Raw genomic sequence first — 72,089 nt, forward strand, 5'->3', positions numbered from 1 at the left:
TACCCATATTTGGGCACTCAATCGAAAGTGAATTGTTGGGTGACATAAACTTACCTATAGATGAAGTGCTAAAAATGAGGAGACCACGTTTTGCAGAGCACGAGGTGCTTGGTGTGTAATAAGTGCACACATGCTATTGACTTTTTGGCTATCCATAGGTTAGGTGGAGCTCAGGTACACCTCAGGATGGACCCTCACAGGCTGGGTTTAGACCAGGTGGCGACAAAGGAGGCAGACAAATGGACCTCTCTGTCTTGAAGTGCTTATCAAATGGAATGTACCTATGGACATCATCAACCGTTTTAGTCGGTGGGTTAGTCTTGTATCGTTCTAGATTTTTTTCGGCATCGATAGTTTGGTCAATATATGTTTTTTAATTTTCTAGACAAGTGATGTAGTAGAGAAACTTCATTACCGATTTGTCATTGTTGCTTGAGATGGAAGGCTCTATATCTATGTTAACTGTACATACAATTGAATAAACCATGAGAGAACATTAAAGTAATTGTATGACAATATGAAATAAGAAATAAGGTATTGATTTGGACAGGGTTGTAACTTGTGTAGTTGGCTTTCTGAGAGCTAGAAATATAGTCACCAATGTTCCATAGTATTGCTCTACAAATTTCGAGCCCACTTAATATGCAATCTTTTCAAATGGTTATTGGCCATCAACCCTATTGTACACCATACGTATCCTTGAAAATTATTGCAATATGTTATCAGTTGCTCACTTGTCTAGCTCGGTGAGCTCTCGAGTTCAACATTGAACCCTAAGTGAAGCATTCTTATGCAAAAATTAGTTATCCCTTTGGTGTATTTTCTGGGTATTATTTGCACTTCTATATGAGGTAATAGCTCATCTATTGGCTCCTCTCCATAAGATACTTTTTGTGCGATATGCTTTATTAATCCATCAGCAATACTTTTGCTTCCTCTTGGCCTATCTCCTGAGAGATTGGTTGCCTTGGCTATTATGGGATAATACCACTCATATAAATCGAAATATTCCTATGGTAGTATCCCCGCTACATTCGCTCTTCTCATCTCTTTTTCATTGAATAAAATTTTACTTGCTTTTTCCTTCTTCTTTAGAGTGCACTCTTCTTCATCTATTGTTTCTATCACTTTTTAATTAAGTTCTTGGAAGAGTTACAACTTAAAACAATTTTATGGAGAATGTGTATTAAATAGATTGAAGCTTAGGAAAAATACTAAGGCACATTTTCGTGTAATTCTAAAATATTTTCTTTTGTGCTGGCCATGTTCATAAAAAGAAATATGTTTTTTGTACCTGCTCTAAAAAAAAGATATAGTATGAATTAACTGTTAAATTTTTAGAACAAATGAATTTTCAATGTATTTAGAGCCGAGTTTTGAGAATTGTTTCTTAAAATGTATAAGTAGATATCTATATAGTCATAAGATTATAGTATTAACACTAGATGTATTTATTATTATTGGTAAGAGGGGATGTGAGGTACAATCAATCACTGAGGTATGTATATTACCATTTTTTTATTTGTGTGGTGGTGGTATATAAGGCATGGGCATGAAGTCAATTGGTTTTATGTTATGCAAGATACAAAGATTTCATCGACTCGTGACTCGAGAAAGCATGATGTATGTCAATCTTGAAGCAAATTATTTGCATATAATGATCAATGCCTTGCCTTATAGTGTAGCCTTGTGACTTGTGTCCAGTTATGGCATATGCAAGTGTGATAAAAAATGTTGTCTTGTGGTATGATGTTTCATTTAGGACTTTTCATGTCTACTTCGAGCGTTTAAGCACAATAGGCTCACCTGTGGGACGAGATGATGACGTGAATCTTTGTCTCAATATGCATGTTGTTTCATGCCACTCTAGGCTATGATCATTATATCATTGCACGTTCTGCTTGTGTGTGCATAGAATAGTAGTCTTTGTATCGATGAAATTCCATGCGTCCTCATTTGTGATGATCATGCCACCAAGATATGGTTGGATCTATTCTTCTGTTGGTGTTGTAGTGTTGTAGTGTGAATGATGTTAAAGAAGTTGTTAAAATCTGGATCTCTTAAGTGCTAGATTGAGGCCTGCATATAGTGGAATCTAGCCATCCTCTAGAAAGATGAGTTGATGTGACATGTATGCCAATAGTCTTTTGGAGCGACTCTACATTTGCATACTGATGGGAGTTGTTGCATGTCACAAAAAAGAATTACCTTTTTGGAGTGGAATGGATCTATGGTATTTATGTCATCGAAGACCGCACATAACTATCGAACCAACATATTCGTCATTTGGCATGTCATCATAGATATCTTGTCAATGATGATACTATCGACGAGCAACGCAAAGTAGTGATTATCTGTTTGGCAAGGGTACCACAAAACATCTTGTTCTTCTTTGGAAGGGCGAATTAATGATGGACTATTGTTGTAAGGTAGCTCAAGCGTAGTTTTTGGTCTTTGACGATGCTTCCGATCAATATCTCTTTGTAGAATAGTGGTTGGTGCCCCTTTAGCTATCACAAATGCCTAGCGAACTTGGTACATTAGAAGTAGGTACAATTTGTATAGTGTGAATAGCAAGAAGAATGTCGACATCCTCATTTTAAATGTTCATGAAAAAGAGCCAACCATTGTGTCCACTGTTCCCGAATGGGAACAGGCATGGATAAACTGTGCTCTCAATCATCCCCTCGCCTTCTATCATGCCATTTTGTGTCGCAATGACTTTGTATTCCATCAAATTTGCTCACATACGCATCATGATTGTCCCAACCTCTTGTCACTATCCTGGGAAATTGCAACTTATTGGGGACATGGTCAACACGCTCTAATATGACAAATAGTTTCTCTTGTGCACACACTACCCATCACATCAAATGGGGAATCGATATAGTGTTTTTCTATTATTTTTGTGATAACATCTAATAAGACAATGTTGATACCTAGCCTCTCAAGCATTGTCTTATATCGCTTGAAGAGCAGGTTTGAGATAAGGTTCAAAGATAGGATGTCTCTAGTGGTAGACAAGAACCTCGATGTCAATTTTCTTATTGCCAACAATCGCATCACTCTTGTTAGATTTCAAAATAGGTGTGATATACATGCCTTGCAAAGCACTGATGCTGCTAGCTCTCCATCAAATTTCTTGACGTGTACATGTAGTAAGACATTTGAGAAGCAATAAGGAGGGACTAAATTTGATTGTTACAAACTATCAAAGATTACATAAGTTTTTGCTTTTCCCAATACAAAGCTCACATTTTCCACATGATGCACATAATTTTAGCCCTTAATGAGTTGTGAGCAATCATTATTCCAGTCTTTTAGCATTATATCTAGAAAGATCCAGGCTATTGTTGATGGCTCTAACTTGCATTTCTTCTTGTCAAACATCTTGCTTATAGCCAGGCATCGTTTCTCGATAATCCTCTGTGTCCTCACGATACTAAATGTATGTCTAGAGTGCCTATCGCAAGATGTGAGTCTAGTTATTATTTTTTGTGTTTGGAATAAAGCAAGATAAATACATAACAAAACTAAAATAGCACAACTAGTATATGCCTTATGAGAATTGTAAATTGATCAAACATTCAATTGCTTGGAAAAAATGATTTTTAAATATTATTGAAAATCAGAAAAGGAAAGTACCTAGCTATGAACCAAGTAAACAATAGCAAAAATTAGAGCAAAGGAGGCATGTGTTCGCTTCTTGTGAGCACCTCAAGACATGAAAGGAAAATAGTTAGAATATGTAAAATCAAAAGACAGCAAAGAACGAGGCATGAAATTTTCTTAAATGATAATATATAATATAATTAGTATTACCACATATAGTGTGGGCAAGGAGGCGGCATGCTTCTTTTCCCAAAGAGTTATAATCCGAGGGTACGGGCCCTTTCCCATGCATTGAGATTGAGAGCATCGAGAATATTAGTATTCGAGATTGAGTCTCTCAAATAAATAAGAGACTAACATATTACCAAAATGTCAACAATGGTCATATTTGTATTGCAAGTCAAGGATTGAAATTCTTGTACACACTCGTCATGTAGGTTTCTTTCACTTTTGCAAACAAGCAAAAAATCAATTCAAAATAGAAGGGATATTAAAACATATTATCAGTCTAGCTTTTATTAAAACTTTGTATATGAATTACTACATGGATGGTTGTGATCCAAAGTGAATTTTAGGATACATTTATGAAAATATCTTTTATTTAGTTTGTCATTGAGGTACAAGCTAAAATTTCTTGAACTGCTCACAACTCATTAAGAGGCTAAAATTCCTTGCAACTCATTTAGTTTGTCATTGTATATAAAATTAAGTTTGTAATTTTCCTTGATTTAGTTTGTCATTGAGGTACACACATATATATTAATTTTATATACAAGGATAATCAAAATTTTGATGTTAGTCCTAGAATGTTTTGCACACACAGCATTATGTAGGAAAATTGCTTTGCTTCTTTAGGAAACATAATTAAAAAATCTTCTGCTCGAAATCTGTTCTATTTTGTTTATGATTGAGGTATGCACATATATATAATTTTTACATACAAGGAAAATCAAAATTTACTTCTCCATATAATTGCAACACTTCAAGATAGGATGATGGGATCCACTTTGAAATTTTATTGTGGTTTTTTACTTAAGGTTGAAACTTCATCTTCCTTTTCTTTTGTACTTAAAGCTTCTTCTGATTAGTGGACTCTTTGGTACTTGTTGAAGAAGGCTTCTTTTGATTACTAGACCCTTGGGTACTTATTGAATGAAGGAATTGTTATTACGGTAATGAACAAACTTGAACCTTGGAAATGTGTGATTGTGAAGAAGCTTACTCTATCAAGTTAAAAGCCCAGGATCCATTGCATGATATTGAAGAATCTACTAGATTCAGATGAATCACACACCTGAAGCCACGCAAGTCACTGTGTCATTTAATTACCTAAAAGAGAGATGATCCGACACATAATCATAGTATTAGATAATGATAATGCTTACACTAGTTGTGATCCAATGATGAAATAGGGCTCACACTACATAATAGTGAAATTAGCTAATCTAATCTTCATACATCCTTGTGTAACCCTTTGTAAGAATAGAGCAAGCAAGGGGATAGAGACTCATAACAATGTAGAGAATAGGGAAGGCATATGTACGCAACCCTATGCTAATGTATCGAGAATAAACATTGAAACATGAGTCTTCTTCCTTCTTGACGATTTGGACTTTTTCTTGCCCTATGGAAAATTTTAATCAATTTGAGCTTATGTAGATTCATCTAGATGAGTGTCTGTGAAGCTATTCTTGCTGTCTCCTTATTACGCTTTGCTAGTGGATTTCAAAAGCCTTCATTGTCCTCTTTTCATGCTCTCCTTTCTACTGTATGATTGAGAAGAAGGGCTGGCGGATTGTTGCTTTGAAATTTTAGGGGGGAAAGGGTTTGAGCTTTGCTACACCTGGACTCCTTATGCTATCGAACAAAAGGAGGGGACCACTGAATATGCCAAGCTCTATCGTGAACTCGAGGGTGGCGATGCTATCATAAGGCATGTTGTGATGAGGAAGAAAAAGGTGAAAGGCATTGCCATGGACTAGAAGAAAGAGAAGGTTAGAGTGTAAGAAGGGCATCCGGGTGAGAAAGAGAGGAAGAGGATTCCATGAGCATGGTGAGGGATAGAGAAGGCAGCATGAAGCTCATGAAGTTGCCGCCATCTCGCTACATAAAGGCTCCACCGGTATGCTCTATCAAGCTTTTGGAATTGTTGTAACTCTTATTTTTTCTTGTTGGCCCTGCTCAAAACTCTTCTCTTAAGCTGCTCATTGTCAACATTATAGCCCTTTCCCATGGCTTCAATGCCATTTTCTTTGGGTCCTTTGAAGTAACCATCTCCCCATCCTAGCACCTCTTTGCCTTTGATAGTGCAAGAAAGCTACTAGAAAATGGTGTAAGTCCAATTCACTGCAAATCCTTCCACTAGACTCTGTAATCTTTATTGCAAGGACACCTAGATAAGTTTTCTCCCACTAGCTAGTGTTGGACCCTACAAGGTCCAAGAAAGATGCACCATTGCATATGGACCCAACAGCTATTTCATTATAACCACACCTTCACGACCCCTAGAAGAAGCATAGGTTGTGGCACCAAATATGGGGAAAGTAGAGTAGTTTGGAGGAGTTCCAAACCACAAGGTGTAGGGAATTGTATTGACACTTTGAGAATAAACTCGATTCCGAATATAACAAGTTGTTGAAATGTCCTGTTCCCAGAATGTGAGAGGTGGGTTAGCAACCTTGAGCATGCTTTGAGTTGAGTTTAGTAATGTGCAGTTACAGCATTTATTGATTTGATTTTGTTTAGGATGATCAAGGACTGTTAGATGTTGGCTTATCCCTTCATCAATACAATAGGATTTGAACTGTTACAAAATGTTTTCGCTACCATTGTCGAACTAGAGGGCATATATTTTATAGTGTAGTTGATTTCCAACTAAATGGTGATAAGCTCAAAAAGATTTTAGTACTATGTGAAACACTTTCTCATTCAAAAATGATACGATTGTAAATCCAATGTATCATCTATAACGGTAATGAAGTATTTATTATTTGTGAGAGATTTTATTGGTAATTTGCACAAATGAATATGGATTAAAAGTAATGGTCTCGCAGTTTTTGGGGTATGCCTTGGATATTTAGAGCTTGCTAATTTCCAAATATCCCCCACAGATGGATAGGCGACTAGTCAAAGGAAGGTGAAAGTTGAAGGCAAGTCGATTTGGAGATATTAAATGCATTGTGGTATGGTTTAAGTGGCCTACTCTGTAATGTGGGTTGAGTTGTCTTGAAGAGACTTAGCATTTGCCCATTTTGTGGCATAGTTGACAACAACAATGATATACTTGTTGTTGTTGGTTGGGCCAGACACTTGAAGCTAAAAGGCTTCCCATGGCAGGCTCGATTGCAATGGCATGTGGTCATTTGGAAGAAGACATCCAGTCCTTTGACAAATATCACATATTGTGTTAAATTGCTAGGACCTTAAAGGAAGTTGTTCCACCACAATTCGCCTTGGAAGAGTTTGTGTGCAGTCAATGCGACTCCAAAGCGGCCACGTATGATTCCTTTGTATGTCTCGCTAAGCACCACCCATCTTTCATGGGCCAATACCGCAACTAGTTAACACCAATGATGTTGTATTTCCATCCTTTTGAATGACAACTACATTAACACTCTCACACTATTTCCTTGAGGGAAGTTGCTATGGATAGGTATTGAAGCAACTCTTCATACTCCAGTTCCTAGATGTCAACAATTGCAAATAAATTTGTAGCCAAAAGGTCAGTTGAGACTCCTTTGTCATCTTGTGGTGTGGGAATCTAAATAGGAAATCTTTTGCACCCACATGTGACTTTTCAAGCTTGTTGATCATCCAAAATTAAGCTTATGCAATAATAGCATTTGACATGACGCCTCTTCACATGACAGTTTTATTTATTAGATATAACAAAGCTTGATTGTCAACTTAATATACAAAATTTTTTCCCAAAGGATAATGTCAAAAAATTTTAATGTTGTAAACCATCTTGAGGGCCTTACACTCAACGGTGGGGTGATTGCGTTCTAGAGGAGTCATGATTATATTGGCATAATAAATATGGTATTTCACTTGCCCATTAGGTTGTTGAGTGATGATAATCTCAATGGCATACCTGGACACAACATGTAAGATGATATCCCATCTAGGATGTTAGAGAGTTGGTGTTGTGGTTGCTTGATCTTAAGGTCTTTGTAGGCTATATCTTAGGTCTTGGTGGTTTCAACCTCTTGAGTGGACAATGTGGTGGTAAACGCATCTCATTTCCTAGTGCTACCTCCCGTAAGTCAACTCAATGAGGGGTGCAAATTGATTAATGTTTATCCATGTTCCTCAAGACAAAGCATTGGCATGATATATGGTTTCTCAATCCAAAATAGAAAGGAGACTTGAAGATACTCCAAGAAATCTTATACCTAATATTTCCAACCAATTTGTATGAAGGAAGATCGTCTAAACCTTATCAACACACTGAAACAACTAAAGTGGTTATTTAGGGTTATGTGGCAAGATTAAATGCTTTGGTAGGAACCTACTAGTGATCACAATGTAATCATTATCTTCTTCAAAGTTTAAAATGAACAAATTAAAACATTAAGCATGAATTATATTAATTTAAATATTCTATTGCTGCTATAATAATTGCAAATGATATGAGTCATGGTTGACTGGAAACAATGATGATGACACAAACTCAAATCACAACAATGATAAGGGTTCCATCACCACTCTCAACTTCCCAAGGATTTAAAAAAGTGAATATTGTGGATAGCTTGAAAAGTAAATTCCTATTGATGAGTTCATTGATAGCCTCATGATGAGTTGGAACACAAGTCAATGGACAACAACTTCTCCAGCAACCTGGATGATTCTGGTGTGGTGCCCAATGTGCAGAAGTTGGAAACATATAGGCATCGAATGCTCATATATTAGACCAAAGCCTAGAATGCAAAAGCATTGTTGGATATGTGTCAAATGTGGAAATCATGACACCATGCCCTATAGGTCAAAATTGGATATGGAAATCATGGCACCATGCCCTATATGTTATGGGGTGGGAATTGATTTATGCAAATATGATATTATGGGATTATAGAATAGGGACATTGAGTCATATAAAGAAGTGGGACTCATGTCATGTGTGCTTAATAACATAAGAGATAGCATATGTCAGGCATGTGGAAGGTGCATGAAGGAGTGTGGGTGCAAGAGTGTGGAGAACTATGGAAAAGTGTGGACTTCAATGGAATTGGTGGTTTTCACCATGTGAGAAGTAGGAATCCATGTAGGCTGTACTTAAAATTAACTCTTGTCCTTTGCATATTCAAAGATGGCATCGGATATGTTAAAAGTGACACATGGTAAAAGTTGCCACATGGATGGTGACATATGGGATTATGTGATACAAAAGAACCTACATATGGCAAATGCAGATGGATGAAGGAGGGTGATAAAAGAATTAATAAGAAGATCCCTCCTCGTCCTTCTTCAGCAAGACTACACCATTCAAATGATATTGTAGCTCTTATCCCCCAAGCCTCTCCTATGATCATTGTCTCTTCTATGTACATGCTTTCTCAATAAGCCTTTTTCTCTCTCTAGTTAGCTCTTCTTCTATCAATATCCCTGGAGTACACTCTCTCTTAATCATATGAAACATCTTCTCTCTCAGGTAATTCTATAATATTTAAATGTTTTTTAGTAGAGTTTCATCTCTCATAGAATATATTTCTTGTCACGTCACCTCTCTTGAGTTTTCATATCATGCTCCCTCTCCTTTGCTCCATCTTGAGAGCTAAAATGTGATCTTCATTTGGACACCCAATGCATCTACATGACCTTGATAAATTTTTGAAGGCTTATGCCTCCCTTGGATGAAATTTATAAGCTTTAGTTCATTGGGAAAGATAGAGTCTTTAGGAATCATTCTTCCCACGTAAATTTCGAGAAAGTAGAAGGAAATTCCATGATGGTTTGATTATGTAAACATTGCTCTGTTCTTCATTGGCCGTAATCAAAGATTGTGTGAAATCATTGCCTCCTTAAATCCATTTATTTGCGCATTTTGGATTAGAATGTTACTTGGGATGTGAGCATTTTCATTCTCATGGTGGCAAGAACAAATATAAAATGGTGCTACCATTTTTGCATAAATATAGAAACATTTACTTCTTGTAATGAATGGTTGTGCATAAGGGTAGGATGCTAGTGTGCATATGTGCAAGGTGGCTTTATGACATCTTTGCCTCACCATCAAGTGGAGATAGTATTGTGCCCATGCCATGAAGGTGATTTGGGAATGCTTTGCGGTTGAAAATAGTTGAAGGACAATTGGGGTTGGGAGTTCAAGAGTATCTGTGACGGTTGAAAAGAATTGAAGGAGAATTGGGGTTGGGAGTTCAAGAGTATCTGTGAACTACAAGCATGATGAAGATTCTGTGTTCCATAATCTATTTGTTCAAGGATGCTAACTATTAAGGATGTCAGTGGAAGGGGAGCAACAAGGAGGGAGACATGGTTGCATGCAAAGGTCACACTAGGGAATAGAGCAATGGAGCACGGTGATGGGTGGGAAGGGGTGATTAAGTTATACAAGTGGAGGAACATTGGGAGCGGAGATTAGGGGTAGAACAACAACCTTGAGGAGGATGGTTTAGCTACAATGGAGCAGCAGAGTGATGGTGGAGAAGCAACCCCAAGAGGATGGTTGATCCATAATAGTAGGGAAGGACACAAGCAAAGGGTAGGAGAATGGTTGATCCTCGAATAGAGGGTTGGGGAGAGTCATCCCCAATGGTTATGCTCCTATAAAAATTAATGAGAGGGATATAAAATGGCAAGAGGAGAAGGGTAATCCAAGAAGGTGTGCATATGATGAGTATTGATGGGGGGTTGTGCAAGCAATTCATGGAAAAAGGATAAGTGCAAAGGCAGTGAATTGAGGGAGGAGTTCGGTAGCCAAGAAGAAGTGGTGGAAAGGAGGTGGGGTGATAAGGTGGCAATATCCAAGAAAAGGGAGGAAATAGGGAGAGAGAGAGAGAGAGAGAGAGAGAGAGAGAGAGAGAAGAGAGAGAGAGAGAGAGAGAGAGAGAGAGAGAGAGAGAGAGAGAGAGAGAGAGAGAGAGAGAGAGAGAGAGAGAGAGATATGTATTAACGCTTTTAGGGCCTTTCAGGCCTATGACACAAGGTACAATTAAAAAAGTAACTCACACAAGCCAACATGGACTAGGGCAAAGGGCTCGCTAGGGACCTTGCTTGAGTGCTATATTAAAGAAACTAAAAATCCAAAAACTAGTACTCAAAACACAAAAAACTCAGAAATCCTGAGATGACAAGAGACATGATTGAGTTCATCTATGATCCTAGTGCCATGGTAGGATGCAAAGAGATCGCATATCCCTCTCCATCCAATTGTCCCTTGTGGTGGAGAGAGAGAGAGAGAGAGAGAGAGAGAGGGGGGGGGGGGGGGGGGGGAGGGGAAGGGCTAAGGTTAAGCAAGACAAACCCATCTATGAGGGTCCTAATGCCCTCTCAAACAATAAAACAACGTAATAGAACAAATCAAAACACTAGGTGGGAAGCAAACTGCACATTTATAAAAAGACACAAGGAAGCAAATCCAATTAAAGAATAAACGAGGAAGCGAATCCAATTAAAGAATATACGAAATTGCCAAGAACATCGCCTTTTAAACCTTATTAAAATCAAAGCAATGTTTAAGGGATTTCACAAGGAATTTTTTCCTTGAAACAATAAATTTTGCATGTAGGTTTTGTAGATAAGCTATGAACAAAAATGTATAAGAGTCGAGTAAGTATTTACAGAATTGGTCATGGTATTGGAGAATTTATCAAGGCTTTTAGAAGTCAATATAGCTAGTAGGTGAATAGCAAGGGATCCAATCAAGGCTCCAATCAAATTGCGAAGTAAGTCGTGTCAATCCAATCATAATTATTAACCAATAACTGAGCACAAATGGATTCGTTGGTTGATGGATTTCTATCCAAGTCATCTCAATACAAGTACCAATTGATAATTCTAATTCTTGATGTTGCCACTTACAAGACAAAAACTAATTCAAAAGCCTAAGGTTGTGGATAGAGCAAAAGAAATTGGCTGATCTAGATTAACTATGCCTAAGGAAGCACTAGGGCATGTTTGAATTCTTTTACTACCTAACTAAAAAAACAAAAAACTTCGTTGACTTGAGTCAATATTTAACTTAAACAAAGTAAACTATGTATACGAACATTTTTAGTTGTCAAAGGTATAGGAAAAAAATATTAAATAAGCAAGATGAAGCAAATTTTTATTATGAAAGAAGAAAATGATACACCAAGGTCAATGAACAAGTTTGTGAGAACCTTGTTTGCAAAAATAGCGAAGGTAAGATAATAACTTAGTCAAAAAATAATGCAAAACTACCAAATGAATGGATCCACCAAGAGTAGCAAAGACATAAAGAAGATTACAAAAAATAGATGTACTAATAGGCCTCCCGAATGAGTTTTATTGATTAATTAATAGAAGTTAGTGGTTAATAGGCTAAGCTTAGTGGCTTAATTAGAAGCCACTAGAAGTCCACACGATGGTGGACACGTGGCCATGCAATGTTCCCCCCACCCGGGATAGTGGATTAAATGGAGGTCTCATGATTAACTAGATTGCTTGGCCAGCTGGGCTCTTGATGAATACTTCTCTCTTTTGCTATCTTGTTGAGGTTCACATGAGTCACGTTGTCAGAAATGATGCAGAAGATTGATGTTCAATTGCATGCAACCTTTTCTAGAGATTTCGTTATCATCCAGTGCTGCTTGCACTTGATGTTGTTCATGTCGACAGTAAAACGTAGTTTTTCTTTTTTTCGGAGGAAGACTAATTCCTATTCTTTGCACTGTAAGCAAATCTATTATCATTCCACTTCGAGCGAACGACGGGGAGATGTATTTCAGAAATGTATAAATAATAAATCAAAACCAAATTGAGACAGAAGCATGCAACTGTGACAGGAATAATCCAAACCCAAAGCTGCATTGCATGTACGACAAAAGTTCCAGCACCATTTGCAACTTCATTGGATCCCTTTTTTCGAACGCACAAATGTTTATTTTTTGGGTCAAATTATGTTCCTACGCTTTAGGAAATAGTACTTCCGCGCTCTAGCCGGATGGCCCTCGAGCGTGTTGTAACCTAATGGACCTACTGTGTTGTGGCTCCTTATGTAGTACTGCTCTAAAGTTCGTGCTTTGTCTACAGTGTCTGTTGTTTCCAAAACTTTGATTTCAAAATTTTCTTTGAAGGGCTTGTAACGCTGCAAGTCCTCTTTCATTTTTGCCGGTGGTTTTTTATTGTGCTGTTTGATCCTCCGCGGCAGGTCCGTCGTGCTCCCTATGTATTTTCTGTTGTTGGGCTTGCACGTGATGCAGTACACGACGAGGCTTGCACGATTCCCTTGCGCGGGCGCTACTCCGTCGACGTGGAATGAAGCGACCCTCTCTGAAAGCATTTCTGTACCCCGTAGCTGTATGGAGGCAAACTCATGCTTGTTCCTTGCATCAAAGGCGCGACGGTTCGCGGGGTCCACCATGTTTTGCAAAAGCAGGAGCTCAGGCTGAGATTCCACTATTGACATTAACTCGAAGGGAGCTGTCTCATCGTGTAGTTCCAAGATACCTGCAATGGTTTGAGGACTCAAGATGCACATACCCATCTTGATGTCCGCACGCTCTGCTAAAGAATTGTACTTGCGCAATATTGGATTGTTCTCGATGTTGTATGCGAGCACACCTGACAGCTCGTTCGTCACGATTTCTTGAGCCGAGCTTAGTGGGACGTTTCGCCAAGATATCAGAGGATTGTCAAGAAGTGACCTTCGATCGAGTGTGCCACGAGCAATCGCATTTGCAGTCGTGGTAACTGAAATGGATACATCTATGATGCTTAGCAGTTGCGTGTGGAGATGGTTTGTTTTAAGCAACTGCCGAGAGTACTGTGGCATCAACTGCATAATGTATCTGCTCCGCTGGGCATCTCGTGTGCAGCTTTGGCATTTCCAGTAAGTCACTTGCATGCCCATATTCTCGCAGGCATCCAAAAGTATCATGTTTCCGAGTGCGGCGCTGTGGCTCGAGATGCCTATGCCTTGCGAAGAAACGATCCTTTGGTTTGCAGACAGTAGCGTGGTTATGCCACAGACACCGTAGATTTGAAGGCTAGAGAAAATAGCCGCGCAATTACTAACCCATTGCTTGTATCTATCTGCGATGGTCAACCACGATGACGTAGCTGGCCTCAAGGACATCTTTCTTGATGTTATATCAAGTTGAATAGCTCGACCTCTGGCTGCTCTGAGCGTTGATGAATGGTCATGTTCGAAGGAGTTTCCGGTGGTCATTTCTACATCGTGACATGAATCGATGTCTTATGTTCGGGTTTAAACACCTACAGGGATTAATAATAAAAACCATCCGAAACTTTGCTACAATTTCACTCACGTGGTTTTGTCTAAACGCAACAGGAAAAACAAAATGGACTGAACCTCTATCTTTAGAAGATGAAAGAATTGATAAAATAACTTGAATCAAGCAAATACATTTTGTTGTGCGTACCTTTAGGAGAGAGTTTGTCACCCGCTGTATGTTCATGTGTGCACCCCACAACAGTAACACGGAAGGGTGGTAAGGGACGACGTTTCGGTGCTCATGTCCCGGCCGGTAATACAACCAACGTTGCGTCAGAGGGTCGAGGATGGGTTCATATTTTGGCTGTGTTGCGAAAGGGAAGCCGTGCTTGCAACTGTGGTGTGACGGTCCGACGTAGCACGCTTTCCTGCATACGCGCAACTGCTTCCTGAGAACTAGTTCTCGCAGCCTTGTGTTTCGAGGATCCAGGGCCTCGTCCCTGGGGACGTAAGCCGCAATCTCATTTGCAATTCGCTGACGGTCATCATGGTGGACCCACAATATGACATGGGCATGTAGGGAGCCCCTGTTTTGTATCTCATAACGAACGACATGGTGTTGTATTCGGCCAAGCAGACCGTCGGATGAAAGCAAATGCTTGCGCATGAACATGTGGAAGCGTGCGTGGAAAAGTGCCACGCATTCAACAGGACAGTCCTTCCAAGTGAATTGCGCATTATAATGTGTTGCGATGCTCTCGATCACATTAATTTCTTGCCACCGTGTATCGGTGACCTCGTCTGCAGTGAATGTCAGAAAGAAATCTGGGAGGCCCCAAGCATCGACCATCGTTATGAGGTCCTTCAGTTGCCGTCGATGCCACGATGGGGACCCCGGCATTGTTGATGGCATGCTGTAGCGAAGCACGTGTCTCATTGCGTCTTCATCGGTCGTGGCAGGGTTGGCTTTCCTATATTGGTCGATGTCTCATTGCAAGCATGTAGAGTTGCTTGAATTGGCAATCACCACTGCCTGTTTTAACTGGAACATGATCAACAAGTACGGCTTGTAGAGCGTGTAGATAGAGAATAAGGTGCATATTCTCATTTTCACATAGTTGCTGAACTGTATGCAGCCATCATAGTAGCCCCGTCCGAAAGGGAACAGGAAGGGGAACACTGCTGACTCCATGGTTATGTCAACGCACGCACTGCCAGCTGCTGCTACTCCGTCGACGTGGAATGAAGCGACCCTCTCTGAAAGCATTTCTGTACCCCGTAGCTGTATGGAGGCAAACTCATGCTTGTCCCTTGCATCAAAGGTGCGACGGTTCGCGGGGTCCACCATGTTTTGCAAAAGTAGGAGCTCAGGCTGAGATTCCGCTATTGACATTAACTCGAAGGGAGCTGTCTCATCGTGTAGTTCCAAGATACCTGCAATGGTTTGAGGACTCAAGATGCACATACCCATCTTGATGTCCGCACGCTCTGCTAAAGAATTGTACTTGTGCAATATTGGATTGTTCTCGATGTTGTATGCGAGCACACCTGACAGCTCGTTCGTCACGATTTCTTGAGCTGAGCTTAGTGGGACGTTTCGCCAAGATATTAGAGGATTGTCTAGAAGTGACCTTCAATCGAGTGTGCCACGAGCAATCGCATTTGCAGTCGTGGTAACTGAAATGGATATATCTATGATGCTTAGCAGTTGCGTGTGGAGGTGGTTTGTTTTAAGCAACTACCGAGAGTACTGTGGCATCAACCGCACAATGTATCTGCTCCGCTGGGCATCTCGTGTGTAGCTTTGGCATTTCTAGTAAGTCACTTGCATGCCCATATTCTCGCAGGCATCCAAAAGTATCATGTTTCCGAGTGCGGCGCTGTGGCTCGAGATGCCTATGCCTTGCGAAGAAACGATCCTTTGGTTTGCAGACAGTAGCGTGGTTATGCCACAGACACCGCAGATTTGAAGGCTAGAGAAAATAGCCGCGCAATTACTAACCCATTGCTTGTATCTATCTGTGATGGTCAACCACGATGACGTAGCTGGCCTCAAGGACATCTTTCTTGATGTTATATCAAGTTGAATAGCTCGACCTCTGGCTGCTCTGAGCGTTGACGAATGGTCATGTTCGAAGGAGTTTCCGGTGGTCATTTCTACATCGTGACATGAATCGATGTCTTATGTTCGGGTTTAAACACCTACAGGGATTAATAATAAAAACCATCCGAAACTTTGCTACAATTTCACTCACGTGGTCTTGTCTAAACGCAACAGGAAAAACAAAATGGACTGAACCTCTATCTTTAGAATGTGAAAGAATTGATAAAATAACTTGAATCAAGCAAATACATTTTGTTGTGCGTACCTTTAGGAGAAGACACTCGTTTGGAGGCTGCAAACATCTCGAAAACAGAAGTGTTGCAGACATGATTAGTATGTTGGTCGAACCAAGCAAATGTAATGTTCCCTTGCGGCAACAGAATGTGCGAAGAAGTGTGCGTGCTCAAGATGAGGTGTTAAAAAAAAAAAACCATACGTAATGTATGGTGGAGAGCCGGCACATGTCTCTCCAAAAATTATATATCATAGGGGAACGTGCCATCCCCCCGTTTCGAATAGTCACCTCCAGTGTTGGAGGTGTAGCGCATTAATGCGGACCAGAGCAACAGACGGTGCATAAACATTTCAGAATTGAAATGACCGTACATTCTACTTACGTGGAGTATCCTTTGTGACGTCCACAGCTCGACGAGAAGTCGCCTATTTCTTTGCTGGAATGTTGGAATCTAAAAAACAATCATGATTAGTCAATATGCATTCCTCATGTTCTGCATGTTTGGATATGTTGGTTAGCATATGTGCAATTTCCTAAAGATGATAAATTCAAGCACAAAAGCTACACACAATCCAACGATCAAAGATGTTCAAACCATCAAGGTAATCATCTTCACACATCTTCGAGCAGTTGTAGTTACAATTTTTGCCTTTGCAAGATTCCAAAGAATTACGACTATGGAAATATAAAAGTGCGTATAAATAACATCTTATTATATCTAAAATGATTCACTATGTCCATGATCTCATGAGTTGGCAATAGTTATCATTGACACTTTTGCAAACTTTGATCAGATCGCAACAATTATTGATGTTTGCAACTATTCATAAAGATTACACGGATATAATCAGAGAAGGAGATACTTTAATAACATTACTATATGACAGATTGAGATCTGGGGATATCATTCAAGGTCTTCCGAAAGTTGAGCAGTTGTTGGAATCTCGTTCGATCGCTTCTGTTTCAGCGGGAATCGAAGATATTTCTAGAAAATGGAATAGGGGTGTTATACGACTAATTGGGAATCTTCGGAGTCATTTTCTGAGTGCTAGAATAAGTGTGTCGCCTATCAAAATAAAAGGATCACCTCCGGCAAACGCGAAAACAATCCTAGTAGTAACCTAGGACGCCGGGATTATGATGACTAGGATTGACAGCAGAGAGTTGAAGGGGGCGTGCGGATGTGTGTGGTGTGTCCATGAATCGATTTGGGCCCAACGCCAACGCCACCTCACCTCACCATCGTCTCGACTCTTGTCATCTTCATCCCCAATATATACTGCCGTCCCCTCCCTCTGCTATGCGAATGCGATCCTTGAGTTGCAATCGCAGTAATTCCGCTCCTTGCTCAGGGTCGCAACAAGCCTCAATAAACTTTCCCAAATCTATGGAGAAGCCAGATCCTTCTCTCCAGTATGGAGTATAAATATCTGATAAACATATAGAAATTATCATTCGACAACTGACATCGAGAGTAGTAACTTCGGAAGACGGAATAACTAATGTTTTTCCACCTGGAGAGCTTATTGAATCACCCCCGCTAACCACACTTAGCAAATTAAGCCCGTCTTCGAAGGTAAACGTCCGTGATCATTGCTTCGAGCTGTTGTACACTATTACAATGCTTTCACCTTCGCGAGGCTAATATATTCTAAGAAAGAGAGCAATGAATAGTCGAGTATGTATCGAAGGTATACAAACCGAGACGGGCTTTTCAATAGCGATCAATCGATACGATGAACTGAATACAGCTGGTTGACAACGAGCAGAACACTTAGCAAATTAAGCCCGAATACAGCTGGTTGACAACGAGCAGAACACTATTTCAATGCTTTCACCTTCTGTCGAAGTGATCAACGTGAGCAAGGATTTCGTTCGTCCGTTTCGCCTATATTTAAAGGTTTTGCCTTGGCTTTTTACGCAGTTGGCTTTTTACGCAGCTTTTCAATCAAAGCTTTTTGTGGAAGCACAGGATTTCAGAATTTGAAAAAACGTCCTAGTGCTGGCCAAGTAAAGACACGCCCACGTCACGATGTAGTCTTTTAAAGCGAGGGTGGCGAGAGGGAAGATGGAGTTGATCAAGATGAAAGCGAAGGTGCTTGCCCACGCGGCAAAGAAAGGAGGGGAGGAGGAATTGCATGGCACGGGCGAGGAGGATACGCAGGGAGATGAGAGGTTTGTGTTGTTTTTGGACTGTTCTTTGGTTATGGAGTCTGTAGGCTTATATTCGAAGGTTGCATGCAGGTTGCAGGTGGTGAAGAGGGGGAGAGGAGGGCCGCAAATGATTGTAGGAGGTTCCTAGGTGTTGGAGGTCAATGTAACGATTGGCGTCGATGGAGAAGACATTGATGTAGGTTTGTTAGAACCTGTGCACAAGTTTTCGGGGTCTTACTGTGTCGTTGGCATTTGTTCGGTGGAGAGTAGGAGCTCTCTTTCATTTGCATCTTCAGATGGTGTGCAAAGTGGCTGCAAAGTGCGTGCAATCGGTAAACAAGGCATTCAAAAATTCATCGGCTTGGAATGATCATGTGGAAAGGCTTAAGATAGAATAACATGCATACGTTTCATGGTATGTTGGGAAGGATATGGGGCAGCCACACTTCCGGATGGTGTCCAAGAACATGAGCACAGAGGATCCTCAGTCTGGTGTGGACCTTTATGTGCGTTTTGGAGCTGATGAAATGAAAAATCATGTGTGTCCAAGTAGTAGAAATTCTTTTGATAGGGCCTTTTTGTTTTGAAAATACAAACTGTGATGTCGATTTGGTATGGCGTTCAGTAAATATTTGTTGAAATTTTTGCAAAGTGGGCAATACTACCCAAGTGCATCATGGGTAATCCCCTTTCATGGTCAGGGGATGGACATCCAACGAGCGCAATGCTTGTGGAGGTCAATAATAGATCCTAGGTCTGTCATGCCAATTGATGTGAGCTCGCTTTTCTTTTATGTGGATGGTGGTCATGGACAGCCGCATGCAGACAAGCTCATAAGGGGAGTCGTAGAACCGAGCGCCACGTATTACGAGATGGGAGAGACAACTGGTCCAAGCGTGAACCGCCAAATCCAATCAACGTAGCAATCAAGGCGGAGCAACACAGTCCCTCATCAGATTCCAGACTTTATTCCTCTTTTGTCCCGAGCCAAAAACAGAATATGTATTCGTTAAATGTCTCAATGTAGTGTATTTGGTACTCTACAGCCCAAAATATGTAATGATTTTGGAATATGTAAAGGTTGAGGTAGTTGTACGCCTCAACGATTTTACACATGCTCTGTGCGCTTTCGATTTTGTAACGCGATTGTTATGAAACGAAACTATGTCTGAATTATGTCCTTATAATTAGCTTTCATTTGCAAGTGGTTCGACTTCATTTGGATTTGTTGTTGGTGAGTTATAGTGAGCAGAGCCAATAGGCAATTAACTATACACTAGGCGAGGTACACTACAATAGACATCATAAAAGCTATGAAGCAAAAAAAGTCTAGTTTAGAAATTATTGCATAAATGAAAAAACCTATAGCATGGAAATGAACGGGAAGGGGTGCACAATGTGCAATACACAATAAAACTTTAGAAATGAGGAGTAATCATGGCTAAGAAGCCTCCTCGTTCATTGATAAATTGAAGAAAGGGGTCAACCTAAATAAATCAAACAATGCTCTCAAGTTCAGAGAATACATTAAACCAATAATAGGAGGATATAGAAAATTTTATATAGACCCCAAATGTTATTCGTATCTAAATACCAAGGTTTTCATTCTAATGTAATAATGCTCTCAGAAAGATATATCTTTTACATTCACACCATCTAATTACAGCCTTCCAATTGGTGTTCATGGTGTTGCACTTCCCTGCTTTATCTATGTAATCAAGATTCAAAATTTTATCAAGCCTTGAATGCTTTATGTTCCTTCCAGTGTAGCACATGATGAGAGGATAGTTCAAATGACAACATCACGCATGCTTATAAACTCCCAGCTTTATTTTCAAAGGTATGACCCAATACAAGCTCTCCATGTCTGGCTGGTTCTAGATGGCATTAAGACATCAGAGAACATATTAAACTATGATAATCTTTCCTGTTTGATTACGATCGAAACTGCTTGAAATTGAGGAAGAATTCAATACACCTGCATTTGTTTTCTTCAAAGAGCAAGGATTCAGCTCAGATATAGTGACAGTTAAGGCCACATACTTGTCACCTCTCCAAATTTTCATATCCAAGACCTGAAACATATCACATCAAAAGCAGATTAAACAACTTTCTAGCATTTTTTATAGTAATTGATTCGATACCTATACATGAAAAAGGCTTTTCCAGCCTAGCCTTCGTGAAGTACACAAACGATACTTTGAACCTGACCAACTGATGAGATTTGAATCAGTCTCTCAAAGTGAAACAAATCAACAACTGCTTCCCCTCCTAGTTCCACGATAATATCACCACATTGCAAGTCTGTCATTGCTGCTGGGGAATCTGGAAAAACCTGGAAATAAAATGGAAATAGTATAAATTGCTGCCCTATGCCTGAAATACATTGCCCCCTTAAATCACTCAGATGGGGAGTGAAGTATAAACCAAGCCTTGTGGCCAAGGTGTATGTGCAAGAAGCGGAATATGATAACAGAGAGACATTAGCTCCAATGGTAAAACTGATAAAAACCCAGTTTGTTCTTTGTAGTTGGTCAAAATATCAAATAGATAATTCCTAAATAGGGTATCTCCAAGGAGTGGTCCACATGCAGCCGTCCCAGAGCTTTGTCATAGAAAGCTCTCTACCAGCTCAAGCAAGCACCATGTGCATGGTATCAAAAAGATGCATCAACTTTTCTTGTCCAGGGGCTTTGTATATGCATCCACTCAGCCTAATTTGTATGTTGTACAAAAGTGGAATCTTATCACTGAACAATCAAAAGAATGTGACATCACCAATTTTAGTGTTTATTGCACTATTATTTTGCCATTGTGTTTTGACCAACATTACATAGTATTGCATGTTACAAACAAATTATGCCAAAGCTCTACTGAAACTAATGTAAGAGCTTCACTTCAAGCTGCTCAACCTGCTCCTCCCACCTAGCCTCTCCCTCCACGTGCCCTCCACACTCACATCCTCTCCTTTATTATGTTTCTGCATATATCCCCTCTTCCACCTCTGCTCACCCTCTTTACACACTGTGACAGTCCATTTTGGGCTGCAAAACTCCCTCTTTTCTCCCCATTTCTGCCTGCAGCTCCTCCTTTCACAGCTCTCTCAAAAGCCCTGGGGTTCCCCCTCCCCCCCTTCTGCTCCTTCTAGTGCTCCCTAGTTCCTTTGTGTTAGCACCAGCCCCTCTTGCTGCCCACAGGCAGCGGAGCTGTCAAGAGGATCCTCCACTCCCCCCCTTCGCTCCAAGTCGCATTTGCTCCATTCAGCTCTGTCCCTTTCGTGCCTTCTGCCTGCTCCATTGGGCCCTCTGAACCTGGATAGTTTTTCAGTCCCCTGCCGGTTGTTCTTGCTGCCCCCTGAAGTGGAAAAGCCTATGAGTTTCCTATTTTCACCAGGCCTGCCCCATGGACTTGGTTTTCCTTCCTCACGTTCCTCCTGTCCCCCGTTTGTTCAACCTCTTGGGATTTCTCAGCCCTCTGGGCTGTCCCACTGCATACAAGAAGCCCTTTCTCCTTGGCCTCCCAAAAAATTGAGCCTCCAGCTCCTTTTTGTTTTATCTCCTCTCGCAGGGAAGCTTCTTCTCCCCGGGTGTCTCTCTCTCTCTCTCTCTCTCTCTGTCTCTTTCTTTTCTCTTCCCTTCCTCCCTTTCCGCCCCATTTCCCCTCTTTCTCCCACTTAATCTCAAAGGCTTTTTCAAAATCAGGAGGAATTGTTTGACTCAAGGAGTGGACTTCAAAAGGTCCTTGATTCTCACCATCATCTGTATTTTGCTTTCCCCTAAGGCAAGCAATAGGTTGAGCACGCAGGCCCGGGCTTTGAGATCAAGATGTCATCAGATGCATTGTTGGTCTCACATCCACATGACTTGAGGTTTGGAGGGAGGCTTGGCAGTTGAAGGCGACCACATTCAAGATGTCACCATCTATGGGAGAGGGGTCTTCCTTCTCCAGCTTGAATCACAGAGATTACCCAATTTCTGGTACGCGTATTCCAATTTACCAACGCTTGCATTTCATCTTTCTTCTACCTTGGTACCATGGATTTACAATAGAAGAGATGGAAACAAACCACCCAATGAAGACATGGACATTATTCTTATGATTGGTGCTTGTTTTGGACTTTGTCCTGGAGACACCTACAAGAGTGCTAGTGCAGAGAGCTTGGTCAAGACATGTCCCCCACTTTACAGGAAACCTTCCACCACCATCAAGTGGCCTTGACTAGAGCTCGCTACAGGTTTCCCAACAGGCTTTAGATATTAGTGGTTGCCCTCTCAAGTAGGGTTTGAAGGAGGGTACAAAGAGTTCGACAAAGAGCAGGTATGCGGCCAAGAATACAAGATACCAATGGCGATTAAAGGCTAAGGACCAAATGGTTGTGGGTTTGCTAGAAGACCCTGCCAGGATCAAAGTGCAACAGATTTTTCTGAGAACTCATTCTATCATACTGCTCTTAACCACGGAGAAGGGCCAGAGCCTAGACCAAGCCCTCTTGCTCCTCCAAGGGAGGCCCCTCTACAAGCACCATTGGACCTGCACTTGGAAAGTGCCAGCTTGCCCCCCTCCAAAGAGCTCCACCAGCACTTCCCCCAATGGATCCTTCATCCTCGACCACCCGCCCTATCTTACCCCTGGACACCATTCTTTCAAATAAAAATGGCTTAACTCAGCTATTACTTGAAAATTTCACAAAATATACAATAATACATTTATCGATTGATGCACCATTACTTGTAAACCAAAACCAAACCATAAAAAGCATGCTCAAAGGCTTCTTAATAGGCTCCACACATTCTTTAAGTGATCTCATTGTCAGCGTATGCCCTTTTTGCTTAGATGGTATCCTGTGCAATTTTATTGTTGTAGAAATTGTTGATGTGGTGTACCTTGCTGTTGTAAAGCACTATTATCTAACTTCTACTGCAGATCACGGGAGCAGCACCATGAAAAAACCTCCCAGCCAAATCTTGCTGAGACTAACTAGCAGACAGAGATCTTCGTTACCAAAATCGACGTGAATAATCCTCTTCTCTTCTCTCACTAGCCTCAGCAAGCCCCAATTCCCTAGATAGATCTAGATGCCACATGTCATCACTATAGGGCCTTCCTAATGCAACATTTCACGCCTCTCTTGGGATGCATTAAATTCCTTGCCCCTAGGCACATCTTTGCACTAGGCCCTTGGTCTTAGATCTACCTAGTCTGGTGCTATCAGCCCGTTTTATGGTGTTAAAACTTTCTTGTTGATTCTGTCCCCAAATGAAAGGTACTTTATCTGAGGTCAGATCAGTCAATGGCGATACTATTCCGGAATATCCTTTGATATGCCTTCTATAAAACTGGACAAATCCCAAGAACGATCGCAACGCGGTCAAACTCTGAGGGATTGGCCAAGTTAGTATCGCAACCACTTTCTTCGGATCCATTTCTACCCCCTGTGGAGTAATTATGAACCCTAAATATTCAAGCCTAACCATACACAGTATAGTTTTCTTTTTATTTACATAAAGACTGGCTTTCCTCAAAGTACTGAACACTATTCTTAAGTGTTCACGATGCTCAGTAATACTTTTATTGAATATCAGGATATCGTCAATAAAATGTACTACGAACTTTCCGATATACGGACGTAGTAAATCGTTCATAAGCATGACGAAGGTCGCTGGAGCATTGGTAAGTCCGAAGGGCATTACCAAAAACTCATAATGACCAAACCTGCTTCTGAAAGCGGTTTTATGCACATCCTCGGCTCTAATCCGGATCTGATGGTAGCCACACTTAAGATCTATCTTGCTGAAAATCACGGCTCCATGTAATGCATCTAGCAAATCATCAATCCGAGCCATCGGATACCTGTGCTTAACAGTGATATTATTCAATGCTCTGTAATCTATACAGAGGCGAAACGTATCATCCTTTTCCTTCTTTAATATCACTGGCGAAGCAAAAGGTGAGAAACTTGGTTGAATTTGCCCCAACTTGAGGTATTCTTCTAGTTGTCTACGCACCTCCGCCTCTTCACTAAAACTCATCCTATAGGGAGGTCTATTTACAGGTTCTGCCCCCGGGATCAGTTCAATCTTATGCTGAACTTTCCGCTCTAGAGGTAACCCATAAGGTAGTTCATCCCTAAAACATTCAGAGAACTCCTCTGTTATAAGATTAGCCAGCTTGGCCATCTCACCACTTTGCGTAACATCAGTGCTAGCCGAAGAATCATCAACCGGCTCTACCGATGCTGTGCAAAGGAATAAAAACTCTACTTGAGCTTTTCTGATTTCCATCATGGAAACCAACGGTCCCTGAGGTAGATCTTTCTCACCTCGCAAGACATAAAGCACATCATTCATCTTGAATTGATATACGTGCTTTTTCCAATCAATGGCTGGATTCTTCTTAGAATGCCACGCCATACCCACGGCTATATCTGCATGAGCAAGCTTGGTCATTTCAAAATCAAGCTTCTCAGCATAGTCCTGAATCCGAAGCTCCAACTGGGTAACCCTTTGGTCCCATACTTCAGTTGAACTTCCATCTGCCATCCTGACTGTATACGCATAGTCAGATGGACTTGTCTTTAATTTCAGCCTCTTCACGAGCTTGGAGTTAATCACATTGTGAGTTGACGCCGAGTCAAACAACACAATGACCTCATGATTGGCCACTTGCCCTTTCATTTTAATTAACTCCGTATCATTAAAGGCCGTATACCCCGTTGCTGCGAGCTTAGATAGGATGTTATCAGGTGCACTCGTCACTAACTTAGCAACAGACACACATAACAAACAAGGTACTAACCTTTGAGAAGATCCCGCTAGCTAAATCTGCATCTCTTCCGCTCTGGGACTTCCCTACATCTCCACGTCGCACTCTGAGATCACCATCTCAGCCATCCGACGATCTTTGTTACGTGGACAATCCTTCCACTGGTGAGGTTGAAGGCAACCAAAACATAAGCCCTCTCTCCTCGCTTTTTCCCTTTGTTTTGGGTTCAAGGGAGACTTAGACCAAGCCCGGGCTGCCATTGGGGTTACTTTCCTTTTCACTCCAATGGTGGTACTTGCTTTAGGAGTTTCAGCCAGTTTCGCCTGCTTGGCTTGACCACTCGGCTGAGAACCACTCCCTCTGCTAGTCCACTTCTTCTTAAACCCAGATTTCTTCGGATACCCATACTGGGTTCCGACCTGTGCAAACCCACTTGGCTTGCTGCCCTTGGCATCCTCATAGTTCAGGGCTATAGCTATTGCATCATCCAGCGTGTTCGCGTACTTAGCCCGAACTTCCATTTTTATTCGATCATTCAATCCAAATATGAAATCTTTCACTTGGATTGATTGAGGCAGGGGTTCGTCAACCTTCATTACACTCTCTCGAAACTTATCAGTGTATTCTGCCACTGATAAATTTCTCTAACGAAGGTTCCTATATTGATCCCAAGCTCGGGATGCTTCGTCAGGAGGTAAGAAGTGTTTCTTGAACTCTCTTTTAAAGCCTTCCCAGGTAGTGGATGCTATACCATCTTTTTGTTGTTTAATCCACCACCGATCCGCTGCCTCACTAAACATGTGGGTGGCCTCACGGATCTTCTTGATGTCATTTCTGATTTCACAAATGGCGAACGCCTCGTCCCATTTGTGTAACCAGGTCTCAATGACATCGGAGCTATGGTCGTTCATCCGACCAGAATACTTTTCCGGTCTGTAATTTGCAATATTTGGCACTTTAGCCTTCCTAGGCTCGACCGTATGGACACTAGACTCCAGTTCCATTGGAGCCTTCCCTTCTCTTCTCGAGAAGGTCTGGCAGACATACTCTGTATCGCTCTCCTAAGTTCGGATTGCCCTGCATTGGCCTGTAATTGCTGCGCTAACAACTGTTGCAAGGCATCCTCCAGCAATGCAATCCTGCCAGATAAAGTGTGAGCTACTGGGCGCGATCCATGCTGGGTCGGCCGGACTCCTGATTCACCAGGGTCCCTCCTGGAAGCCCCTTCTTCTGCTTCCATTCCGTTCTATGGGTGGTTTGTTTTGTTTTGATTTGGGGGCTTTCTTTTTTTTTAAATAATAAATAATACCACCACTAGCCAACTATATTTACAAGTTGACACAATTCAATGTACCAACCATCTGACACAATTCCCTATACTAGGGAATTCCTGCAATTCGACATGCACACTAACTGGGCATTTGACACAAACATATAACCAAATACCACTTTCCCTATACTAGGGAAATTTCTGCAAGTTAACTCAGACTGAAGTACACAGGCATCTGCACAGGCATAATCTGTCCCTATAGCATCGTAAACTGTAAGCTCTTATGTAAGCGAAGCATCAACAAACTAAATCTAGAAAAGAAAACACAGAATTGACAGAAGTCACAGAGAGCCCCCTGGTCTATGAACTTGCTCCCCAGTTTGATCCCCTGGATATTCACGAATACAGATGTCCACGAAGCCTGCTCTCTGCTCAAAATCTGTCTGAGGGAATCAAGTGAAAACTGTCACGGGTCGAGGTAGCCAGATATCCTGAAGCATGTAGGTCCTATGCCTTTGTGCTTCAACCACTTCGCTAGTCTGTCAACCAGCCTTTCCTGCGCTCTGCGACAACCTTGCGTAGGCCAATTCGTAAGCCAGCACCGATCGAACCCACAATAGTCACTTCGTTTGTCGCGTGAAGGTCACGAAACCTTCGTCTGTTTCCCCGTTGGGCATCACGCGCAGCAAGTTGCACAGCAAGTTCGTTTCCTTGACTTCACTTTCGCGTTGCAGGCCTCCCCGTTCTTGAGTGACTGCCCGTGCGTCAGTCAGCGGCTTACCTAAGATGAATGAAGCTCGTGGCCAAAGAGTCCGTAGTCGAACACTCTGTCGGTGCGTCGCCCATGCACAGAGCTCGCTGGTCTATTCCATGACCACGTCGTATATCACGCCCACACATTTGCTGTCACACCTGCGCTCCAGCAACGGCTCGGATTGATCATGCGATACACGGATTAGATCATCCTTGCGGGAACCTTGCGCTCCATCGCTTCATCACTTCACGTTCCGTCACCAGTAGCCTTCGCAGGTTTCGTCGTAGATCACGAATCCCCTTTCATCCTCTAGCCTTGCTCTGATACCAAATGTAAAGCACTATTATCTAACTTCTACTGCAGATCACGGGAGCAGCACCATGAAAAAACCTCCCAGCCAAATCTTGCTGAGACTAACTAGTAGACAGAGATCTTCGTTACCAAAATCGACATGAATAATCCTCTTCTCTTCTCTCACTAGCCTCAACAAGCCCCAATTCCCTAGATAGATCTAGATGCCACATGTCATCACTATAGGGCCTTCCTAATGCAACATTTCACCCCTCTCTTGGGATGCATTAAATTCCTTGCCCCTAGGCACATCTTTGCACTAGGCCCTTGGTCTTAGATCTACCTAGTCTGGTGCTAATCAGCCCTCACCTAGGACCTTGACATTAAATCCCTCCCGATCATTTACATGAAGCGCAAACACACATATTACAGAGATAGATCCTTTAAGGGAAATGTCGACTGATTCTTCCGAGGTCATGCTACCTCGGCTAGAGCGTAACAGCTGTCACCAAGATGCAACACTTGTGTTACAAAATCACAGATGTGTTGTCCTCAACTGAAAATGAGCAAGTCTTGACACAGTCCTAGTTCAAATGCTGCAAAGAGGCCACTAACCACACATATGAAGTCTGCACCGATGTCCAAAACTGCACATACAATGCACAACTATTGTGCCTGTTGGAAAACGAACGTACAGCATCTGTACATCTGTACAAAGGCTATATGAGCAATTTTTGAGCTGTACCTTACATGTTGCACCATGGGGATGTATCCTAGTTATGGGGTACCTCAAATGGGAGGCAGCTGGTCCTTATCTGAACAGTCCGAGCTGTGGCATGAAATAGATTACTTACCTGAGCAAGGCCTTGCTTTTGGAAGGGGCAACTGTGGTATGGAATCCAGAGGAGCTAGGCCACGATTTCCTGGATAGATATAGTACGTCTCAAGTCAAAATAGCACTATGTTGATCAAATCTCCTTTCTCACAAAGGGTGCCCCTCGGATATAGGCATCTATAAAAATACGGTTCCCTGCTATGCCATACAAGCTGACCGTAGACTTACAAATTTTCACACATTAATTGCACTCTCATGGTCTCATGAACCGGTCATGTGAGGTGGCCTTCCAAAAGAACACAAAATTCTAACTGTGAGGTGGAGTAGGTATTATAACCAAAAAATAAGAAACCGATGCTAATGTTGGAACTTTAAAAGCAGTTTAGTATGTCTGTCTAAAATAATACATACAGCAATAATGTAGCAATAAATAAAATCCATGAAAGGATAATGACCAAAAGCAAGCCACCAACCTTCAAAACACAAGCACCTTCAGCTTTGGGAATCAGGGCTGTCCTAGAATCAGTGGTATATTTCCTGCCAATATTGGAAGGTCTGGATACCTGAAGGCAATGGGCGCTTGTATCAGCAAGCTTCACCTCATCTCATTGCAGAGAACATTACAGAATGTAAGCTTTTACAGGACAAGGCACCCACTTCTATGCCCAAATAAGGATGCCTCATATTTGACCCTTTGCTGAGATCTTTAATAACATGTTTAACCTATTTGTCAAGGGGGAACAAAAGCAGTAATTAATACAATATTGCAATCTCAACTTTTCACAAATAACTCATCTTACAGATTTTTCCAAATAAATATGAAAATCTTGAGTACATTGTTTATAGGGATAGCAAAAGCAATTCCTTCGGCATCTGCTCGAATTGCTGTGTTTATCCCAATAACCTAACAAGCAAAATATATTTATAAAAAATGAATAAAATTTATTCAAGATAAACATCTTAAATGAAACAATGTGACAAGGAAGGTTGGAAGTATCAGGTCAAGGGTCATTATGCATAACCTCTCCAAACTCATTCACAAGAGGTCCTCCAGAGCTCCCAGGATTTATAGCACAGTCTGTTTGAAACAAGTCAAACCGTTTTCCTGAAATCCCAACCTACAGAAGATCCAGAAAGTTTGAATTTGAGTCATGCTTGCTCAACATTACATGCAGCTCAAAAGGGTGCTTTAAAGGATACCACACCGCCAATAGACATTTCATACATGAAAGAGCAGTATGCCAATTCTAATATTCCTAAATCACAAAAAAAACTTCCAAAAAGGATGGCTAAAAGCACTAAATAAACTCAGCTTCGAGCAGATTGATTTTCCAAAACATTTGCAGAACCTTGCATGGTGAAAAGCACAAGAGTTCCTCATTTGACAATGTAAGAACAAGTCACAAAATATGCATCTTTATCTTTGACAAAACATTTCTAAATACCTCGGAAGCAGTCCGGTGCAAGTTACTAATTATACCCAAGCTTATGGTGTTGTCCAGTCCAAAAGGACTTCCAACCTGGCCATGTCAGATAACCAACCAGTGTCAATAACCAAAAGATACCTCAAGCCTTTCAGAAATCCAGCACCTTTATACAAAACAAAGATAAAAGGTATGTGTCTAAAATAGAAACTTAAACATGTCTGTCCTTACCCACCGCTATGACCCAGTCTCCAAGCTCTACAGTCTCGCTGTTTCCTATTGGTGCTTCAGAAAGTAGTTGTCCAGCTTGAATTTTCACCTATTGCAAAGAGAGGCCCATTCACTTTGGAGACAATAACACAAATCAACAATTCATTGATAAAAAAAATATTAGATAATTAGCTTATGGTTGCTGAAGTTATTCCTTTTATTAAAAAGCAACGTTTTTGAGGTAAGAGTGCTGCAGTTACTTGATGAATTAGTGTGGATTTGTATAAGTTTGACCTGATACAAACACTCGCCATAGTATGGTGGAATACTTGCTCATTCCTGACTCAGGACTGCGTAAGTTGAAAATTTTTGCCCTGGCAGAAAAGCCTGCAAAATCAGACCATAGGCCACTGATGGCAGATATTGTATGAGGAATCTGATCCAATCTGATGTCTTACTACCCTCGAGAGGGATAAAGGGAGTTCTTAGATTAAGTGGTTGAGCAATGTTTCACTGAGAGAGAGAGAGAGAGAGAGAAGGTGAGGCCTACGTCCCGGTATGCCAGGGAGTCCACACCATGAGATCCCCACAAATGAGCCCTCAGCTAATATATACAGACCCACCCAAGGGTGGCCCTAACTTGAGGGCACCTGCACACTGGGCTGTTAGAAAAGTCACTGCCCCACATGTGAGCCCCCGTTTTGAGGGGACAAGGGGGCACGAGACTATAGTTGGGTAGGGGAGCAGAGAACCTACCTGGCTAGAACCCGTGCAGCAAAGGGAAGAGTGGCGCGGCGTTCTAGGTGCCTCATGGAGCAGATTTGGGCTGGGCCTACAAACTGCATCAGCAGCCCATGTGCTGGGCACATATTTATAGGCCTGGCCCAAGCCAGCCACCCTGGTCAGTGGAGGGGCCCTTGAAGTCGGTGCTGCAAGCAGGGGGCCGGGCCGACCCCCTGCTGGTCGGTTTTCTTCAACCCAGCAAGGGCCTATAAAAAGCCCCCTCTCTCCCCCTCATTTCTCATCACCTGCACAGAAAGCCTTGCACAGGCAAGCACACAGGGAGAGAAGTAGGCTCAGCATCTTCACAGCTTCTATAGGCTGTTGTACATGCTCATCTTTTGAGCTTTTGTTTGCCCACGATTGTGGAGGAATATATCTGAGTTTTTGCTGTCTCTCTATCCGTCTCTCTCAGTGTTGTATGAGCTAGATCGGGAGTGAGGTGTGAGTGATTCTATCCTCTATTTCCAACATGGTATCAGAGCAAGGTTTACAGCTCTAGATCGGAGTACTTCAGCAAGTAGGCGACTCCAATCGACACTCAGGTTTGCTGCGTGGTCAAGTTCTCCGCTGCAAATTCAGTTTACAGTTTCCTGTTCTTTATTACAGCAAGGATGGAGGACAAATATTCTACTGTTGCCTCTTCAGCCCCTTCTCTTCCTTCCTCCTCCTCCAGATTCCTCTCATTCACCATCCCAAACTTCGGAAAGTCAGGGAAACTAGACGGGTCGAACTACCCGATCAGGAAGGTGAAAATCCGGAGCCATCTAATGGCTCGGGAGTTGTGGAAGCTAACAACGGGGGTGGAGGCAAAGCCAGAAGATTTACTGGACAGCAAGGGGAACATTGTCATTCCAGTAGATGGTGAAGAGCTTGAGAATTGGGAAGAGAGAGATGCCCACTCCCTAGCATTAATCATTGGGACCACGGCGGACTCTATTCTTCTGCACATCCAGATGGCCGAGACATCTGTAGAGGCATGAGCTATCCTGAAGGATTGTATGAAACAAACAACACATCGCGAATTCTGATGCTCCAACATCAACTGTACAATCTGGACATGACTGAGGCAGACAATGTTCATGACCATCTGACAAAAGTCAAGGTGGTCAGGGACCAAGTCGTGGCAGTTGGTCAGAAGGTAGACTCAAGTCATCTGGCATTGTTGACTTTACACAAGCTACCTCGAGGTTTTAAGAGTTTTGTGACTATGGTGACTGTAGGACAAAGGACCAAGCCTCTCACCTTCGAGGAGCTTGGGCTTTTACTATTGCAGGAAGAGATTGGGGAAAAACTATTTACTCAATCGGACAAGAAGGCTCTCGTGGCAAGGGACAAGCCGGCAGCCTTCTTCTTGCGGCACTCTTTAGTAGAATGACCAAGCTTCTCACAGTAGAAGCACTTCATCTATCTCTTTTTCTCTGCATCCTTGGTCTTGCTTTTGTTCTTGGAGTCTTTAAACTTACTCTGGATCTCAAAAAAAAGTCCAAGTCCAAGGAGGAATCGGCAAATGTCACGACTGGCGCTCTCTTCATCATCACTGAGTATTGCTCCGCTTATGCAGTCAGTGAAGGAGAGGAAGGTTGGTATGTGGACAGTGGAGCTTCAAAGAATATGTCCAACAAGGAGTGGTTCAAAACCATGGAAGGTACGCATCCCAATTCCAAGGTCACTGTGGGGGATAACCGGTCATGCCCTGCGAAGGGTGTTGGTAGTATTCCATTCATCACGACTGCAGGGAACGAGGAGCTGATTTCCAGTGTACTGTATGTACCGAATTTGTGCAAGAACCTTTTGTCTGTCTGTCAAATGGACAAGCACAATATGTCAGTCTTATTCGACAATGGCAAAGTCACTATCACATCCAAGGCAAATGGACAGGTGGTGGCTCAAGGTGTCGAGGAGCATGGGCTATATCGGCTCAACGCCCTGTTGGTGCATGGGAACCATGGCAGATCCAGATTGTGGCATGAGCGGTTCAATCGTGTCAACTATGGCACTCTCGTCGAGATGCTAAAGACAAAGATGGTGGATGGACTTCAACCAATTGCAGGCAATGGTCGTGTTTGCACAGCTTGCGCGGAAGGCAAGCAATACAGGGACAAGTTCCCACAGGAGGCCTCATCACGGGCCAAGAAGCCGCTCGAGTTGGTTCACGCCAACATCTTCGGCCCAATGTCGATAAATTCATTTGCAAGTTCGTGGTATTCTCTTTTATTAGTGGATGATTTCAGTCGCATGACATTGGTATTCTGCCTAGCCAAGAAGTCTCAGTCTTATGAGAAATTCAAAGACTGGAAGGCCCACATAGAAGGAGAGCGGGGAGGTAATCAAAGCCTTCCGCACCGACAGAGGGGGAGAGTTTACTTCTACTGAGTTCAATGGATTTTGCAAGAAGCAAGGGATCAAAAGACAGCTCACTACAGCTCGCACATCTCAATAGAATGGAGTTGTTGAGAGGAAGCACATGACCGTCACAGAGATAGGGTTGACCATGTTGCGAGGAATCTCTCGAAAGCCTACTAGGGTCAAGCCGTAAACACTGCCATTCACATCCTCAACAGAACCAAGACCAAGGCTGTTGATGACAAGACTCCATATGAAGCCTACTATGGTCACAATATCTCAATTTTTAGGGTTTTCGGTTCAATACCCGACCAGATATTTCCTACGCAGTTGGATTGCTCTATTTGTTCTCCGCCACACCCAAGAAGGCTCATTGGGACGTAGGTATGAGGGTGCTAAGGTACTTGAAGGATACCTGCACCTACGGCATCACTTATACGAGAGGCATTGAGTTGGGAGGTTTTTGTGATAGTGATCGGGCAGGTGACATTGATACTCGGAGATCGACCTCTGGATATAGTTTCTTACTCTCATCAAGAGCTATGTCATGGCTGAGTAAGAAACAACCTACTGTCGCCCTTTCATCTATAGAGACAGAGTACACGGCTGCCTGTACAACAACATGTAAAGCATTGTGGCTTAGGTGGATCTTGGAGGACATGAATGTGGCCCAAGAAGATGCGACTGTGGTTATGTGCGACAACCAGAGTTGCATAGCGATTGCCAACAACCCCGTGTTTCACGCACGGATGAAGCACATCGAGGTCCACTACCACTTTGTTCGAGAACTCATCGACAAAGACTCATACAGTTGATGTGCTACCCGACCAACGACAACATCTCAGATATCTTCACAAAGGCGCTTCCCAGGGAGCAGATGGAACACCTCATTCGACACATGGGGATCGGCCCACAGTTGTGTCATTGAGAGGGGGTGTTAGAAAAGTCACTGCCTCACCGGTGAGCCCCCGTTTTGAGGGGACAAGGGGGCAGGAAACTATAGGGGGGTAGGGGAGCAGAGAACCTACCTAGCTGGAACCCGCGCAGCAAAGGGAAGAGTGGTGCGGCCTTCTAGGCACCTCATGGAGCAGATTTGGGCGGGGCCTACAGACTGCATCAGCAACCCATGTGTTGGGCACATGGGCCTATTTATAGGCCTGGCCCAAGCCGGCTAACCTGGTCAATGGAGGGGCCCTTGAAGTTGGTGCTGCAAGCAGGGGGCCGACCCCCTACTGGTCAGTTTTCTTCAGCCCAGCAAGGGCCTATAAAAAGCCCCCTCTCCCCCCCTCATTTCTCATCACCTGCACTGAAAGCCTTGCACAGGCAAGCGCGCAGGGAGAGGAGTAGGCTTAGCATCTTGGCAGCTTCTATTGGCTGTTGTACACGCTCATCCTTTGAGCTTTTGTCTGCCCACGATTGTGAAGGAATATATCTGAGTTTTTGCTCTCTCTCTGTCTGTCTCTCTGAGTGTTGTATGAGCTAGATCGGGAGTGAGGTGTGAGTGATTCTATCCTCTATTTCCAACATGGGCATAGACTAAAGTCATCCTGTACCCATTAAAATGGGTCCATTCTTAGGACCTAACCCCATCCTATTGCCAACTCATGCTATGGTGTGGGCTCACAACATTCCTCTTACCACAAAATAGCCTTACATTTGGACAGAGAAATCAAGAAATTGTCAAAGTGCAGCAATGCAGGGTAGCCAAGCACTGAGCCGCATCCACAACCATAATCCATGTGTCCCACACCAAGAGAGTCCAATAATCCAGATGTTTGGATAGACTAGGCATGGGCTTGCCCTACGTCCCCATATCCCAGGAAGTCCACCCCGTGAGATCCCCAAAAATGAGCCCTCAGCTAATTATACAGACCTATCCAAGGATGGCCCTAACTTAAGGACACCTGCACACTGGGCATAGACTGAAGTTATCCTGGACCCATTAAAATGGGTCCATTGTTTGGACCTAACCCCATCCTATTGCCAACTCATGCTATGGTGTGGGCTCATAACATTCCTCCCACCACAAAATAGCCTTACACTAGAGAGTTTTGGACAGAGAAATAAGAAATTGTCACTGCGCGGCAATGCAACACTCAGCCTAGAGTTATCGTCATGTATCCTATTCTTTATAAGAACATCGTGAACCACAGTGTTCCTGAAAGGTATCTTCTTCCCATAATCCAAAACTCCTTCCCCCTCATGAGGGGTGTAGTGACTAATAGATACTCCAACCAAGCAAGCTCCTCTATGAAAACCAAAGTCCGCGAAAGCAGTTTTTCCTCTTCTTAGTTGTGAAAGCCAAAAGAACTCTATATGTGGGTCTCAAACCAAACTCAACTAACTAAGGTGGCATACTAACTGAGCCACGAACTAGAGTACATAAGGATAGCTGTCATCCAGCTATTATTCATGGGCGGTGTACCAACCGCATCTGCAACTAACAAGTCGGTGACATAAATGCACAACAGTCACCCTGGCATATCACGAGTGGAGCTCGATATCCCAACAAACTAGACCACAAATTAGTGTGATACATTTACGAATAATAAAATATCAAGAACACCATATGCATGCCAGGTTACCATTCATGCTAATTGGCCAGCACGCGAGGTGAGCCCTTCTAAATTGCATATACTTGGCTCTATCCTGAGCTGTGGTAACGTTCACCTTTGCAAATTGCAACATATCAGCCAGTACTCAAACCTTAATGTTCTATTACGCCCCAAATAGAAGACAATTTTTGCTTAAACACATTCTCAAAAGAACATGAGATTATTCAGAAAATAGGTCTAATGAATCATACGTGAGCTATACAATCCAGCTCACTTACAATATTGTCAAGCTCCATCATATAGCAAAACAATGAAGACAAAGAAGAGTCATGAGAGACATCTTGAAATAAAGCTTGCTTGTCTTTATAACATAATCGAGGATTATTAAACCTGGCCACAAGGCCATTGATGCTGGCAAAAGAATAGCTTTGCCAACCATCAAAACAAAAAGGTAATACTATGCCGTATGTAATCCACTATTGGGCTCCTACAATAGAACTACTTTTTGCCAAGTAGAATATTGATCTAGTTCATATCAAAAATATGAAAAGAGAGAATCCCAGGCATCCAAATCCCCCTTGGCAAATTTCACCACATAAGAGTGGCTCCTTTCCACATAGGGGGATTCAATTCCTAAACCAATAATATATCAAAAAACTTATGAGTGTTTGCATCATCAAAGAGAACATTCACATGTGACATGACGTCCTTGAATAGTTCCATGCATAAGCAAAAAGTCATGCCGGCCAAACGCCATCAAATCCTGTCACAAAATGAGTCATAGGTATAAAGATCACTGCTGGAAATTTCAATAGACATACTGACATAGTAACCTCTGCCACATGCAAACCTTGCATGAATACGACACTCACATTCCCTCCGAGTGTTCATGCATGCACTAGATGGTACATGATCAGTTATAAGTCATATCATATGTGTAGAGCTATCAATTGTATTCAGACTTCTAATGTGTACTTAGTGTTAAACTTAAGTATGTGCCTGTGCACGAAGACAGCTCTTTGCACAAGAGTCGCAGAACTGCCTCAGGATGACCTTTCTATAGTAGTCATTACTTGAGGTCACAGGGGTCATGGTTGGCACAAAGGTGCCTGCCGTGCCAAGGGAAGGGTGTTCACAAGCAACCCTCACAAAAAATGGATTGTTGTATTACTTCGCAGGCGAGCACCCCACCTCAAAAAACCTAGCTTGCCAATGATGAGCTATATTTTTTGGACATTTTTAAAAATCCACAAAGTATCCAATTTCTTTTTCTTCTCTTCCCCCACCTCTCCCATGGGCTAAAAAGATATTGACTAAAGTCTTGGGAGGAGGACAACCCTTAGTTTTTGCTTATTGCATTTATTCTAGTTATAAGGGAAGGAAGGACATTTTGAATGGTCCTTGGTCTTCCCAAAAGCATCCCAATTAAAAAAGGCTCCACCTCAAAATATGTGTAAGAGTACCTGTTTAGTAGATATTATTAGATGATTATCTTTTGTTCATCCAATTGAATCTTCCTTTTCAAACTTTTTCAGCTCTAAGACATGAGAGCAATCATTTGGATTTCTGACAGTCTGGAATAGAAAGCTTCATTTCTCACTAGTTTTTGGCTACTCAAAAATACATTTTCCACTTTTAATCTATGAAAATTCAGAGAGCTGCAAGCGAGTCAATTCCAAAAACCTGTGGACTGGCTTTGACTGAAATGACTGGTATTATTCAAACTTGTACCATGTTATGTTTCCAAAAGATCATATTATATCTTGTCATAGATGTTCTCTTACAAGATCTAATACATATACCTAGAACATGCCCAAATTCATCCTCTAAATACACAACACGTAGTGCAGTTTCAATCTCATGATAGTCACTCATAAGGTTGAAAACTATAAACTCCATCACATATAGCAGCAAGTGGCTACTATGGCATCCCCAACGAGGTCATCAGCACCCAACAGTGGGGGTAGACAATAGTATAAACATAATGCTCTCACCCATACAAATCCACACACCAACACATACTTGAGCATTCATTTATACAAAGTCTTTGTACTAGCGGCAGGTGAAGGGCAGATTCAGCTGTGACAAAGGCTAGCACTAAAGGAGAAGGCTAATAAAAAAGTAGTCCACATTCTCTTCATTCAAGCTACAACGTGGACAAAAACTTTCACACGGTGAAATTTGCATGTCCGCTAATACAGCGGGAATATATATCTAGGTGAATCCAAGAACATGCCCAAACTCATCCTCCAAAAACACACAACATAGTGCGATTTCAATATCATGATAGTCACGCATAAGATTGAAAACCATAAACTCCATCACGCATAGCAAAGACTAGCTAATATAAATCAAGATCTAAATTGCAACATATCAAGCACATGCATCCAACTTGTGAGAATACAAAAACCTTTAACCTGATGTTAGCCTGCGGCATTCTCTAAATGAACCATAACATTTTTTGTTCCGCTCAAATTCAGCAATTCCCTTGCAAAATTACTTTTATCTAAGGCTTCATGGGTGTTTAATTCGAAAATGCATGTGAGAGGGTAAATAAACTTACCCTCACAACTGCAAGATCAGTGATTTCATCAACTCCAACAATCTGTGCATCAAATCCTGTAGCATCACAAAAGGTAACCTACAAACCACAATTTGACGAAAACTAAAATTGTCAAGAGTAACAGGTCAATCTACACAGTAGAAGGTATTTAAAAACACAAAAACATACAATGGCACAGACCGTATTCAGCTTATAAAGCCAATAGCTATCAACAACAATTGGCATAGAGCATAACAAAAAAATACACGTGCTGTAAAAGTCGCGACTCACATCGAAGAAATAGCTTTTGATATACACAATGTAAGAGAACCACACAGACAAAAGGACCAAGATGTAACCTTTACATTCTATAAAGACACAGTAGAGGAGTTTAACAGTCCATTTGCCTTGACTAAAAATGTATGTAGCCACAGATGAGGATGCCTATCAACAGAGAATTCAAGGGCAAATAATATGTTGAACTAAGGCAGTGTGTGCCTGTTAGCCCCATGAATGAACACTACGGCCTGCCCGGGGGTATTTTGTATAGGTGTTATTATGCCATGTTTTGGGGGCATTTGATTAGGTTATGAGGGCTGTCAGGCCATGCTTTGGTGCAGCACGAGCTGCAGGAGGTTGCAGGACAGCAGCCCCCTCTGTAGTGAAAAGACCCAAAGTTAGGGGAGGCAGAATATGTCAATGACTATCTAGTCAAGGTGAACACCCTCAAGGATCGACTTGCAGCAGTTGGCCAAAAGGTTGACAGCAATCCATTAGCCATGCTATTAATCAGCAAGCTTCCACGTAGCTTCAATGGACTAGTAACTGCCCAAGGTCAAATCCTCTTACCTTTAAGGAGGTTTGTCCTCTGTTGCTCCAGAAGGAAGCTAGGATGAAGTTGCAAGATAAAGGTGGCGATGATGAGAAGGCATTTACCGCTTCTACTGGTAAGGGTAAAGCGAATCCAACCAGGGTGAGCAAACAAGAAACATTCCTATGTACCCTCACCCAAGGATAGTGCTTGAGAGACGGTGTCCAATATTACTCCCTAGAACATTTTGGTCGCCTGTTGCAGTTTGGCGATGGGCGGCCAGCAGGTACCTCCAGCAGGCACCCTCATTGCCATTTGGTAGGACATCATCTATCATGCTACATGGGATCGAGGAACGAGGGGTTCTAAGATGATCACCAAAAGGTGTGCACGTTTCTGTAAGGCTTGGCTTGCAGGTGTATTGTACACATTCACGGATCGAGGATCCGTTGGTTGTGTAGTCCCCCAGCCTGGTCAGTATCCCTGTTTTTGAGATTTCCTACGCAGTAAGTTGGGTTCTTTAGAAGCAGGCTGGACAACCGCCATCACTTCTTTTACTATACGGATAGCCACTTGTATCGTTGGTTTTCTGTCGAGCATTAATAGAAGGTTCTTTTCTTTCGGCAGGTGGAGGGAGAGATTCCTCGAGGGTCGAAAACGCTTCACACAATGCGAGTAAGAAAAAGAGCAAATGCTAATATTGTAATCAACTTGGACATCTTGTGCAAGATTGCATGAAGACGAAGGTGGATCAGAAAAGGAGTTGTCCACGCTAAAATGATTTGCAACCTTGATACTATGAATTATATGCACTACGTACTCAATACATGATAAGAATCCCTAATCACAACACTTCTACTGAAGGCATTCAAGTAGTTTATAAAGTTGTACATCGTAAAAACAAAGCTTACAATGCAAGGCTTATGGATATGCTGATTACTCAACCCACAAATTTAAAGCAAGTGTTCAGTTCCCAAATCTAAAACAAAGGCAAGATTCAAACCTTTACATTTTCAGCCCCATCGATGACATGAGAATTGGTAACAATTAGCCCTTTTTTACCATCAATAACAAATCCACTTCCCCTGCATGTTATACACGTAAAGTACTAAGATGTATCAAAGAGTGAACATAAGGTGCATAGATACACAAACACCCTATACTGGAGAAGCTACAAGAAATTCCAATTTCTAAGATAAAAATTCTCCAGGAATCTCCATAATGCAACATAACACACATACAGAGACTTATAATGTATGTGACTTAGAATTCTACTACAAGCAAAAATTCCTGCTACTGGAATGGAGTGGCATAAGACAGTCTAGTGAAGTATGTTTCCTATTTATTTGCCATTTCCTACACATTCTTTTGCAAAATAAAAAAGTACTCTGTTTGGATTGCCATACTTTGCACTAGGTTGATTTAGATGGTAGGAAGGCCCACTTTATAAACCTTTCCCTTCCTTAACTTCCTTTGTCAGTCCCCCATTCCTTCCTTTCGACTATGTGGTGTTCGAATTTCCATGTCCATGAGTTTCCCTTTTGTCCAAAATCACCCTGTTTTCTACAGCTAGCATAATCATTATGCATGTTGGTCATTTGCTCCTGGAGGTTGTTTGTTCGGACATCTCAAGGCCCTTACCTCTCCCATCTTTTGAATGATCCTGAAAATGTCCAATTTATTAATTCTCTCATGATTAGGTTTGTAAGTTTAATGGTTGGGTTGCACCTAAATTTCTTTTGATAGAATCAAGAATTTCACAGACAAATTACACATGGCAACGAGGCAATCTACGTCGCAGATCTTACATGCCTCTTTCCCGTATGGTCTCATTATTGGTAAGGCCATGGTTACCTCCAAACCAGTACATCAAACCATCACGTTTTGCAGGATTTGCTTTGGCACAAACCCTGCGATTTCCATAAAGAATTGCCAAATCAAAATCGAGCAAGTATATGATTGTGAAAGTACGCATGCGTCTACGACAAAGTTTATCACCTTTCTGTGTCAATACGAACAACTGCTGGGCTGACTTTACCAGCCGCAAATTTGACAAAAGCATTGCCCTTCATCGGCGGCCAGGCACTACGAGAAGTGCAATACGGCTGAGAATGTTCACCCTTTTCATTCCCCTCTTGCATCAGCAGATCCGCTTCTCGCAAGGTTTCCATGGCCAATTCGGACGTTTCGAACTGCAAATGTGGATACTCAATCAAAGAATGGGTGGCTACTTGCTGTTTTGAAATTCCAATCCCATTGTTGCGATAAGCCGGATAGTGAGCCACGAACACGGCCGTGGGAATTACCACAGTGTCAAAGATGGTACAGAGACTTTGATATCGGTCGTTTCTCCTAAACATGCGTACATCCACTCTACCAAGAAGTACAAGCGATATAAAAATGCAGAGTCCGCCTATGACAAATTGTATACAACGGACAACGAGTTGAGGAATGGAGTGTTGTCCTTTTCTAAATGGTGTCCACATTGTGTACAGAGGAAAACAACAGGCGGAAGTTCCGCCAACGAAATTTTCTGATAGGCACATTAGGGGTCCAAACGCACGATCACTGCGAAATGCAACCGCTGTCGAAGCCTGGAATGGTGTTGAACGAGCTCCCAACGGCAAACGAATGCCTTCCAAACGCATTTCCATGCGGCCTCGCAATTCTTGACCAGATATTCTACGATTAGAACAAAAACTTGAGCGATCTCCACAGAACTGGCGCGAAGGAGAGTGACAGCGCTTGGGTAGGTGCAATGGTGCGCAGGCTTTGTGGCTGCTGACACAATCGAAGCGTGCTCTCGAACAACAGCAGGTCGACATGGAGCTGATCAACTGTGTTCGTTGGAGAAAGGAGACTTTTTCGCTGATTACTGGCTATGTGCAAGGGAAATTGGCCTGTATCTGAAGCTGCTGCTGATTACGTACTCCATTCAAGCGCATTTTTTCTGAAAGGCGACCTATCTGCTGGATCGCCGGTGCCACATGCTGGTTCCGGCAGGACGATACATGGAAGCCAAGACATTTCCTCCGGCGATTTCTGATGCGATTAAGGGCTTTGTGCAAGAGAAGACAAGGCAAAACGATACCTGGAAGCGCGAAACGTGCATCGAATGCGAAAACGGAGAACGAAATCGATCGAATTTCTCAAAAGCTCTAATCCGACGGAAGAATGAATCGATCGGAATTCTCAAAAGCTCTCATCCGACGGAAGAATGAATCGATCGGAATTCTGAAAGCATCATCCAATGGTAATAATAATAAAAATGGGAAGGAGGTCCCAAAAATGTTTGATTTTTTTCCAAAATTCCCATTTGGATTTTTACTTGGCCAGTACTTCAGAGTTTTTTTTAGATTCTAAAATCTTATGAAACCATGTGGCATTTTTGTGACACCGTTTTCGATCTACTAGCCCATTTATTTAGCATCCACCCCATTATCGGTTGCAAGAGTATGTGCTTACTTCTCCCGCCGACCTGATTCTGTATATCGATTTGTCTACTAATTCTCTCAAAGCGCTCTTAAAATTTTGCCTCAGCCTTCGCTGAAATGTGAAATTCCTACCAAAGGATTTGGCATCTGATTAATGTGATGCTTTTCCTTCCAATAAAATAGGAACCCCCCGCGAGGATTAATTCAACAATCAATTAATTTGTTCCACAGTTTGGATCGAATTATGCCAAAAGGGGGGGAAGGGGGGGTGCCGAATTAATGGGCTCCAGAAGCTTCCTTGAGAAGCTTCTCGCCTGCAGATTTAGAAGCTTCTGCGGGAAGCTTCTCATCCTCAAGGGGGGCGTATAGAATATACAAGGGGGCTGTGAAGCCCTCCCATACAAAGAGGAGGAAGGAGGGGCAAAGGAGCGGGTAGGAGGAAAACAGGTAGCGGAGGAGGAAGGAGAAGGGGGAAAAGAAGGAGGAGGAGAGGGAGCGGAGGAGGGGGAGGAAGAGTGGGGGGGGGAAGGAGGATGGGAGGAGGAGGAGGGAGCCTGGGCGGAGAGGAAGGAGCAGAGGAGGGAGCATGGGCAGAGTAGGAGCAGCGGAGAGAATGGTGGTGGGGGGGGAATACATTAGGTTAATTAATCGGATAAGGCAGGTTAATTAATAGAATAAGCTGAGGTTAATTAATGAAAGATAACTCTCACCCCTCACAAACAATTTAATTAATAGAATTTAATTTTTGAGAGCCATTAGGAACCATTAAACTTTTATTGGAATATCCGGCCTTGTGAATGTATATCATATATTCATTCATCTTGTTTTATATTAAAATTTATTGAAAGGACTTGAAACAACTCATCATTTTAAATATTATTTTCTTAGATTTATTTTGCTTGTCTAGCCACAATTGTGCTCTTAGGCTAGGTTCACACTGGAGGTGATAGCCGAAACTTCTTTCGAGAGGATGGACGCCATTGTGAGATATTCACACATGGTGGCATGAAAGTATGGGCATTTATTGCTAAGCTCTTTTCACAAATGAGATGCCCTATTTTGCCTCAAATTTATGCCGTTCACATTAAGGCTCTTTCATCCATGATAATCGAACTACCAACAATATTGGCACCGTTAATGCAATGACAAGAGTGATGAACATTCTGCTAGGTCCTACATTGCCGAAAGGGTGTCCCATCCAGAAAGCAAAACCACCATATGATTGGCAGGTCCAAAAAGAAGTTTACACCGTGGTGTCGCAGTGCATCGAAGAACTCCAACCTCCCATCAACTTGCTTCCAGATCTCATAACTAATGATAAAAAGTCACTGCTTGATGATCGACAGGTACTTCCCCCTAGGTGGGTTGAGAAAGCCTGTGGTGGTAGATCCCAGTGTGCAAGATGAGTCAATATCTGACCTCAGTATGGATATTTGGGATGCATTAAAGGACCTTAACATCAAAATGTTGATTGAGAAACGGTTGAATCTTGTGCTTTCCTTCCACCAACAACTACGCAAACAACTTCTGTTCCAACGGAGCTGACTACATAATCCCAAAGGATGATACGTTGGATAGGAAACTTCCATAGTTTGTGACACAAGCCCCATGGGAGATAGCCCACACATTTGTCACCCAACCGGACATGCACCTAGACGGGGACCTAAAGAACCGATATATGATGAAAACATAGCAGTAATGATAGTGACCCTGCGAGGCCAAGGAATCCTAGGCATTCTGCTCAATGGTGGTTCCGGAGTGAATTTAATGTCTGACTCCATGTGTCGATGGCTTGGAGTCTCCAACTAGGAGCCAACCTCGTTTGCGGTTAGAATGGCAGATCAATGGTGTGTACAAACGATGGGTCTTCTCCGCTGTGTATCCATCACAGTTGCAGACCTCATGTTTGTGATAGCAATAGTTGTGCTTCAAATCAAGGATATCAATGGAGCCTATCCCATACTCTTGGCTCGAGCAGGTGTGTTTTAAGCAGGACTAGCACTCTAAAGGATCACCATCCGGATTTCAAAGGGGAAGAAGAAGGTCAAGTTGTCCATCACAGCAACGAAGCGACCAGCTAGCACACAACTCTGTCCATAGGTGGCAGAAGCCGTCAACATGTTCAATGGCATGAATGATGACAAGGAGGAGGAGTATCTAAGAAACAACCCGACCCTTGTCACCCTTTTTGACGTGGATGTGGTGTCCATATCGGACAAATATCAATTCTGTTAGGAAACGCCACCTCCAAGCGACAATGCAGAGGACTAAGCTGATTCTATATTCTAGTGTGTGTTATGACGTCAACATGGACGAATGCCCCCTGACATTACTCGAAGGAGGCTTTTGAACATGAACTCCACCATTCCAAACACATCAAGGAAGGTGACCTCATTGACCTAAACCTCGAAACTGACTTTGACCCCAAGATTGTCCAAGTCAGCTCCCAAATTACCTTGGCATTTCAATCTAACCTACACAATCTTTTAAGCTCTTTTGTTGATGTTTTCGCATGGAGCTACACCTACATGAAGGGGATTGACCGACAATTTTATCAGCACCGCATAGTCCTTAAAGAGGATGCAAAGCCAATTTGGGGACAATGATATCGGATAAACCCCAACTATGTAAAAAAGGTAAAGGAGGAGATTAACAAGTTGCTTCATGTGGGCTTCATTTATCCAATCTAGCAAGCTACCTAGATCTCCCCAATTGTCATCATCCCATAGAAGAATAACAAATTGTGTTGATTATCGCAAACTCAATGTTACGACCGTAATGGATCCGTTCCCATTACCGTTTATGGACTCCATGCTGAATGCCATAGTTGGACATGAGATGTATTCTTTCCTCAACGGGTTAAGCAGCAGATACTACATACGAATGGCAGAGGAAGGCCAAGGAAAAATGGCATTCATTATTGGATGGGGCATCTTTGTGCCTAGTGTTGTCACATTCAGCCTAACCTCCTTTATGTTGACCTTCCTTAATAACTTTAATGTTTTTGGTAGCCAGGAAGAGCTCCTCACCCACCTACAAATGTGCCTAAATAAGTGCTGGGAATCACAGTTGTCATGCAATTTAGCCAAGTGTGCCTTTGCGGTCAACAGTGGTATGTTGCTCAGCGCATCATTTCCAAATACGGCATTCTCTTGACCCCGCAAAGGTAGAGCGGGTGTACAAGAGAAAATAGTTGGCTCTTTCTTGGGCCAGGTCCGATGGCATAGTCAGACGCTCTGGTATCTGACGAACGTGGCCACACCGTTGAATGTTGTCCTCAATACCAAGCCATTGAAATGGACTACCGATTGTGACCACACTTTCTGTTTTCTGAAGCTTATGCTAGCGAAGGCTCTAGTTGTCCAGCCACTAGACTACAGTCTCCCATTCTATTTTTTCATTGATGCCTCCAACATCGCCATGATTATGTAGTAGATAGCAAAAAAAGGACTAGTACCAACCAATTTACTATGCCAATTGCTAGTAGTTCCTAGCTGAGAAAAACCATTGTATGAAAGAAAAGGAGCCCCTAGGCATGATCTACTCCATGAACAAATTCCAACACTTTCTACTTGGCAATCAGTTCACTTTCCATGTGTACCACTCTGCCCTCTTATACCTCGTCCATAAGCCAGTGCTAGTATAGGTAACCTCACTCGTTGATGTTTCTCATACAAGAATCTAATTTTTCTACTGTGCATATTCCACGTACCTTGCACATGGTCATTTATTATTTGTCTTGGATGGAGTTAGGAGAATCGCCCGATGACTTCTTGGACACTGGCTTGTTCCCAGCCATAGTAGCAGTGCACGCCACAGATGCAACACTAGTGTCTAGAGAAGTACTAGCACTAGCGGAGGATGAGCCATCGCCAAAAAGCATTCTGACCTTTGCACTTGTGGTATGATGACATGTACCAATTTATCGATACTAGTATCCCCTATCCCGATACATGCGCAAGCAACTCGCCACTTGGAGGCGGTCTTTCTGAATCATTGCAGGCACCCTTTACTAGCTTGGCCTTGACAAAGTACTACGCCAGTGTATGGATTTGCATGAGCAATTTTCCTATCTGGTGAGGCCCACCATGGAGTATTCGGGGGACATTTCACTAGTGATACTACATGTCAAAAAATCCTTTAGGCCACCCACAATTCTTGAGTTGCCATGGAGTTCGCCAAACAGTTTGACGTATGCCATTGGTTAGGCCAATCAAACATTAAGCATCAGATGTTGCACACCCTAGTGCTTCCCCCCAAACCAATCTAGGCATGGGGGATTTGACTTTGTTGGTTCATTCAAATCAGTGTCCCACCCATCCGAGAGCAGGTATGGGTCATGGCCACCAACCATTGCACCAAGTGGGTTGAGGTGCATGCCATGTGTGACAACTTGGCAGCCTCCATGGTCAAGGTTATCTGTGTTAAGCACATCATGACACAATTTGACTACCCAATTGAGATTGTCAGTGACCAAGGGCCATTTCATCAATGACGTGATGACAAAAATCACGAAGCGCCACATGATTATGCACAAGATGTCCACCATCTACTATGCATAGGCCAAATGGACAGGCCGAGTCTAGCAACAAGACCATGACCATGACCATAATCTTGAAGAAAATTGTGAGCAAGAACCACACTAACTAGAACCAGAAGCTCTATTCCGCCTTGTGGTCCTATCGGACAACATACAAGGTTGCCACTAGACTCACCCCCTTCAAAATGGTTTACGGGGTGGAAACCATGCTTCCCATGGAATTAAGTCTTTGTATCATCGCATAAGAGTGGCTGAGCATAGAAGAGTCTCTAACATCTAGGATGGACAAGCTTCAACAACTCAACGAGGTTTGCTTTGTGGCATCCTACGTATCAAATGTGGTGCAGCTCGACCAAAATAAAAAGATAAATCGTCATCTCAAGATCCAGGTTTTCAAGGAGAAATATGTCGTGCTCCTATTCTGGTCCAAGCAAGGCCTTCACCAAGTAAACTAGAACTTTGGTGGGATGGGCTATATTGGTTCATTAAGAGGTATTATGATGGCATGTTTTTATTGGGCACGTTGAAGGGCAAGCGGCTCAAGAAGCCAGTTAATGTAGGCTTAGGCCCTACTTTGGCACAATGCCACCAATAAATTGGAGGAGACACCTGCCCTACCTCAGCATGTGTGGAAAAATTGTGGTTGGATGCTGAGCCATCCTTACCAGACAGCTATTCTTATCATTCCACAGCCCTTACTATAGATCGTGTGGGGTGAGGTTCCAATAATGGCCATCATTATCCTGCATGCATTCAACCCCCACTTTTCAAGCTTTGTTGTGCTATTCCAGATCCTTCAAAACCATTTGGTTCGATGAAAATCTTCATCCTTCTACTACTCCTTTGTGCTTTGCCACTCTCCCACTTTTGCTTGTTTACTGGCCACCATTGTGCTCACTCTTGTAGCAGCACTCTCCTCCCCCAGTAGTTCTACGTAGCACTCCCACAATCTTTCCATGGTGAAGTACAAGCTCTTCTCCAACTTTAACATCCATCCTGCCCATGTTCGCAAGTGGTTGACGTATGTGTGCCTTATCAAAGTGACAGAAATGGCTTGGAGCACCACCCCTACTCACCCTGAGGCTGATAGCATCCTCACCAAAATGGTGAAAGGTGATGTTGTTAATGGCGGAGAGTGAAGAATACACACTGCCTGAGCAACTGGTAGCTCAACAGATGTGGTTGCCCATGGATGATGGGCACAAGAAGGAGCCCCTAGCCTCCCTGCCAAGATGGAGGGAGTGCCACCAAGAATCACGAGGGCTCAAATAAGACTACCTAGTACCACCCATTATCCCTTGCATTCATTTCTTTCTAGAGTTGATTTGGCTATAAAACAAGTCTGTCAATATTTCGATGGTAGAGACAAGTTATCTCTAGTAGGCCGGAGGCTAGGAAACCCATGGCTTGGTCTCACCACTGCTATGATAAAGTCAAGAAGGAGATCGATTGACTACACGACATAGATGATGGTAATGTGTGCTCTTGGATTGGCCATCTTTTTTCCTTTCTCTTCCCTTACTAGTGGGGGATACCACAGTAATCCTAGGATATGCAGGTTCTCGTGCGACCCCGCCAAATGCCCTCAGGTAGCACCCCAACTTCCTGCCCTACAGGACAATGGACCTCGCGCTGATCCAAGAAGTGAGACAACACCCAATAGAAAGGTTGTACATCGAAAGCTTAGAAGACACAGAATCAGAGGAGTCTGAGCACTATGCACCGAGACGATGATATCGGAGGATGCCCTAGGGTTGGATCTTATCCTTTCTCTCTTCCACACACAACGTTTGCAATACACGGCTGACTTGACATTTCGTATCACTGCAGGCTCTCTCTTGGTTCTGAGCGACATGCTCGCTTGATTGGATTCCATCTCTAATCTGGCCATAGCCCCTTTTCCAGCTCCCCAGTCATCGACTACTATGCTAAAGTACACAGGTGTTGGCTAAAGTCCCCCTACCTTGGAATCGCTCCTAATCGCCTCGCCATTAGTTCCCCTTTGCAGGTGCTGCGTCCTTCAGCTCCTCCCTTATCAACATGATGAAGCACAACCGGCTAAGAACCCCCATGAAATCAGGGACATCTAAGTGCCAGCACTCTAAGTCAGAGTTTGAGTCCAAGCTGGCATTAACTGTCACGCTGAGCCATCCCATCGATAGCACCCCTCGTGCATCCTAGTCTAGTTGCCAACCTAACTAGATTTATAGGTTGCCCAGTAGTGTGTCCAGTACCTAGAGCACTACCTCCAACACAATGAGGAAGAGGTCTTGTGGTAGGACAATAAGGTCCTATGCACCCGGCTACAAGATATGACCTGACACTCGATGGAGAAACAAGTTGAACTAGAGCAATGGATTCTCCAGTTGTAGTAAGAGGTGGCATCCCTCCAAAACACTCAGCAACCTATCAGCATGGAGTTCCTTTGCCACCTTGACGTGCTTGAGCATTGGCAGGTGGCCACTCAAAGCAAGGCCACACTCCTAGAGGTGCAAGTCCAAAGTATCACTAGCCTAGACGAGGACGCCATCCCCATAAACCTAGGAAGTCTCAATGCACATGCCAATGCCAAGAACAATGGGCTGATGGAGAAATGGCAGCAATACCTAGAGTTGTCTCAAGTCCTAGTATGTGGCTGCAAGACGTTGGCTATCCTGCCCCAGTATGATCATAGCCATGGGGACGCTAGAACAACTGCCAAATGCCTCAAATTGGAGAACAGATCCTAATATTGTAGATGAACTATGACCTTCCCCGCCGCGAACAGATGAAGCTAATTGACCTCCACTATAAAGAGGAGGTTGAGGAGTCGAAGGGATAGAGGAAGAATTGCTAGCATAGATCGCTACCCTTAAGCAATAGAATGCCCCGACAAAGAGCAAGTCCAAGCCTTGTGTCAGCATGGCCACCAATCTGCAAGAGTCTTCACACTGCCCGTAGAAGTTGCCAACCACCCTATCTCCGACTAGATCATCTCTGCCTACGCCTGTGCCCACATCTCAGATCCCCAGTACCGGGACTGGAATAATGCCACCACGTAGAAGTGCTTGTAGCTCATCGAGGAGAAACGTAAGTTGCACACTAAGGTAGAAGACCTCTGCATGGGCACACAAGAGCTACAACGAGCTTGCAATGTGCTTTAGTAGCAATTCCTTGAGATGTAGCACCAGACGATCTTCCAATGGAAGATCCTTGAAGATGCCTACCTTGGCGTTCAATGCCTTGTGCAAATGTTACACAAGATGTCATACCAGAGCCTCCATGGTACCCTCAATTATCTAGGTTAGGCTAAACCCATGCCCGCAACTTGGTTGTCCTACCTCAGCTTTTGCCTCCACCCCTACCAATGATTGCTCCTATTGCCCGAGTTGCCGCCATCGTGAACCAATATGAGGATGGGGAATAAGCCATGCATGGATGAAGATTCCCATCAATGTTGGAGGGAATTACGGATGACCCTCCAATGTCCAATCCAATTCGTCACCTCCAAAGTAGGATTGTACTATTGATGATGTTGTGCCCTCATCATAGTCTGAGAACTTTCTAAGCACACCTCCACTAGCAAGATATTCCTCCTATGATTTAGTCAAGCTTGACTGGATGCACGAGGGCTTGAGGAAGTTCTCACAAACACCTACCAGGTTGAATTCTCCCTACACCTGGGAAGGTTGCTCGATGGACCTACTATATAGGTGCGGAGTCTCCATTCAGGATCACTAGACTTTAGAGCATCGTTTGAGTCATTTTTTACTTATTTTTAAGCACATTTGAGTCATTTGGGTTCTCTTCCCGATCAATCTGTCTTAAAAATGTAAATGTCTTCTTTTTACTTGTTTTTCACTCCCATATGAATTCTCTCAAGCCCATGAGGTTCTTGGATGTGTCATCCATTCCCTTGAGGGTGCCAAAGTGCTATCCATCTAGCCCTTTTGTCTTTGGTCAGCCCGACCTTGTAACACTGAGGAGTCTGGCCTTAGCAGGAGTTGTCCAACTCCTAGCTAGAGCCACATCTACTTTTGTTCAATATGTTCTTCCTTTTTCTTTGCTTTTGAGTTTTATCACTGGTTGTATGATTATTCCAACCCAACCCGTTGTTATGTTTCATCTCAACTCATTGTTGCATTTTTTTATTTGGTATTTTGTATCCATAAACACTCATCTTGATACTTTTCTCTGTTAGTGTAGCATTATCCTGATAATAGTCAAATCATCTTCTACTAGATTTATGCTCACCCCTTTTGTATGGATAGTTACCACCATGCTTGAACCTAGCCTTATGAACAATTTTTGTGCCTTGACACAAAAGGTATCCTTGATCTACACCCCTCAAGATTAATGATTAAGATCTATTCAGATACATGAAGGAGTTTGTGGCCTTAATTGACTCCACATGTTTAAAGTGCACCATGGATCGTTGATCAAGGTGTCCCTAATGGTCTTGAGAGATTGGTATGCCAGTCCTTCTCAACAAAATTCATCCTCAGTCACAATTCTCTCCCCCTCTCTCACCTCCCCATTGGGATATGTCAAGAGTCCATTAACACTCTTTTTTGTTCAAGCTAGTCCTCATGAATTACTCAAATATCATTGGCTTCCCGATGATCCACTAGCATGACCATCAAGATCCCGTACGGTGGCGCCTCTTCATACACCTACAAGTGATGCATGATGATATGGCACTGATCAGACAAGCTCTCACCTGCAATGCATGAAAAGATAAGGCAATATTTCACAAAGCCAAAAACACCTCAACCACAAAAGACATAAGAAGACCATTCAAGGTACAAATCACAATGAGGTACCTTGCTTGGGTGCTTGAGAGAACAAAAACAACATCATCAATAATCATCATGGGTAGTGGACACGTTGGTAGCTGTATGTAGGGCATGGAGAAAACACTACTTATAGATCTCTTTGGTTTGTGATCTACCATTTGTGGCTAGATTATCTCGGACTAATGGCTATGCTTATGCTTGGTCACCAACCAAAATCTTGCACCTATGAGATTGTGGGTTCTATATCTTCATAAGTCAAGGCTAAATGCCATGGTAAGTCAACCAATGAGTTTTGTGATCATGTAATCCTCCAACAAGCTTGGTACGGATGTTAAGGAGTGTTTCTTTTTTGTACTTGCTTCACATGCAATATAGATTAATAATGTGTTTTTGAAATGTCAACCACTCTCTCTCTTTGTAACATTATTTTTGCTTCCTAGAAAAGTCCCCTCTCTCGATGCTTTCCCTAGTACATAATGGTGAAATAAGAGAAATATGATTTGTGATCTCTCTCTCTCTCTCTCTCTCTCTCTCTCTCTCTCTCTCTCTCTCCATCCACATTACTCTACCACTATTACTATTGATTATGGTATTGTTGTTGCTTGGTGCTTATTCCTACTTCTAATCATGTGACTGCTCTTGCTTTTTGTCATGCTACTACTCTTGTTTTTGTTATGCTACCGTTTGTGCCTAGTATCTACTTGTGTAAATTGGATTATTTCATGTTGGTGCATGGGCTTTATGCTTTGCATTGGGGGTTTGATTTCTTGACATTCTCTCCCTCATAATACTGCTTATGGCATATCAACGGCGGTCAAAACACAACATGGTATTTCGATCACCAAAATACATGGAAGGGTTTTTTAGTGGGATTTTTTTTTCACAGCTAGAATGTAGTACCATTTTCACAACTACCATTACATGTGTATGGCTCTGATGGTTATATGTTGATTTGGGTATGGGACGATTGTCTACTACCTCTATCTTCACTGATAGTCAAAGTGCTTTAGTAGTTGCGAAGAATCCTGTCTTTCATGATCACACAAAGAACATTGAGGCACACCATCTTTTATTTAGGGATGGATACATTGTCTATAGGAGAGATCAACATGATTTATGTGCCTACACATACATGATCATGTGGCAAATATCTTCACCAAGGCTTTGCCTATTGAAAAGTTTGAAGGCTTTGCAAACTTTTAAACTTACTTCCTTTTGGTGATGTAATGTCACACTCTATCTTATACTTGATCACTGCATCACTCTATGGGGTTTGTAAGCATCTATGTGAGGTAGAGTATTGAGTGATCATGTAGGAACTAGCTGAGGTATTTGTACTTCAGTACTGGAGATTTCTTCACCCAAGCAATTTTGTGCATGTGTGCTAGAGTATAAGAGAATGATTATAATAATATCCACACAGTCTTGCATGTCTTCTCCATTCTAAAAATAGGTCCACTCTCCTGTCATCACCTTACTAAACACTAAAGTTATTGGTCGTCGCTATATGAAAAGAACTTAAACTTACAAACACATTAAATATATATATATATATATATATATATGTCCACCGCATGGAACAGCCATCAGCCATGATCATGGGAAATGGTGAGAAATGATTGTAGTCACGCCATGTGTCACGCACACGACTCGACAATATCTACATGGGTAACTCGCGTTGGTGACTGAGGAAAAGAAGAAATGATGCAGGCCATGGAACAAAAGCTTCACATGTCTTAGCCACCACCTCAGACTTATCCATGGTGAGAAAATGTATGGTGTCCACACTGCATGGCCAATCATACAACAAATTGTTGAGATATCGAGCTCCACTCGTGATATGCTAGGGTGATCATTGTGCATTTATGTCACCGACTTGTTAGCTGTAGATGCGGTTGGTACACCGCCCATGAATAATAGCTGGATGATAGCTATCTTTATGTACTCTAGTTAGTGGCTCAATTAGTATGCCACCTAAGTTAGCTGAGTTTGGTTTGAGACCTACATATAGGGTTCACCTATTCTTTTGTACTTAGAGAGAGACTTCTTTTGGCTTTCACAACTAAGAAGAGGAAAACTATTTTCAGCCTCCACCTTTGTGTGTATTCCCCTATTATGTGTGAGAAAGCTGCAACTGAGACTCCTTACTTCTCTCCCACTCTCTTCACATGGTATCAGAGCTTGGTTCGTGGTAAGGAGCTCAAGAAAGCAAACCAAGTTCACGGTGTCTTGCAAAGAGGATCAGTGTTGCTTTCCTTTTTCGAGTTTGGAGAGAGAGAGAGAGAGAGAGAGAGAGAGAGAGAGAGAGAGAGAGAGAGAGAGAGACTTGGAAGGAGAGGGAGAGAAATAAATAAATAAATATATATACATATATAAAAAATATGTTTTTAAAGAAATTTATATTTATATAACTATATATAAATATAAATATATATATACACACATATAGACAGATAGATACACACACACACACACACACACACACACATATATATACACACACATATAGATAGATAGATATATAGAGAGAGAGAGAGAAAGAGAAAGAGAGAGAGAGAGAGAACACACACACACACACACGCACACGCACGCACGCGTGCACACACACACACGACAATATCGAATAGTTAAAAATTTGTGGAAGGGTTTCTATGATTCTTGAAAGGGTTTCTTTTAAAGGTACTAATCGTAGACATAGCTCTTCATCTATGGTGCCAAATTCCTTTTGGAGATTCCAAAGGGAAGGGGGAGTATCGCATAGTTGAAAATTTGTGGATATGAAACTATCCATCTTGATACTTGAATATTCCAAGAAGCTAGCAAGCTTGCTGTTGCAAGGAATGAATTGCTTCAATGCAAGTCAGTGTCTTTTGTTAAAAAGCTAATGTGTGTGTGTGTGTGTAGAGAGAGAGAGAGAGAGAGAGAAGTTGGCAAAAACAAGGCAACAAGGCAATAAGGCGGCAGGGAGGTCTTCATATATATATATATATATAATATATATATATATAGAGAGAGAGAGAAGCTTTGCAATTGGAAAAAAGTTATGAAGGGATGTCACACCAGAGAAGATTGCTATAGAAATCACGAATTATCTTAAAAGTCCTGAATGTTTATGATTTATAAATGAAACCTTAAGTTTTATTAAAGGAAATCTATGATCACAACTTTGAGACCAAGTGGAGCGGGTCTCCAACCCGTCGTAGACGAGTCAGGTTACTAGTAAATTCAAGAAGGAGATGTGCTGAGCGCTAGAGTACAAGAGAATGATTATAATAATCTCCACATGGTCTTGCATGTCTTCTCCATTCTAAAAGTAGGTCCACTCTCCTCTCATACCTTACTAAACAATAAAGTTAGTGGCCGCCACTATATGAAAAGAACTTAAACTTACACACACACAAATATATAAATATATAAATATATAAATATATATATATATATATATATGAACAATTACAAAATGAATGCAAATTAATTCTACCTAATGAATTAATTAAAATGATAAAAATAGAGAAACTATAAAATGAGAATAAATTCTATTTTGAAGAATCTATATGGTCATAGATAAAAATGTAAAATTAAAAGCATACATGAAGATATATATAAAATCCTCAACTATAAATATATAAATATATATATAAATCTATGTCTATATATATGAACAATTACAAAATGTATGCAAATTAATTTTACCTAATGAATTAATTAAAATTATAAAAATAGAGAAACTATAAAATGAGAATAAATTCTATTTTGAAGAATCTATATGGTAATAGATAAAAATGTAAAATTAAAAGCATACATCAAGATATATATAAAATCCTCAACTATAAATATAAAAACAAAAAACATATAAAAGGAATTACTCACAAACCCATAAAGAAGACACAAATAATTCCAATCCTAGTCAACCATAATAAGCTTAAAGAGATCAACCAAAGACTCATAGCTAACATACGTAGATTAAAAAAATTAACTAAAACCCAAGGCAGCTACATGCGAAACTCCGAGAAGAACCAAATTACCACCTTGTAGAGTCGTGACAAATCCTGTGAGGTTAAGAGTGACGATCAAATGAGAAGATATGGCTGTCGTCTTATGAAACCATGAGCAATAAAGCCGTGAACTAGAGTAAGGCCAGTATGTCAAAACAATTTAGACAACGGCGGGCATACAAGGCGTTGAATCTGAGTAGCAAAGATGGCTGAGCGCTAGTTGCCACTAGAAAGAACCAGGAATGGTCAAAGTAGAGTCACACACAGCACCTGCTAAGGCTCAAAGGCCAGGATAACAACTTGACAAAGAAGGATTACAAACATAGAAGAGCAGCAACTCAAGCTTTAAGACCACCTCTAAGGAAACCAGTTGAGAACAAGAGAGAAGACGAGCACCCACAGGTGAGAGCAATCAAGGAACGGCCACCTGAGACAAATCAGTAAAAGGGATGACCCCAAGGGAATACAAAATGCAGAAGGCACACATCTACACACTAGTCGATTGTGTTACTAGAAGAAGCAATGTAACCTCCTTCCAGAAGAGGTCGAGGATCAATAGGTAGGAAGTAGCCACTCCTTCGATGCAATAGCTTAGAAGAAGAAAATAGTTAAGTACATAAAAGGAAGGAACATGGAAGGTCTCCCACCCTTGATGGTTGCCGGCTGAAGGAATCAGTAGAGCTCCCTGCAAGGAGGAAGAAACATGGAAGAGCATTGCCATCACCAGAAGACACAACTACAAGCTAGAAATCCAGCACGAGCAAAGAGCAAAGTGCAGAAACCCATGCCATCACTCAACCAATTAAACTAATGCTAGAGCACACTAACCATACCTACCATCCACATAGATGCCATCAATCAAGTTCCCTATTTTAATCTAGATTATCACGATCAAACTAACCAATCAAAAATAAAAATCAACGATGACTCAAGTAAATTACCCACTATCACCTATCTAACAAACCGTCTTTAGATCAAATTAAATAAATTTCATGCGAAATTAAGCAAAAAGAAGAAACATTTAGTTGTTAAACAAGGGGTCCACCTTAGACCAACAAAAACCTCTCTTAGCTATCACTTTAGATTAACCCAAAATTAAGAAAGCTAACAACGAGAGAATCAACAAAATGAAAGGCAAAATCCAAGGGATACAAAGAGAAAGCCACTAAATTAATGGATGAGGCACTCATTACCATACTGTTCGACTCTCATAAATTATACTATATATATATATATATATATATAAACAAATACAACTATAAATACAAAATACAAATATATACATACATACATACATACATACATACATAAATACATATATATATATATATATGTATTTATTTATTTATTTATTTTATAGGCTCACACAATAATGAACGAGACCAACCAAAAAGCTAATTAAACTTCAATGAGAGAAAGCCACTAAATTAATGGGTGAGGTACTCATTACCATACTCTTTGACTCTCATAAATTACTTAAATATACATAAATATAAATATAAATAATTATATATATAAATATATATGTATATATTATAGGTTCACGCAATAATGAACAAGACCAAGCAAAAAGCTAATTAAACTTCAATCAAAGAAAGAAAACTTTTTTTCGACAAACCAAAAACTCCTATACACTTACAACTTTATCTAGCTAGAAAAATCTAAGACGAGAACAATTGATAGACCAGAATAAAATTTTGCCATGGAAAGATTACCCACCCATGGTAAGCAACCTTTTCTTTTTCTTTTAAACTTAATTCCTTTAATAGACATCTAGTGAGGTAAGAATGATTATCTTATAAAAAAGTTAAAATAGACTTTTCGATCCACCCTCTATGAAGCCTCAATACAATAAAGTGAAACAATATGAAATATTGAGTGAAAGTGGAGAATTAGTATATTTATTAAAGGACTTTAGGGAAAGAAACAACTTTTCTTTGAGAAACTTGAATATCAAAAGTAATTTAATACATCAGTGTATAAAAATCAAAGGTAGCAAGGGAAGCCTTATTTTGAGTTCCCAAACTAAGGAAGAAGAGAAAAATCATTCGACACAAAGGAAAGCATATGCCATACAACGCACACATGAGAAAATAGGCCACAAGTGGGAAAACGCAAAACAACAGTAAGCCAATGAGCTAGCACATAACACCCATAGTGAGCACCACCACATACCAAGAACACATGTACATGAAAACACGCAGCCGGAAATTGGGGGGTTAAAGTTTCCCTTGGCCTAAGGTTGACATGTGTACATTTGGGTGATTAAAAACCCATATATAAAGGTGACTTGTATGGATTCTTGGATATGTTGAAGATGTGAAGCCCCTCTCCACATGTCCTGCTAGCCTTTTGCAACGTGAGGCTAGGTGGGGGAATGGAAGCCCCCTGTACTTGATGCTTCCTAACACATGGAAGTAGGTGATTCGCTATCAAGATGAAGCACAACATAATAGACACTCAAAGCACAACATGTAACCCACACAACTAAACCATAACACACAACCAAGCAACTCACACACACACCACAATTAACTCACCCACACTACACCCCCCACCCAACACAAGCCATAAAAAGCATTGGCACAATGCAAAGTAAAGAGCAAGCAATGTTCAAACATAGCACAAGACTAACATTTTGAGATCACCATAAGAGTAGATCGTTCCAAACATAGTGCAATTGTTGTTCATGCCGTGTTTGCTAAGAAAAGAAGTATAACTCGTTGAGAATCACAAGTTTCTTACATAAAATAAATCAAAATGCGTCTTTGTCTTATGGGCCATAAAGTAAATATAGTTTTCTAATGAAAAAGCATTAAAGTAAGGGGGAGGGGGAGAAAGAGGGTCCCCCCTAATATTTATAACCATTAAATTTGGTATTGAAAAAGGGAAAGACATTTCATTCATTATTCTTGAAAAAATCATTCTTTGAAAGTGGATAAAGGCAACACAGCACTGATGAAAGAAATATTGTTTTCTCTAATAGAATCAAGCAGCATAATTTCTTCTCTTTGACATTCTCTTTTTAAACTTTTATACCATTTGATTTTTGTGTGAGTACTCTCTCCTTCCATGTGGATTGGGTCGTTTTCTCATTCCTTCTTGATATCTTTTATGTAGTGACAACAAGAAGCAATATCCATCATGTGAGATATGTTCCTAAAGTCTAATCCCATTAATCAGGTGGGGGGATGAGTTAAAAGCAAAGGGTCGCTTTTAGGAGCAAGCCCCCATGGGATGAAATAGATAGTTGATATGAAATTTGCTAGGGATTCATTTGAATTTGTCCATTAGAAAAAAGTGGGCTACACTAATATGGGGTGCCAAGCTTCAATTAAAGGAAAAATGCAAAGGGATAACTCAACATATATTAAACATGCAGATTACAAAATAAATTGAATATGCAAAGATGGAAGCCATACATGCAACATAATATGGAAGTTTATCAGTAAGTAGTAAATATTAGGATCAACATTAATTAAATATGCAAAGATCAAAGCCATACTCTTTACATGACATATACATTAAACATTACATAGTGTTTGTAGGTAGCAATTTGGGGATTTGGACACATCGCTTTGTCTCTAGGTTGCTTGTTTTGCTTTGGGCTTTTCCTTTTAGAAATAGAGTTTTCCATTTTATAAGCAATCCTAAGTTGCTTTTGGCATTCATGCGTGCACGCAAAGATCTTTTGGAAATGGAGGAAAATCCATTTATTTATTAAGAGAGAGTTTGAGCTACCTTGAACTTGAAATGTGATATATACAATTGAAAGAAGGCAAGCTTGCACGTTTTCCTCATTTTATTGAGATATTACATGTCATGCATCATGTGTATAGTTGTGACACAACATGGAAGTTCATCAAAGTCTGGTTTACTTTGTGAGAAGGGTACCCTCCTTGGTTTCACTAGAAAACATCACAGCATGACACAGCACCACCCAAGCCCACAAATGACTACTAGACAACAAGAAACACTAAAAGCACAACATGTAACCCACACAAACCAACCATAACACATAGCCCTGCAACTCACCCACACATCACAAATAACTCACCCACATAACACAAAAATGAGTCATGACCCCTAGCACAAGCCATGGAAAACAAGCAGAATGCAAAGCAAGGAGCAAACAATGTCCAAATATAGCACAAACCCCGACTCAATACATAAGAATAACATACTGAGAGCACCAAAACAATAGATTGTTCAAAACACATTGCAACAACCAGACCAAGTATTGCCAACCTAAGAATTCTTCATGCCATTTTTTGCTAAGAAAATAAATATAACTCATTGAGAAATATAAATTTCTTATATAAAATTTAAAAAAGGTGCATCTTTGTCTTATGAGCCATAAAAGTAAACATAGTTGACCAACAAAAAATGATTAAAGTAAGACATACACACAAAGAGAGAGCGAGAGAGAGAGAGAGAGAGAGAGATGGATGATTTCTCCCTCTTTACATTGCACCAAAAAAGTGATGCATTGAAGTTGAGACCCAAGTTATGTATACCTTAAACTTGACTTTTGTCAACCCCTCCCTTTATCCTACTGCAATGGTGATTAATTATATTTTTGGGAGTGAGCTTTCACAATAATTAGTCACCTTCCCCCCAAAGATTTATAACCATTATTAACTAGAAAAGAAATCAAGGCACGAGGCTAAACGCTAGGCATGGCGACGCTTAAGGGCCATGGGGGGAAAGGGAACATGAGGGGTGAAGCGTTAACATGGGTGGGAAAAAGGGATTAAGAGGGGTGGGAGTGAAGAGGGAGACTATGGCACAAGGGGGAAGGGTGAGGGGGAAGAGGAGCATGTACATGATGGGAGGTGGAATGTAGAGATGGAGACATCAAAGGAAGAGCGTCAATGCTTTATTTGAAAGGAAGGAAGGATGGGGGAAATCAAAGTACTAGCATGGTGGCTTTACAAGAATGAGTGTGTCACATCAAGGAATAGCCCCTTCCTTTTATAGCCAAGAGAGGGGGTCTCTCCCAATAAATGCATCCTCCCACATGCATGGTGTGTGTGGAGGAATCTCCCATGTGGGCTAGGTGGGTACGCACTTTCAATTGTGTGCGATAACCCTTTGCCTCATTTTTCCACATAAATCAAACCCCATATCCCAAGTCTAAGATACTCCCTTGGTCTCTTATCATCTCGATTTGATAATACGTTCAAACATTTAGGAGGACAAGTGGAGGGTTGGCACAAGGAATCAAGCAATGTAATGTCTCCTTTTAAAATTCTCTTTTTAAACTTTTATATCGTTTAATTTTTGCACGAATATTGTCTCATGTCATATGGGTTAGGTCATTTTCCAGTTCCTTCTTGAGATTGTTTATGGAGCAAGGAAGCAATCATCCATCATGTTTCGATGTTCTTGAAGTGTAAACCCATTATTCAGGTGGGGGGATGAGTCAAATGTAAAGGGCCCTAGAGAGACTTTAGGAGCAAGTCCCCATGGGATGAAATAGATGGTTGACAAATGAATTTGTTAGGGATTCGTTTGAATTCATCCATTAGAAAAAAAGTGGGTTACACTAGCATGGGGTGCCGATAGTTAATGAAAAAATGCATCAACATGTATTGAGTATGTAGGTTACAAAATAAATCGAATATGTAAACCATAATCCCCCTGTAGTCGCGATGCATGTGCCCAGACTATAAAGACTTGAGGTTGTAAGTGAATCTAGATGTCCTCCGTTCATATCTCTGTTTATTGAAAAGAGCCACCAAAAGGTGGGACTAGACTGGTGCAAGTAGCTCAATCGCTTCATCATCCTTGAAACATAAGCTATAGAAGTTTCTGTGAATAGAGTGCTTATCGGCACGAAATTGGATACCTCACAAGAAATTGCCCTTATGTGGTGGCGCGCTGGTTGGGGTGAGTGAGCCTCTTCGATAGCCTTATCAAATGAGACCGGACCTGTGTAAGTGTGGTTGGGAGTGAGGTATGAGAGTCGAGTCATTTCCAAGGCACCATGAGGGAAGGTTTTCACTAGATTCCACATGTGCCTTGGGGCTAGAGCGGGCTAGAGCTCAAGGTGATGCTTGAGCATTGGAGAGGTTGGAACCTCCCACATAAACTTTGTATTATAAAAGTGTGACCATGCATGGCCATGCATTAACCTTGTAGTATAAAATTGTGAACATGCATCAACTTCAATAGAAACTTTGTATTATAAAAATGTGACCATGCATGAGCCATGCATTAACTTTATAGAATAAAATTGTGAACATGCATAAACGTCAATTATGTTGATGTTTCTTTAATTACAAGAGTGTGACCAAGCATCTACCATTTTGACCAGAAGCTCATCTACCATTTGACAAGCTCCTATAAGAGTATTAGAAGAGTGTGATAATTCATCACAAGCTCTTCTACCATTTGACAAAGAGTAGAAGAGTGTGATCATCGCAAGCTCTTTTCTTGGTCGTCTGTTTTTCATAGCCTCCCAGCTATGGAGACTATGGTCGCTCCTCACCTCATCGCCCCCCCTTCCAAGGTGTACTCTCTGCTCATAGTGCCCATCTTCTGTCGAGATTTGTGTTTGCTTCCTTTTGGTTGTTTTCAGTTGGTTTGCTTCAACTCCAATCCAGCTGAATTGTTCGCACTCCTGCCCTTTCGGTCGTCTTGTTTTGGGATGCTGGACGTTCAATCTTTTGCGGCAGTTTCTTCTCCAATTAACACTCACGGTGTTGATGACAGTGTGTTTTTTCTTGTGGAAACATTTCTAAGTCCCTTCGTTCGTTGCCTTGTTTGCTCATCTTGCAGACCCATCAATCGCATCACCATAAAGACCATCATTTGCTCGTATTCGAAGGTGGCAAATTCTCTTATGTTTCGGTTCCGCCCCTGCTTTCTCTACAATGCGAGCAGCCCCAGCTCTGCTTTACTGACCACAACGGCGAGGTAGGAGATCCGAGATCCGAGCAATGTTGCCTCCGAGAAGGTGGTCATATTCACGCACACGTTCATCGCGGAGAGATACTGGAAGAGGTGCTTTTGGAGGAGGTGAGTATTATCAACGCTGAAAAAATGAGGCGGCAGCGACGTGACAGCCTGCTTCTCCAATTCTGTTTTTGTCTGTGTCTGCCCGGCATGTTGGACACAAAGGGAATAGGAAACGAACCCGGTCTTCTCAACTTCCCTCCCAGGAAATATGTTTATACTATCGTCTATGCCCAAGGGATTTCGGAATCTTTCAAAACCCAGATGGCAACTTATGCTTCGGTACTGATGAGAACATAAGCGTAGCTTTGCTTACTAAGTTATTATGTCTCCCCTCTACTCCTAATTTTGTTGAAGTCGCTTACAAAGTCCCTTCTTTCCTTTGTTCTTTGCTTGTTTTATAAAAAAATTCTCTTGTAAGATTGGATATATTCTAGTGTTATGAAGGTATGTATATGGTCTACGCCCACCTTTGGGTGCTGATGATTTCAATGGGAATGTCATAGTAGCTTGTTCCTGCTATGTATGATGGAGTTTATGTTTTTCAATCTTATGAGTGACTGTCATGAGATTTCAATGGGAATGTCATAGTAGCTTGTTCCTGCTATGTATGATGGAGTTTATGTTTTTCAATCTTATGAGTGACTGTCATGAGATTGAAACTGCACTATGTGTTGTGTTTTTAGAGGATGAGTTTGGGCATATTCTGGGATTCAGCTAGATATATATAAGAAGTGCTGCTTGGTCCTGATTTAGAGATTTTCCCAGCGTCTTGGAGACTCTTTGTCTTGTCCTCAGTCTGTATCGATCACTTCTTTCCAAGACTCTTTGTCTTGTCCTCAGTCTGTATCAATCACTTCTTAATCTTCACAATCATTCTGAGTTTGGTTACAAGGTTCATTCCTCCCTGACCTGAAAACAGTGCTTTCTTCTCTTCTTGGTTCCAAGATTGGTTTTCCTTATGTGGCTTGGCAGTTTTGTCACTTTCATTGATTTTGGGCATCCTCTGCTAAGGCTTACAAAACCTCTATCTTGCTATCTATGACTATTGGATACATCGGGAAAGGGGTAAATTTACAAGGTGTTGTGCTCCCCTACTGAAGTTGTATTTGGGTTATGGTTGTCTTTGTGCCGCATTGTAAGTCTAGGTGAAATCATGCCACTGAATCAGATCATCCTTTGAGAAAAAGACATCAATGATTTTAAAGTCTTTCCATTTGTGGTGCAGCGTGTATGTTCCTCTCAAATACTTCCACCGTCTGCATAGTCATCGAAAACTCAAGTCATTCTCTATTTCATGTATGTTGTCCTTGGATTATAAGTTAGAATAGTATGCAATGTTAGAAAACGTAGAGGTAAGCTGCTTGCTTAGGGCCAGCGTTCCTCCGCACAAAAGATAAGCCCCGAGATCACAAGAAAGACTGCCACAGGTACTGTTGAAGAAGCCCCCTCACGGCACGAACCGCCTCAGCACGATCACTAGAAACCTGAAATTGTTGCTCCCAAGCCACAAGTGCTAGGTACACTCCTCTGGTCTGGTACTGGTACACTGGGTCATCTGGTACAACAATCCAACTGTTGGTACTGGTTCATGACTCCAACTGAGGATCCTGGAATAATAATTAAACTGATACTGCCACCTGTGCAAGGTTTGCTTCCTTGCATGGGCACTTGTATCACGGAGCTAGATAGCCCCCTCTGAAGACCCCTCTCAAGTCCAAACCGGTACACTGTCACTAGATTTGACACGTCCCCAGTACTCTTGAAACCTCTGATTTGCAAGCAAACACAAGAACACACCAACGTGAGGAAACTGAGCAGGCTGCTCACCACCCAACCATGACATCTACGGGATGTGATCCTGAATCAGGAGATGTCCCCTCCGAGCCACGAGCTGAGCTACTGGCGTGAACTGCCAACCAGATCCTAACCAGCCTGGTGCCCCATACCACCAGGTGGCACTGTGAAGCCTGAGATCTACTGCTGGGTCTTGGGCTAACGCTATGATGCAGGCGCGCGTCTGCGACTCAGACCTAGCATCTGGGAACGAAACTTGCTCCCATCAGCTCCCTGAGAACTGAACCTCTGGGCCCCTTATATAGACTCGGGCCCCAAGCACCAAAAATAGCGAAGACCTCTAAACTGGTTCGTACCCTTGCCACTCAACCCGAGAATCAAGCCTGCCTAGCTCTAAGCCTCCCCAGGCTACCTGAGCTAGTCTTGTGTACCCAGTACACGTCGGATACCAATCCGTGCACATGACATACTTTCCCTCCTCTAAGAACTCACTCCTGAGTTCGCTAAAAAACCCGGGAATGTCCTCTGGAGGTTTTGTAATGTCTCCCATGTTGCATCCTCCGCAACATGATCCTTGTATTCCGTGATAGTTCTATTACGAATCTGTCTTCACGAAATTCAAGAATACACTCAGGTTTGTGTGGAATAAAAGTCAAATCTGCAACTTCGATGATTTCTTGAGGAGAAACAAGTTGATCATCAGCACCCAATATTTCTTTCAGTTTGCTGACATGAAATACTGGATGTACTTTAACATCAGGAGGCAATTCTAGTCGATATGCAACTGGTCCAATTCCTTGAATAACCTTAAACGGACCACAGTATCTGGGGGGTAACTTCGGAACCAAACCAGTACTTAGGCTCTTGGATTCCTTGGGAATTCGCAAATATACCATTGTTCCTTCAGAGAACTCTCTAGGTGAATGATGTCTATTAGCATAAAATTTGTCGCGATCTTGGGCACTTCTAATAGACTCCTTGGCAAACTGCAACATTTCCTGTATGTCTAGCAAGAAGGTCTTTGGAGCATCATTTTGGATTCCCTTTAACCCAACCATAACTGGTGACTTAGGTTGAAACCCGTACATAAGCATAAAAGGACTGTAACCAGTACTCGAATGCTTTGCACTGTTATAAGCAAATTCTATTGTAGGTAGATAATCTTCCCATGAAGACTGTCTCTTAGAAACATATGCTCGAAGCATATCTTCAATTAATTGGTTGACCTTCTCTCTACTACCATCAGACTGTGCATGATCTGAGGAACTCATACGTAGAGTAGTTTCTAACTTCTCAAAAACAAGTGTCCAAAATGTACTTGTAAACTTTGAGTCCCTGTCACTGACTATGTCAGAGGGCAAACCACATAGCTTAAACAAGTGGTCCACAAACCCGTGAGCCAGCTGAACAGCTGAAATAGTTGTTCTAGTAGGTAAGAATCTAGCCATTTTTGTCAGACGGTCAACTATGACCCAAATGGAGTCATGACCCTTGCGCGTTCGTCGCAAACCAATAATAAAATCCATGGAAATACTTTCCCATTTATTACCTGGAATCTGCAATGGTTGTAATAAACCTGCGCTTCTAAGGCGTCCTGCCTTAGTAACCTGACAAACCCGGTAACCTACCACATAGTTTTCAATAAATGCACGCATCTTAGGCCAATAAAAGGTATGCTTCACAAGAGACAGAGTCCGATGTATACCCGGATGTCCAGCACTAGGAGTATCATGACACTCCCAGAGAATCTTGGATCGAAGTTCCAGAACATCTGGCACACAAATCTTTCCATTCCGGAACAGCAAGCCGTTCCTAATCATCCATTGACCTCCCGCCGCCTGTATCGTAGAGGGCACAATCCCTGAGTCTTGGTCAACCATGGAGCTCCCATCCTGGACTTTCTGCTAATAAGAACTGAAATGACTATCAGTTGCGCAAAGCCCTCTCAAGGATTGAAATAGGTCTGAGGATATTTCCGTAAATGACATAGCATTTATAAACTCGACTCGACTTAAGGCATCCGCCACACTATTCAACGAACCCTTGCGATAACGTATTTCAAAATCAAAATCTTGCATTAATTCTGCCCATCTAGCTTTCCATCCCCTTAATTCAGACCCATCACACACATACTTGATTGACTGATGATCGGTCAATACAAGAAACTTCGAACCATACAAGTAGTGTCTCCAAACCTTGATGGCATACACTACTGCATAGAGTTCTTTTTCTAGTGTGGGCCAACGATATTGGGTGTCGTCCAGCTTCTTACTCTCAAAAGCTACAGGTCTGGCCTCTTGGAATAAAGCTGCCCCAATCGCAAAATCACTCGCATCGGCCTCTAAAACATAAGGTCGGGTAGGATCGGGTAATGCAAGAACGGGTGCTTCCTTGATAGAAAACTTCAAGGTTTCAAAAGCCTTGTTCAATGCATCATTCCAAGAGATCGGTTGGGTAGACCTGGGTCCACGACCTTTCAATATGTTTGTTAGGGGTGCCGTGATGTGTGAATAATCACGCACATACTTCCGTAGAAATACCGTAAATCCTAGGAAAGAACGAAGTTGTTTCACGGTCTGAGGGATAGGCCATTCTAAAACCCTTATGGATACGATCCAGATCAATGCTAATACCTTCAGAAGAAATCTTGTGTCCTAAGTAAATGATCTCCTTCATAAACAAGTCACATTTACTCATCTTGGCATAGAGCTTATGCTGTCTTAGAATAACTAAGACAATCCGGAGGTGTCCTATGTGATCCTCTAGCGTTCGGCTATATACCAAGATGTCATCTAAGAACACTACAACGAATTTGCCCAGAAAATCTCAGAACAAATCGTTCATCATTTGCTGGAAGGTGGCAGGAGCATTGGTCAAACCAAAAGGTAATACAAGAAACTCGTAGTGGCCATACCTAGTTCGGAATGCGGTTCTATTTATGTGTTTAGCATAGATACGGATTTGGTGATAACCCATACGCAAATCAATCTTAGTGAAATACTTCGCTCCAGCCAAACGGTCTATTAGATCATCGGAACGAGGTAGAGGGTATCGATTCTTAATTGTCACTTTATTCAATCGTTTATAATCTATACACATTCTCCATGTAGAATCTTTCTTCTTTCTTAAGAGGACAGGTGCTCCCCAAGGTGATTTACTTGGGCGAATATAGCCCATATTCAAATAATCTTGTAGCCGTGAAGCTAACTCATCCTCCTCAAGCTGGCTCATCCTATAAGGTGGAACACTAATAGGTTGAGCCCCAGGTACTAAGTCTATGGGATGATCTACTACCCGTTCTGGAGGTAAACCTTCCGACAGTTGAGCAGGGAATACATCCATGAAATCATTTAACAACGTTCTCAATTCACGGTGTTCAAACACACTTAAATCATTCTTATTATTCACAGAGAGAACAAATGAAGAAAGCGGAATCAAAACACACTGATAGACATCATAATGAGAAGTGTTTAATATATTCCGAAGCTGCATCGCAGATACAATAGGTCCCTAAGAAGAGGGAATATTATCACACTGAATACAAAATTAGGTGTCCTTATCCAAAAAAGAAAGAGTATGTTTCTTCCATCCAGTCCGAATATCGTGGGTTTTAAACCAGTCTATTCCGATTAACAAGTCCACATGCTCCAAGTGCATGACATAGCACGTAAGAGCCGTTGTGTATTCTTGAATCCGGATAGAAAGCGCTTTAATCTTGCGATCCCAAAGCTGCTTGCCAGCTGCCTCATAGGTGTGATCGCTAGGTATCGTGGACAGCCCCATCTTCTGCACAAGTTTGTAATTAACAAAGTTGTGAGAGCTGCCTGGTTCAAAGAGAATGTGAACTCTTTGGTCCCTAACTTCTCTATAAACTCGGAAAAGATCATGGGAACCAAATAACGAAGTATTAAAAGTGCAATTACAAGAAAGTGACTCCTGCTTCAGGAGGAGGCTCGAGAGAAACTCTTTACGCAAACTGACGAGAAGGCATTAGTGGCCAAAGACAAGCCTGGAAAAGGCAAGCCAAAGGATTCCAAGAAGTTAGAGGACGCTGACCGCAAGAAGAAAATGAAGTGCTATTACTGTGAAATGCTTGGCCACTCCGCCAAAGAATGCTGAAAGAAGAAGGCGGATCAGAACCGGAAGAGAGAAGCCAGGAATAAAGAAGAGCCTAAGAATGATTCTGCCAATGTGACGACTGGACAATTGTTTTTAATCAGTGAACATTGTTCAGCATATGCACTCAGTGAAGGTAAAGAGGGTTGGTATGCTCCGAGGGAGGAACCTTTCTAAAGCCTATTGGAGTGAAGCTATCAATACAGCCGTACACATTCTCAACAGGACCAAGACGAAGGCCGTCAAGGACAAGACTCCATATGAGGCATTTTATGGTAAGAAGCCCTCTATCACTAATCTTCGCATTTTTGGTTCTAATGCGTGGGTGCATGTGCACAAGGAAGACAGGACCAAGCTTGATTCTCGGAGTAGAAAATGTATCTTTGTTGGGTATAGCGAAGAATCCAAGGCCTATCGACTCTTCGACCCAGTAAAGAAGCAGATCTTTATCAGGCTGTCTTCGAGGAAAAGGAACCTGAACCCGAGGAGGAGCCTCAGATTGAGGAGGAGGAGATTGTTCAACCCCCGAATCCACCCCGCCCCAGGTTGACCATCCAAGAGATGGCAAAATCAGAAGCTGACGTTCCACAAGATATTGAGGAAGAGCAAGATGTTCCAGAAGCAGTTCCAGTTCCTCCTCCCACTGAGAAGTAGAAAAGGTTGCCCCAATGGTACCTAAGGACATTGGAAGAGTCTCGGGTCACTGAATTACCTGAGAGTAGCAGTTCCGGATTGCGACGGTCCCAACATCTTCAAAAGACCCCATCCGTGAATTTTGCGTTGGTGGCTCAGCTTGACGAGCCAAGGACCTTCGAGGAGGCGAAGGACAATCCAGAATGGCAGGCTGCCATGCAGGCAGAGATGGATGCTATCCTGAAGAACAATAACTGGGACTTAGTGGCCAGGCTCCCGCGACGGAAAGTTATCGGCACTAAGTGGGTATACAAACTTAAAACAAATCAGACGGCAGCTTGGATAAGTATAAAGCAAGGTTAGTGGTCCAAGGTTTTGCTCAAACTGAAGGCATGGATTTTGATGAAACTTTTGCTCCCATAGCCCGCATGGTTACTATCCGGACAGTGATTGCCCTTGCTGCCCGATTCCAGTGGCCTATTTTTCAAACGGACGTGAAGTCTGCATTCCTTAATGGAACCCTGGAGGAGGAGGTATACGTGGAGCAGCCACCGGGCTTTCAAGATCCAGGGTCCCCATTAAAGGTCTGCAGGTTGAAGAAGGCGTTATACGGGCTGAAATAGGCCCCCAGAGCTTGGTACCAAAGGATTGATGTATTTTTTCAGAAGATCGGGCTAAGTTGGAGTCCTTCTGAGGCAAACCTTTACTTGTTCATTGAGAAGGGATTGCGACTGGTACTCATCCTCTATGTTGATGATCTTATCTTGACAGGTGACCATGTCAAGAAGATTTCACAGGTCAAGGAGCTACTCATGTCTGAGTTTGAGATGACTGACCTTGGGTTATTACATTACTTCCTTGGGATAGAAGTAAAGCAGGCCAAAGACAGGATCTTCATTTCACAAGAGAAATATTGCAGAGAACTTTTGAAGAGATTTCAAATGGAGGATTGCAGGACAGCAGTAACTCCCATGGAGGTCGGGCTCAAGCTAAGTGTTCACGATACATCTCAGCCGGTCGATACTCCCTTGTACCGACGATTGGTAGGAAGTTTGCTTTACCTTACCAACACTCGACGTGATATTTGTTATGCAGTTGGGCTATTATGCCAGTTCTCTGCTTCTCCCAAGAAGAGTCATTGGGATGCAGGTTTACGGGTGCTGAGGTATCTAAAGGGTACTTGCACCTATGGGATCACCTACACCAAAGGCATCGAACTAGGCGGGTTCTGTGACAGTGATTGGGCGGGTGATGCTGACACCAGAAGATCGACAACGGGGTATTGTTTCTTACTTGCATCTGGTGCCATCTCTTGGCTGAGTAAGAAGCAACCCACAGTGGCCCTTTCATCTATAGAGGCAGAGTATAGAGCCGCGTGTACAGCAGCTTGTGAGACACTGTGGTTGAGGTGGATTCTAGAGGACATGGACGTGTGTCAGGAGGACGCAACAGTGCTGATGTGCGACAATCAGAGTTGCATAGCCATTGCCAAGAATCCAGTGTACCATGCGCGGACCAAGCACATCGAAGTTCATTACCACTTTGTTCGAGAGCTCATCATCGACGACGTGATTGAGCTTATCTATTGCCCGACCGCCGACAACTTGTCCGACCTCTTCATGAAGGCACTCCCTCGAGAACAGATGGAGCACCTCATCAAACGCATGGGGATTGGCCCACAGTTGTGACATTGAGGGGGGGTGTTAGAAACTCACTGTGCCCACCTGTGAGCCCCCGATTTGAGGGGACAAGGGGCAGTGAGAAGTAGGAGGGCTGGGAAAGAGAGAGACTCAGGCTGGCATCATAGGCAACCAGCACACGGGCTGGTTTCTGCCTGCAACAGCAGGGAAACAGGGGCCTTGGGCCTGACTTGGAGGCGCCTGCAGCTGCACAGACTGGCTGCACAGGGCACCCTTAAATAGGGGCCTGTGGCAGGCCAAGTCGGCCCAACCAGGGCCACCGACCAGGGCCAACCCTGGTTGGTTTTCTAGGGCCATCTGGTCGGCCACCAGACAGGGTACTGACCTTGCTGGTCGGTCAACTCAAGGGCCTGGGCAGTGCCTATAAAAGGCCCACTCCTTCAGTCATTCCAGCATCCAGTGCAAGACTGAAAGCCTCCTTCCAAGGCTGTGCTGTGCACTCAGAGCTGGTTCAGTTTGTGAGAGAGAGTTCCATCAGTTTTCTCCAGCACTTCGTTGAGTTTTGTATTGCTCCCTTGGAGCCATTTTCTGCCCACCTTCCGGTGGATGAATATACTCTTTCTCTCTCTCCGTTTAAGTTATCTCTGTGTGAGTGTTTATTGCATCTGTGATTATCTATTTGAGTTGAGTGTTAGGAAGAGTTGGAGAGATCTTGGGTGGAGGTTTGAGTGATTCATTCCCTCCTATTCTCTAACAAAAATACCCTTCAAAGTCACCCTTTGCTGGACACCCAAACAGTCCACTCCTCACATATGCTCCTCAAAGACACCTTCGAACAGCACCCTAAACTCCCTCTCTGTGTGTTGGCTCAACACTCCCTCTGCTCCTCGGGTCTCAAGCCAACCGTGGCTCTAATACCATGTGAGAAGTGCAGGGGAAATGAACGGAAGAGAGAGAGAGAGAGAGAGAGAGAGAGAGCACACCAAACTGAGAAGGAGAGAAAGGCACAAGAGAACTGCAAGTGATCTCCGGAGAAAACCCCACTACAACTGGGGGAATACCTCTGAACAAACAGGCTGCTCAAGAGCTCAACTGGACAGCTCAACAACCACGACAAACGGAGGCAGAGAGAGTGG

The 72,089-nt window shown here is 42.2% G+C and overlaps 2 protein-coding genes and 1 pseudogene across 5 annotated transcripts in view; 1 reads left to right on the forward strand and 2 right to left on the reverse strand.

The window, feature by feature from the left end:
- LOC147885593 (uncharacterized) overlaps positions 1–7,735 on the reverse strand; it is an 11,772-nt pseudogene extending 4,037 nt beyond the window's left edge.
- A 12,322-nt stretch (positions 7,736–20,057) lies between these two features.
- On the reverse strand, positions 20,058–42,276 carry LOC147885594 (uncharacterized). Of its 4 annotated transcripts, none has more exons than XM_087396504.1 (12): positions 41,062–42,276; positions 40,872–40,973; positions 40,073–40,148; positions 38,274–38,351; positions 30,055–30,138; positions 29,841–29,915; positions 29,418–29,513; positions 29,231–29,299; positions 29,053–29,118; positions 28,869–28,958; positions 20,690–20,818; positions 20,058–20,558 (listed from the first exon to the last, which is right to left on the reverse strand). In XM_087396504.1, the coding sequence occupies exons 1-12, from the start codon at positions 41,886–41,888 to the stop codon at positions 20,391–20,393; spliced, it is 1,860 nt and encodes a 619-aa protein (XP_087252630.1). In that variant the 5' UTR covers positions 41,889–42,276; the 3' UTR covers positions 20,058–20,390. The 4 variants fall into 4 exon arrangements, with proteins under 4 accessions (XP_087252630.1, XP_087252629.1, XP_087252631.1 ...); XM_087396503.1 differs by having other exon boundaries at positions 40,067–40,148; XM_087396506.1 differs by having other exon boundaries at positions 20,404–20,558; positions 20,695–20,818; positions 40,067–40,148.
- A 19,913-nt stretch (positions 42,277–62,189) lies between these two features.
- Positions 62,190–72,089, forward strand: part of LOC147885595 (cadmium/zinc-transporting ATPase HMA3-like) — a 19,012-nt gene continuing 9,112 nt past the window's right edge. Inside the window, exons 1-2 of the mRNA XM_087396334.1 lie at positions 62,190–62,321; positions 62,591–62,830. Of these exons, the coding sequence (XP_087252460.1) occupies positions 62,277–62,321; positions 62,591–62,830 (285 nt within the window). The 5' untranslated portion in view covers positions 62,190–62,276. The remainder of the gene's footprint in view (positions 62,322–62,590; positions 62,831–72,089) is intronic.

This window comes from Dipteris shenzhenensis, chromosome 25 (assembly GCF_047967505.1).
Source record: "Dipteris shenzhenensis isolate YYH24624 ecotype China chromosome 25, Dip_SZ_1.0, whole genome shotgun sequence".
NCBI lineage: Eukaryota > Viridiplantae > Streptophyta > Polypodiopsida > Gleicheniales > Dipteridaceae > Dipteris > Dipteris shenzhenensis.

Bases quoted from the DNA above. Each gene is read 5' to 3' on its own strand.
- LOC147885594 (XM_087396503.1), bottom strand. From the start codon at position 41,888: ATGTCGACCTGCTGTTGTTCGAGAGCACGCTTCGATTGTGTCAGCAGC. The intron at 29,300-29,417 runs GTTATGCATAAT...TTTGCTTGTTAG, and splicing joins TTGTGAATGAGTTTGGAGAG to GTTATTGGGATAAACACAGC. The intron at 20,559-20,689 runs GTTCAAAGTATC...GATATGTTTCAG, and splicing joins AAATCTCATCAGTTGGTCAG to GTCTTGGATATGAAAATTTG.